Below are 72089 nucleotides of genomic sequence, written 5' to 3'. Positions count from 1 at the left end.
TTAGAATCATAAAACCTGGCTTTAAGCTTTGACTCTTCCACTTATTAACTATGTGAGGTTGAGAAATCATTTCCCTTTTTTTGGACTTAGATTTACTCCTCTCTTAAATGAGAAGTTGGGATATATGACCTCTCAGGTCTTTCCTATCTCTGAAATTCCATGATTCTTTGATTCATTTTTTGATTTCATTTTTTTTGGAATTCATATTATCACTGATCATCTAGGTTCTTCTTACAAAGCAAAGAGTTTTCCTTGATCTACACAGCATTATCAATGTTAACATTAATTTGGCTAATTAAAATTTTTTTCAATAATATTTTATTTTCCAAATACATGTATAGATAGTTTTCAACATTCATTTTTGTAAGACTTTATATTCCATATTTTTTCCCCTCCTTCCTTTATCTCTCTCCTCCCCAAGAAGCAAGTAATCAGATATAGGTTAAATAAATACAATTCTGTTAAACTTATTTCCATATTTGTCATGTTGTGTAAGATAAATCAGACCAAAAGGGGAAAAAACTGTGAGAAAGAAGAAACAAGCAAACAAAAAGTGAAAATAATATGCTTCAATCCACATTCAGTCCCCATAGTTCTCTTTCTCTCTGGATATGGATAGCATTTTCTTTCCCAAATCTGTTGCAATTGCCTTGAATCACCACATTGTTGAGAAGAATCAAGTCCATCATAGGTGATCATCACATGGTGTTGTACAATGTTCTCTTGGTTTTTTTTTCATTTCCCACAGTATCAGTTCATGTAAGTCTTTCCAGGCTTTTCTGAAATCAGCCTGCTCATCATTTCTTATAGAACAATAACATTCCATTACATTCTTATACCATAATTTATTCAGCCATTCCTCAGTTAATGGGCATCCACTCAATTTCTAGTGCTTTGTCACTAGAAAAAGCACTGCTACAAACATTTGTGCACATTTGGATCCTTTTCCCTTTTTTATGATCTCTTTGGGATATAGACCCACTAGTGACACTGGTGAATCAAAGGATATGCAGTTTTATAGCCCTTTGGGCATAGTTATATTTTGCTAGTTTCTAAAGAACAGAAAAGGACATTGATTTTGAGATATGATATATATTTTTTCCTAATTTAAAAAGCAGATTCAACTTTTATATCTCCTGGGATGTTTAAAAAGCTACCACCTTGCTAAGGATGGTCATCTAGGATGGAAATACTGATTCCTAAGATTTGACTGATAAGGGACATTAAATATAATGGAGTTTCCCTTCCTGAACCTGTCCAAGCCAAAAGTCATCAGGAAAAATGCTGGATTTGGAGTCAGGTGGACTTGATTTTGAGGCTTGTCTCTGGCACAGCAATTCATTTTGTGAACTTCTCTCAAATTCAATTTCTCCTCTGCAAAATTGGGATAACAATAGCATGAGCTTATACAAGGCTAATATGAGAATCAATGTTTTGCAAACCTTAAAGCACTATATAAATGTCAGCTATTATTATTGTTCATTCAAAGAAAAAGATGCTTAGAGAAGGTCATTTATAAGTGAGTCTCAGAAATAAGATTATGTATTCAGTGAGTGGGACCTCACATAGAATTCCTGGTCAATTTGGCCAATATATATTAAAATTTGTAAATAATTTCAATATGGTGATGATTCAAGTTGTAGACATTTGATAGCTGAAAAGGAAAGCAAGGAATATAGAACATAGAAAGCATTATGACTCAATGCACCTTCCCCTTCCCCCAATACCAAATCAATTGCATTTTGATGCTTGGCAGAAGATTCTCTGGTCTGAAAGATTTAACTGCAGGGCATAAAAGGCACAGCAGCCCAGGCATCCTAGAAGGTGCTCCTTTGCTCATCTGCATCTGTTCCTTATCTTACAGTTGTTAACAACAAATAAACTCTCCAAGAGGCAACGTTCCCTTAGTAAGAGCTCCAAGATGATAAACAACAAAAGACCTCATCAATCATACCTCCAGTTTCCAGCTACAATTAGCAAGTTCTATTATCTCCTGAAGGACACTTGTAGCACAGTGCAAACCATAGCATCCCTAATATTATAACACTGCATGGAGAAAGGGGAAAACTTGAATTGCATTAGCATTACATTAGGGTCCCATGACTGTTTATATCAGCACTTTGTGGTTATTTATGAATTCATTTATTTGCTAGGACAAGCCTTTCTGCATTCTGTTGCCATGGTTGCTGTAACTCCTGTATCCTATTAATTCTGCATGTTATGAAATAAATATAGATCAGACAATTATGGTGGAGTTTTTTTTTATTTTTTTATTGTGCTGTTTGATTCCTGATGTCTTGGTAGGAAAGCTTCAAGCATACAAGCAACTCATGGAAACATCATTCTGAACAATTCATCATAGAATTGGGATAAGGGGAGGCTACTGAAGATTCAGAAAGACTCAAGGACTGAAAGACAAATGCAGAGAAATAAAAACATAGAGATACAATATGTAAACATCTAGTTGAATCAATAACTTCCAAATTTTTACAGTAATAAGATGGATTAATTTATTCATTCAAATATTTGTGTGCCTACTGGGATCAGAGATTTTTGTCTGGTGCTGGGGAAGATACATAGATAATTAAGAATTCCCATTCTCAGGGAGAAGGAAATGGTAAATCACTCCAGTCTCTTTGTCAAAACAACCCCTAATTGGGTCGCAAAGAGTCAGACATGACTAAAAACAACTGAATACCAACAAATATTCTTAGGGAGGTATAATTGAAAAAAAAATCTTTCCTAGTTCTAAGTGCTTTGTCTATTCCAAACAAGGCCTTGAATACTAGGAATTTAATTTATGTTTGTTGAATTGAGTTGGATTCAATTCAAAGAAAAATGTTGGAATCTTCACACAAATAAGCCAAGAAATATGATGGTATAAAACACTCTACTGCTGCTATAGACTTATTCTTTTGTAAGATAGCTACTGGACACCTGAAGCATAAAGTCACTTAGCCATACAAGCAAAGAGAGATTTTATTATTTATAATAGAAAATATTCTTGCCCCAAATCAAATTGCTTGAGTTTTGAGGATGTGCATGTTGAGACTTGTTGAAAGGGGATAGAAGAAAATGATAAAGATGTAAAGGTACTGGGAAGAGGTCAGTATGATATAGTTAAAATTCATTGGATATGAAATCAGAAGATCTGGGATCAAATTTCCCCTTTGGAGGTGGAATTTGAATTGAGTTTTAGAAGATAGAGAGAAATTCAAAAATTGAAGAATGGAAGACAAAATATTTTGGCTCATAGAGAATGAATGATAGCAGAGATTGGAAAAGCAAGGATTATGAGTCATCTGATTTGGTAAGAGTGTGTAGAGAGGAGTAATGAGAGAGAAAGTTGAATAAAGCCAAATTATATTGAGTTGTTATCAGATTTGGATTGCTTATCAACATTGCAAAATTTAAGAAGTTGTTGACTCTTGAAGTTTACACAATGCATCTCTATGTTTGTGTCTCTTTGTAATGACAATTTAGTCCTTGAGTCTTTCTTAATTTTCAATAGCTTCCCTTTTATCCTGATTCTATCTTTCCATGAGGCAAGCAGAGGGATTTGAACTTTCCTTTGCAGAAAAAAGTCACCAAAGACTTTTGCATTGAAGACTTTTTGAAAAGTGACACAACTCAATTTATGTATCAGTTTTGTTCAAGTGGCTGAGCATAGTAGCTATGTTTTCATTATTTCATTTAAAATTTACACAAAGATCTATCAAAGGCATTTAAAAAACCATAACTTTTGTTTTCCAAAGGATTCTGGGATGGTTCATATAAATTGCTCCAAATATGATGCTCTCTTTGGACATAAGCAGCATCCAGTTTGTCTGTACTTGGATGGGAAAGGCAAATATTTATGGACAGCAATGTGCTTGAAAGTCCATGGGTTAGAATTCAAGAGACAAGTTCTGATCTTGCTTAAGTGTTGAGGTAGTCATTGTAATCTAAAAAGTACTAGGCAAGAGACCTAGATTTAGAGTCTTACTCTTCACTTACATCTGTGTGGTCTTGGACAAATCATTAACCCTCAGTTTCCTTATCTTTCAAATGAATGGATTGAACTAGATAATCTCTAAGGTAAACTCTAAATCTCATAGCTCTGACATTTATGCATTATGCACTTATTCCACATATATAAAATGAGAGGACTGGAATACATAATCTGTAAGAGCCCTTCCAGTTCTAAGATGCCATGAATATCTGGATGAATGAATGAAAAAAATCATTAAATACTTATTTTGTGCCAGGCACTATGGTAAATGCTGGCAGTACATATACAAAAGAGATAAGCCCTGCCTTCAAAGAGCTTATATTCTAAGGAGAAAAATGTCCAGAGAAGGGTGTGATGAAGGCATACTTGTAAGTATGCCTACCACAAATAATAGCACAGATTTTCCTGCTTAATTTCTAGGGCTCTGCTTTAAAATTATCTTTATTCATGTTAGAGAAAACAGATGACTCTTTTTGGATTCTACAGTGCCTTCGGATGGGAGGGAGGAGGATGAGAGCCATAGCATCTGCTCAGTAATTCTGCTCCCCTTTGCTTCCATGGTGTCAGCCTAGTCTATGAGGTGGCTGATTGCTGTACAGTATTTCATGCTGTAAAATTGACAAACTCCTCACTCCGGGCGCCAACACTGATTGATCCAGTTTGTGTAAATTACTCAGAAGCGTCACAATCCTCTAGGGTCTTATACAGAGCATCCAAAGAGCATGAGCTCTCACCATTTTAATTAAGCTTAGTTTAATTAAAAACCTTGAGCTCTTTATTAGTCCCAGTAATTGATTTAATTTTCCTGTGGACTTCTATTGCCAAACACCTCTAACTTGTATGTTCCTGAATTCCAGGCAGTAGAGAGAAACCAGCCAAACGCCCCTCAGTCAAATATTCTTTTTTCAAGAAGATTTGCTTCATGCAGCACTTAAACTGTATATGTTCTTTTCACAATGCTTCTCCCCAATTGGATTATAAAGATATGGCTCTTCCACAATACTCTGCCAGTGATGATTCCAATGCCCTTTTCATCTAGACTCTAGTTAGAGAGTTCACCTATTAGGAAACAGAAAGGAAGATTATCTACCTTCTACCCTCACAGCCTCCAAAATGGTAGACTTTTCTCTTTAGTTCTTCATGACAGCACTTTGGGACAGTGGATAGATCTCTGGATTTGGAGTTAGGGAATCTGCATTTAGCTACCAGTTCTGACATACTACCTGTGTGCCTTCAATTTAATCTCTTTTAAGTCTCAGTTGCTTAATCTATAAATTGTAAACTTAAGACTTTTCTAAGACTAAATGATCTCTAAGGTTCCCGCTTAGCTCTATATCTGTGATGACTGGAGGCATTTTTAGAAATGTCTAGACCTATGGCATTTTATTTCTGAGTTTGTTTTGTCTTCAGTTATAAGAATGAGAATGATGAGTTAGGTAACCCTTAAGGTATCTATTTCATTTCTAAATCCTATGATCTTATAATGGTGACTCTTGCTTTGGTTTTGAAAAGAACAAGCAAAAACTCCAACTCACTTGTATATTTTCTCATTAGTCAGAAAATACAAGGTTGGTTCCTCTAGTTTCTTGGGATATATTACTTGTTTGTTATTCAATAATTTTGTCATTTGGGGGGTTTACATGTTGCAATATTTAATACCATGCAGACTTTTTTCACTGAAGGTACTTAGAATGCACTTAGTCCATTACATTACACAAAATTCATGGAAATGCATGCTCATCAAAATACCAATATAATTACAAAAAGAAAACTATTATTGCAAAGTTCATGTAATGGACTAGATACTAAAACCAAAAAAAATGTTGCTTTGAATATCTACTACCAGAGGTTATGCATGATAATATTCTTTACTGTTTGTTTGGTAAAGTGAGACCTAAATTTCTTAACATTTTGTTCAGTCAGAGAGGTAAGAGAAATGGGAAAAAATGGTGCTACATTTCCAGACAGAAATATCCTCATATTTCCTCCTCACAAGAATGCCACTGTCTCTTTTAGCTGGATTTAACATGCCTCTGAGGTCTCCAGTGAGATTAAAATATCCTGGAACATCTGGGGCACAGAAGCTTGAGGTGATCCTTCATTATTAAGAACCTTAAAATAACTTTGTAACCATGTCAATATGCAAGTGCACCTTTGAATCCCAGGTTCTTTTGAGTCTTCTTATCTAGAATCCTTTCTTTAGGGATTTGTCTTTTTTAAAGATTTGGAAAGGCTGGAGCATATTCTTTTTAATAGGGGGTTCCAGGTCTCATGTTGGTTTTCCTCTTTTCCTTTATAATCTGAAACATCAATATCTGGAAATAACAGAAACTTTATTTTCTTTTTTCACAGGCTAAAATACACTCTCATTGCTTTGTCAGTGTTAAGCATCTTTGTCCCATGATGTCAGAGGAATAATAGAACATTGATAACTTTTGGCATAATTTTAAAGATCATTATAACTATAATAATAACAATAATAAAACTTTCCCATCTTTAATTTATAAAGTGTCTAATAGTTTCAAAAGTGATTTCATCCATTTACTATTATTTCATCCTGATGTATGCTTATGACAACTCAATAAGGTAAGTAGAATAGGAAAGATTATTTTCATTTTACAAATAAGGCAATTGAGGATCAGATATATTAAATAAGTTTTCTAAGATCATGTTCTGGAATCAGAGCTTGAATTCAGATTTTTTGACTCCAGATCTAATGCTCTTTCCCTTATAGCATAAGATCCAAAAAACACTTGATTTCTCCTTCCCTTGAGCTGTAATATTTGGATTGTCTATGTGGTCAGGATTTCTAAGTACTTCCTAATGCTTAGATGGACAAGAAATCTTTCCATATTTTTGCCTCTGTACTGCATATTACCTGGAATGCTCTCTTCCAGCATCTTCCTTTTTCTTCCCTTCAACCCCACTGTCTTGCCCACTATAGTCCTTTGTATGTACCACTACTTTGGAATTTGATGTATGGCATTGTAAACTACATAAACATAGCAAAAATAGGAATTTAAGACAAAAAATCCATAAAGTAGAAGAATGCAACAAGATCATCTATTGGTCTTCATTTGAGTGGGAGACCCAAAGTCCTTTGACATTTGTTAGAAGGTGAACCCTAAAATTATTTTTTAAAAAATCAGATTGGCCATTAGACATTGATGAATGTTAAAAAAAAAGATTTTTTCTTTTAAAATTTTTATTTTTACTAGGTATTTCTATACATCTTTTGTTTCTTACATTATCATATTTATTCCCAGTATCTTTTACTCAGCACTCCAGCACAACAATTGATATATATCCGAAAACATGTGTCACATGGTAACAACCTGTGGCTCTCCTACTTCCATAAAAGAGTGAGTTGGGGATGTTTACTCATATCTCTTAATTTAAGTTATAATTAAAGGAGATTTTCTAACCCTAAATCAAATAGAGGCTTGGGACAGAGACATTGATCCTCCTAGCCTGAAAAAGTAGGTTCAAAGATTGACCCATAACCATTAATTAGCTGATTCTTCTCTTTGATACAAAAAGCTTGGTACCTAAATACTGATGCTTTAATAGTTGAAAATCATTTTGTCTTTGGAGAGAAAACAAACTTACTTATTAGCAAAAGTAAATATACTCCTACAGGGAAAATGGATTTTTAATGAAATAGAGTTCTTCCCAACATTCCTGATGAAAAGACTAGAACTTTATTGGAAGGGTCACTTTTCAGTAATGCCGAAGGACTTTGAGTCTCTTATGCAAATGAGAAGTGTGTGTGATGGATGGTAATCATGAAAAAACTTTGAAGTACAAACATAGGAATGATGAGAAAGGATGAATATGAACGAATAATGATAAACTGCTATCTTTCAATTATGAGGGGATGATACATTGTCCCCACTGCTTCCTATCATCAGGAGTCATAGAGGGAATTTAATTAGACAATGACTAAGAATGGTTCTTTATGTCTTGATCTTAAGAAAAGAATGGAAAGAGGGAGAAAAAAAATACATTGAAGTGAAAGGAAAAGGAAAGCAAGGAGGAAATTATCTTAACATGATGAATATGTACGAGTAGACATCTAGACAAACTTCACTCTCATAAAGGAAGAAAATATGCTCACACACATGGTTGGGTACAGAAAGACATTTTACTCAATAGTGAGATGGAATAAAAGAGGAAAAGGAGAGAGAGGGAATTGTAGAGAGTGAAAGTAAATTGGGGGGGGGCATTAGTCCTAGACAAAAGAAAAATTCTATAGCTGTACAAAAACATATATTTTTCTTTTAGCAGTGGCAAAGAATGGGATTCTAAGGTTGGTATACATAAATTGAGTTATGGATGAACAAGTTGTGTATAGAAATGTGATGGAATACTATTGTGTTGAACTTTTATCAACATAACGACCAACCAGGATTACAGATTTGTGATGATAAACATGTTGCCTGCCTCCTGGTGGAGAGGAGAAGGAATTAGAATGAAGACAGACTGGGTGTGTGAAAGGCTTGATTTTACGATTAAGAGTTGAAGCATAAGCTTTGGTCTCCAAGCTAAAAGAGGGATGACAGACCCAATTCTTCTGATGTGGAAAAAATAGTTTCTTAGGTGAAGACTTCAGTGCAGGTGCAGTAGGTGGGGAGAAATGGAGTTGGGAAGCAGTGAAGACATCATGGGATTTGGGGAACAAGATGGGGAGGGGGAGGAGAGCAGGTTCAGAAAAAGCAGTGCAATACCGTCATGAGAAAAAATTGGGGGTTTTGCACCATCAGAGGCAAGAATTGCCCCTTTAGATGTGTACCATGGCCATTATGGAACATCTTACCTCCTCAGGGAGTGTGAGAAGCCTAAGTTTGGGTATTGTGGGAGAGGGCGCTGCCAGCTGTGTGGGATGGTACTGCAGGAAGCGGAACACATGGTTAAATAGGAAAAGACCCAAGCTTTTTCACTGGATAGTGTCTGCTTCCTGTGGGTCATGTCTCTTCCTGTAACTTCACTAACATGTGACTCCTGCATCCTAAGGTTCAAGACCTGATCTTCCCACTCTGGGAATAGGGATCATGTGATTTAGTCTCAAATTGAGAAAACTCCATCCAATCAGTCCCATTTACAGGTTTATGGTGCGGGGAAAGAAGGAGTTGGGACTTTCCTCACCATGCTACGCTAATTTTGTCTGGCTGGCCAATGAAAGTAAATACAACAGCGGCTAATGAGCTATGTTTATCATTGAATGTGGACCCACAGAGTATCTTAGATTACATATGGGGCACTTATATGTAAATGAGGATGCGTCCAATATGCTGCATTGGTTATTTTTTTATGTGAATGTATCCTTTCTCTCGAACTACGCGTTTTACTCTTCTTTGTACCCAATAAATAAATGTGCAAGATATCCATTAGTTGATCCACAGAGGCCCTTGAGGCAATACTCCCTCAAACAAAGAGTGCCTGAGTTGAGGTTCAGAGAACCTAGGCTAGATCTGACAAGTGTGAGGGAGACAGAGTAAACTTTTCCTCATCCAATCTATTTATTTACTCCCATGCACTTTCATTCATGATATTAGCTGCCAAGGTTTCAAAAACTAACAAATGAGATAACATAATGTAAAACATTTCATAAATCTTAAAGTGCTATATGTGTTTACTATTATTTTTATCATCATTAGTAATAATAGTAGCAGCAGCAGCAGCAATAATATTAGTATTATGCAGTGCCCTACTCTACAAGAAAAATTTTCACCATCTTTGAAAGGAAAAAGAAATCCAAATTTAATAAGGATGATGTTGCCAATTAAGACTGACCCTAGGACTTCAGAAAATCACAGATTTAAAAACTGGAAGGCACTTTAGATTTCATCTAGTTCAGTTTTTCATTTTAAAGGTAAGGAAACTAAGACTCAGTAACTTGCCCTAAGCCACAAAGGTAATAACAGTCTAGGCTGGCATTTTGACCCAAGTCCCTGGCTCTCCATACATCCTTTTTTCTTTCTACTGCCCACAGTGTCCTCAGCTGAGAACACCTCTTTGAGCCCAGTAACATTAGCCAGGCCTTTATGACTAACTTTAAAGAGCAGGAGGTTTTGATGGTGAGCTGTTTATACAATATGCAAAGCATGCTTTGCTTCTTAAGGAGATAAGAATCTTTACATAACCCATTTTTCCTTTAACACTAATCCCTTGCCTGGATTAAAGAATCTTAAAACATCTGGAGGGGCATAGTTGACAGATGCATGGAAAAAACTACTCAAGAGGAGGACATATGATACACTAAACTTCTAAATGTATTATTTCTGCTACCAAGTAACCCATTTTTCTCCTGCTGCTTCTGAAACATATTATATTGGTGTTAATATTTTCAAAAAGTATTTTTCCTGAATGAGGTGATTTGGTCCTTAGTCCAATTGAAAAGGGCATTAAATTTGAAGTTAGAAAACCTGAGATCAGATCCTGACTTGTTCATTCTCTAGCTGTTCATTTCCTTCACAAATTACTCTACTGACCTCTGTAAAATGAAGATGATTGCTCTAGATATCTAAGGTACCCTCCAGCTCTAAATTGTAGGATCCATGAGCGCATCTTAAAATAATTAACATAATTTCAACTGGGTTCTTTCTAATACTCAAAGATACATGTGCTTCCCCCTACCCCATTTTTTTCCCAAAAATTAGTTATACAATAAGGCTCTCCCTACCTGCAGCCACTGGCTCAACTGTGAAATATCTATTGAATTAACTGGAGTGCTCAGTGTTCATTAATGGATGCTTTAGGTTAAGCTTTGCTTCCACAGAGCTGACCCAGGAGTTTCCATACCTGTCAATTTCTTTCATTTGTAGCATCTCTCCTTCCTTTACTTTTAATTTACATTTAAACTGGGGTTTGGCTCCCAGAGAATAGCTGTTACCTTGGATTTTAAAGATAACCCGGCTCACAAGCCCCCCTCCCTAATATATTTCTCATTAGTAATCAGCCAGTAGACACAAGGCATTTATTAAGATGGCATAGTAAAAGCTATAGTTACAAAATATTTCCTCCATCATGCTGGGGCTCATTCTGTCACAAAAACACCTACACCGTGGCTACGATGGTTTCAAACAGTAGAATTAGAATGTGGTTGTTATGAAGCACATTTAAAGGGTGCTTGTATGGCAAAGCCAATCCAATTCTCCTAATCTTGCAGGACCTGGAAGTCTTTCTCTCTTTGTAGTCTACTCACAATTAGCCTTAAACACAGCATCTCTTCTAGAAGGATTGTTTAGTTGGACTTTTCCTTCACAGGGTAATTAATTTCTGCTGGATGTATTACTCAGTTGTGTTTGCAGCATGGATGTTTTCCAGTCTCTTCTCTGGAATCATATTCCTTGAAACTACTTCCTTCTCTGGGTTGTTCTCTCTCTATTTCTGTGTTTCTGGGGGACAAGTGTCTATTCCCTGTTGAGGCTAGGTTCTCTTATGGTGCAATAATCCCCCCTCAAATCTACATGTCTGTTTTTTGGGAGGGGCAAATAAATTCCTTCTTCTCCACTTCTTCATAGGCGTGCAGTGACCTAGAACTTGGTTATTTAAATAATTTTTTTTTCACCAACTGAGTTGTTCCCTTTTTGACTTAAAAGATTGTTCATAACTCAGAAAGGGGTCACCAGGTATTTTATACTTTATTATCATATTAAAACTTTGTGATGTGATCTGGGATAGAGATGGATGGCGTGAAATCACATCCTCATATCATATATTTATGTTTTCCCCCAAAGTCCTCTTCCTTCTTATCCTGGAACTTTTCACTTTTTTTTTTAATCTTAGAAAGCCTGAAGCCTTTTTCCCCTGGAACATCCTTTTCCTTGCTATCTGCTTTCTTTGATTGGTGAGTTCTTCCCAGGGCCTACATTTTGGGAAGGGTCTTAGACTGGCCAACCTTCAGTCCCTTCTTAGCTCTGCTCCTGACATTTTGGACTTCAACATATTTCCATGAAAGTACCTTCCTGCCTCACTTTTTCAATTCCCATTTGCATGTTATTTACTATCTTTCTTTTTACTTATATATGTATTCCCAATGCTTACCATTATGAACGACACTAAGTTAACACTTAGTAAATACTTACTGTTGCTTGCTGGCTATAAGTAGGGCATTAGACTATGCACTTGATGTGGGGCTGAGAGACATTATTAGACAATTTGCAATCCTGTATGAGAGCTAGCTTAACAATTAACACCAAGAAAAAACAGATGTTCTATAAGCCAGGACCACATCACCCATATGTGGAACCGTCGATTACAGCCATGGAAAGTTTTAAATGCTGTGGATAAGTTCACTTACCTTGGCAGAATATTTTCCAGGGATGTCCACATTGATAATAAGATTGAAAAATGAATTCCCAGAGCTATCTCAGTGTTTGGTAAACTGTGAAATAACGTGTGGTAGAGAAGAAGTATTAGACTGACTACAAAACTGACGGTGTACAGAGCCACTGTGCTGATCTCATTGTTGTATGCCTGTAAAACCTGGATATTATACCAGCTCTGTTTCAGGAAACTGAATTGCTTTCATCTGAATTGTCTTTGGATGATTCTGAAGATCACCTGGCAGGGGGATAAGATACCAGACACTGAGATCCTTTCTGGAACTAAACTGACAAGCACTTAAATTCTACTGCAGAGAGGGTAACTCTGATGACCTGGCCACATTGTTTGAATGCCAAATGTACCCTTACCAAAAAAATTTTTTTGGAGAACTCACACAGGGCAAGAACTCACAGGTGGTCAGAAATAGTAATACACAGAAATAGTAATATCAAGGTCTTTTTAAAGAACATTAGACTTAATTGTATGACATGGGAAACTGCCCAGCATGGTATGCCCTCATTGGAGAAGGTGCTATGCTCTATGAGCAGAATTGAATTAGCTCAGAAGAACCGTGAGATGCACAAAGTTAGAGAATTCCCCCCAAGTGTTCATAGGGACTATTTGTATCTGACCTGTGGTAGAGCATTCCAAGCTCATATTGGTCTGATCAGCCACAGTCGGGCACACTAACATGACTCTAACATGGTGATGCTATTTTGGTCCTCTTTGAGAATGAAGGACAACAGCCAAAGAACTTGGGGTGCTACTTTTCTTACGAGGCCAAATAGTGAGAAAACATCATTTCTATTTCCCCTGCCCACTAACTCACCAAGTGGTGATGTTGTCAAATCAGTCATTGTTTGACTATCATGGTTTCCTCAGAATCTTTGGTGCAAATGGTGCAGCTTTCTGCCCCACCAAGGTATGCAAGGGCCTCTGGTGAGTATGTATTGGGTGAAGGAGAGAGCTTAAAAAATACACTGACAAGATTTTGAATCTAGACTAGAAGATGAAGAAATGTTTCTAGATTACTGAAAAATTCTACAAAAATTCTATATCCCTACCTCCAACTCCAACTCATATCTGAAACTTTTCTTCTCAATCAATAAAACTCAAACATATATAAAATAAAGCTATTCAATTCACTGTGAACACAAGTTTATTAGAAATAGCAAAATTGCAAAGAAAACTGATAAATGTTCTCATATGGAAAACTTCTGCCTGTCTGTCTCTTATATCTCTCCTACTTCTTCTTCCAACTTTTCTTTTTAGGGTATTAAAAAAAAACATTCATGGGAAAGATCAAGGAAAGTATCTTAACTGGGACTTCAACTGCATTTGGAACTATGAGCATAGGGGAAAAGGAAAGATGTTGGTGTCAAGGCCCAGTTCCAGTTCCTACATTGGAAGAGTGAAAGCAGGGGAAGATCAAGAAGTGCCAGGAGATGGATTAGTTTCCAGGTCTTTTCATTGGTTGATAAATTTTTTTTTCAAAAGCTGCCAGTCTCATCTACTGGTTTCATTTCTTCTATTTGGGCTAGTCTCATCATCTGTTCTCCAGACCTGGCTCATTCTGAGGCCTTTGGTCCTCTTCTCTTGCTTTATCTTTTATCTTCTCCCTCTATGATGGTATCACCATAGGTTTCATTCTGGTTTCAACTCTCCTACTACCAATCCTGGTCACAACATAGAGAGGCTTGGGTTGCAGTTACTGGTCACAAAGGGCTTGAACCCCATGTGCGTTTGTCAGGTAGAGAACCTCAGTCTCATTGTCATGTGTCTCACTGCTCCCTGTGCCCAAGAATGACAAGTGGGAAGTGACTCTTAAGCAATGGTAAAGGAAACAGGCATCTTTAGTGTTAAACTCTCAGGTCTTACCACTTCCCCAGTATTTGCCAGTCTGTTTCACCATTCTATTTCCCCTTAAACAGAACTTATGAAGGCTCCTTCTACTGTTGACAGAAGTGGAATATTGCTATAAAACATCTGCCTGTTCTGGGGCTGTATCCTAAAAAGATCATAAAAAAAGGAAAAAGACACGCATGTACAAAAATGTTTGTAGCAGCCCTTTTTGTAGTGGCAAAGAACTGGAGTGGATGCCCATCACTTGGAGAATGGCTGAATAAGTTGTGATATATGAATGTTATGGAATATTATTGTTCTATAAGAAACAATGGACAGACTGGTTTCAGAAAAGCCTGGAAAGACCTACATGAACCGATGCTAAGTGAAGAGAGTAAAACCAAGAAAATTTTATAGTCGTCAACAACAAGATTATGTGATGATCAACTGATGGACTTGGCTCTTTATAATAATGAGGTGATTCAAGGCCATTCCAATAGACTTGATGGAAAGAGCTATTCACATTTAGAGAGAGAGAACTATGGAGACTGAATGTAAATCAAAATATAGTATTTTCACCTATTTTATTTTATTAAGTTTGTTTGCTTGGTTTTTTCCTTTCCAGTGTTTTTTTTTCCTTAAGATTCCCATCATGAGATACAATACTTAACTGTGAGTAAGTGATCACTTCAGTTTAAATTTGTGCAAAAAGGACAATATGAGCATAGTTTGACATACTCCTTAGAGCATGTTATGGTCTTGTAAAAATAGTATTTTGTTGCATTGAGGAAAAGAGGGAAATCAAAAAAGAGGTATGAGACAAGAAGTATCAGACTGTCATCATCCCTTCCATCTTCTTATTTCTTACCTCTATGCCTATCAAGGCATTATGCCCAATACTTTTTACAAATATTACCTCATATGATCCTCATAACAACCTAGAAAGGGAGGTTCATTATCTTCATTTTATAGTGGAGAAAACTGAGGCAGAAAGTGGTTAAATGAATTGTTCAAGGTCATACAGCACTGTCTGATTCTAGAATTAAATTTTAGTCTCCTGACTCCCGTTCCTGACACTATACTGCTAGCTGCCACTAGCAGAGCCAGAACTGTGTTCTTCTGATATGAAATCAGCTTTCTTTTTACTATGGCACTCTTTAGAAACAAGTTATATTTAGAAGAGTGAGAGACTGTTTGGGGAAGGAAAGATATGGGAAATTTAAACTTGGCCATCACAAGACAGTCAGGTAACAAGCATCAGAGCTAAAGAGAGGAGGAATACTAATAAACTTAACATAATCATCATAATATAGTCTAATTGTTTTCAGTGAAAATGTTGGGGCTAATTACAATGGCTAGACAGTTACTCAAGCTACCAAATCTATTTCTTAAATACTGTGGAACAGTTGATTAGACAAGTTTATGATAACAAACTATGATATCAAATAATTGACTTGATTGATTTTTTTCTAGAATTGACTTGTGTTAGTGCTGTGATTTTATGAGTAGTAACAAAGCTACTGACCCATAGAAGCAACCAAGGAATGCAAGCTTTCTTTTCCACAGTTTCATGCCCATAAACATCTGACTGGACTTATTAAGTGCCTACTGTATTACATGTACTCTGCTAAGCCAGGGAGATATAATGCAAGACAAAAACATTGTTTCTAATTTCAACCAGGCATATATAAGTTATACACAAAATATTTGGAAAAATCATAGAAAACAAGGCACCAATTTTAGGGAAACCTGGAAAAGTCTCCTTGCCAGGAAGATGGGATTTAAATTGTATCTTGGAAAAAGTCAGGGAAGCTAAAGGAAAGAGCTGAAAAGAGATAATGTTCCAGACATAGAAATGACCAGATTGAAGGGACAGAGAGAGGACAGGAGAGTATCATTTGGGTACAAGGAATAGCAAATAGACTGGTGTTGCTGGATCTTAGAGTACATGGAGAGAAATAAAGTTCAGGAAAACTGGAAAGGCAGCGAGAGGAAGGTTTTATGAAGAGCTTAAATGCCAATCAGAGGACTTTATCTTTGATACTGTAGTTAATAGGAAATCACTGCAGATTATTCTGTGGGGATGAGATTAAAATGGTTAGATCTGTGCTCTAGGAAAATCACTTTGGCATTTGATTGAAGGATGGAGTGGAGTCAAGAGATAGTTGTGGCAGAATGACCAATTAGAAGGAGATCACAATGTCCAGGTGAAAGCAAGGTAATTGTGAACTAAGATGGTGACTAGGCAAATAGAGAAAAAGAGACATGTACAAAAGATACAAAATATATTTTCATACTAGTCATGTTATAAAAGAAAACAAACTTAAAAAAAATCACCAACTCATGAAAAAAAAAGCTATTTTTTGGAAGCATGTTTCAGTCGCATTCAGACTTCATCAGTTCTTTCTCTGGAGATGACTAGCATTTTTCATCCTAAGTATGTACAAGAATATGTTTTACATGATTGCTTATGTATAATCTATATCAGACTCTTCCTGTCTCATGGAGGGGAGAGAGGAGAAAGGGAAGGATAGACTTTGGAACTCAAAATTTTAAAAAACTTGAATGTTAAAAATCGTTTTTATATCTAATTGGGGAAAATGTTATTTTAAAATAAGTATGTACAAGAGGTGTTGGGAAGATAGAAACTATAAGATTTGGTATCAGATTGAAAATATGAACTGAATGAAATGAATCAGGGAGTTTTAAGCCTGAATGACTAGTAGGATAGTAGTATCCTAGATAGTAATAGGCAAGCTTAGAAGAGGAATAGCATATGAAAATATATAGTTAATCTTTAATACAGAACTAGGGGTCATTTACAGTTAGTGAACATGGTATAGAGAACAACCAACTAGACAATAGGAGGAGAGAGAGCAGTGTCAAAATTGTGGTATCAGGGAAGTCTGTCTGGTTTCCTCCACCCCCAACCATAAGACCCATTGTTCTTGTTTGTTGTAATCTTATTTGTTGTCTTCTCTGGGGGAAATATTCTTCTTTCTTTTTTTTTTTCCTTTAAAAAAATACAAGAAAAGCAGATAGAGCACCATTCCTGGAGTCAGGAGGACCTGAGTTCAAATCCAGTCTCAGACACTAACTAGTTATATGATACTGGGCAAGTCATTTAACCCTAATTGCCTCAAAAAAAAAAAAAAAAAGGAAATTAAGAAAATATACGATTTTTTTTTTTTTTTTACAATCGCAGATGTTTATTGATAGTGAAGAAAAAGCCAACTATTTTGTGGCCATATTCTCCTTGGCTAAATTGTTTTCCACCAAACCATCTGAAAGAACTACTCCTAAAATAATTATTAGCCAAACTGAAAGCCAGTTCTTTTCTTCAAGCACTTGGGGCTATGGACTTTAATTTCCACTTTGGCTCTGTTTAAAAACACAAAAAACAGTCTAGGTCTTGATGTTAATTTGGCTTCAGTTTATACTGGTTTGTGAATTTTGTTTTTTCATGTTTTTTTGGCTGCCTTTTCAGAAACTCTGGGGAGATAGTTTAGAAGCAAAGGGAATAAAAGGAAGAAACTTCTCTGTATTTTCTAACACAATCAATCTTTTGTACTAAGAATAGACAATTCTTTGATGACAGGCTTATACACTTCTGTCTAATGATTGAAGCCTGTACCAAAAGACTTTTTTCAATTCCTTCCAGAGATACAGTTTCATTGGTGCCACATTCTGGTTATCAGACCTAGTTATATGGAATAGTTTATTTTTATTTTTATTTTATTTTATTATATCTTTTTATTAACAAAACATATGCTTGGGTAATTTTTTCAACATTGACCCTTGCAAAACCTTCTTTTCCAAATTTTCCCCTCCTCCCCATCCCTTCCCCTAGATGGCAGGTAGTCCCATACATGTTAAATATGTTAAAGTATATGTTAAATCCAATATATGTATACATATTTATACAGTTATCTTGCTGCACAAGAAAAATCAGATCTAGAAAGAGAAAAAAAAAACCTGAGAAGGAAAACAAAAGTGCAAGCAAACAATAACAGAAAGAGTGAAAATGCTATGTTGTGGTCCACACTCAGTTCCCACAGTTCTTTCTCTGGGTGTAGACGGCTCTCTTCATTACTGGACAATTGGAACTGGTTTGAATCATCTCACTGTTGAAGAGAGTCACGTCCATTAGAATTGATTGTTGTATAGTCTTGTTGTTGCTGTGTATAATTATCTCCTGGTTCTGCTCATTTCACTCAGTGTCAGTTCATGTAAATCTTTCCAGGCCTCTCTGAAATCTTCCAGCTGGTCGTTTCTTACAGAACAATAATATTCCATAACGTTCATATACCACAATTTACCCAGCCATTCTCCAATTGATGGGCATCCACTCAGTTTCCAGCTTCTAGCCACTACTAACAGGGCTGCCACAAACATTTTGGCACATACAGGTCCCTTTCCCTTCTTTAGTATTTCTTTAGGGTATAAGCCCGGTAGAAACACTGCTGGATCAAAAGATATGTACAGTTTGATAACTTTTTGAGCATAGTTCCAAATTGCTCTCCAGAATGGTTGGATCCATTCACAACTCCATCAACGATGTATTAGCATCCCAATTTTCCCACATCCCCTCTAACATTCATCATTATCTTTTCCTGTCATCTTAGCCAATCTGAGAGGTGTATAGTGGTATCTCAGAGTTGTCTTAATTTGCATTTCTCTGATTAATAATGACTTGAAGCATCTTTTCATATGACTAGAAATAGTTTCAATTTCTTCATCTGAGAATTGTCTGTTCATATCCTTTGACCATTTATCAATTGGAGAATGGCTTGATTTCTTATAAATTTGAGTCAATTCTCTATATATTTTGTATGCAATAGTTTTTAATGGAAATATGGAGCTCTTGCTCCCAATAAAAAAGAGAACTAAATAGTAATTTATAAAAATTTTATAATTTTATAAAAGATTCATAAAATAATAATACAAAGTAGAAAAAATAAAGTTTGTAGAAGGATATGCACACTATGATCATGTGACAGTAATAGTGAAGGAAAATTAATAAGAAAAAAGTCCTGATGAAGACTTAGAGGGAACTGAAAAAATCATTATTGTATTTTGTCCACTGCCATTAATTAATTTAAATGTAAATAGGCAAATAATTTTAGTTGGTTGTATCAAGGCTGACTATCAAGCTTTTAGTGTTTTTGGGTTCATGATGTTTTTTGAAGAGTAACTTACATAATACATTTAACTTTTAAAATGTCTTATTCATCATCTCATTTAGAATCACTTATCTTTTGCAGCAGGAAGAGACCTTTGCAATAAGGTAATATAACCAGTTTATTTTTCATAGAAGAGAGCTGGGACCAGAGAAGACTCCTGATTTCCTCCAGTATACACAGCTAGTTAAGAAGACAGCCAGGAACAGAATCCAAGTCTATGATATATATTTTCTACTATATTCTTTCTAATTTCTATATTACCCTTTGTGTCTTAATCCTTATATCCCATGGGATAAGTAGGACATTTTATCTATCTATCTATCTATCTATCTATCTATCTATCTATCTATCTAAATCATCATAAATTAAGTACTTACTATGTGCCAGCTAGGTGGCCTGGAGTCAGAAAGACTCATCTTCCTAAGTTCAAATCCAGCCTTAGAAACTAGCTGTGATACCCTGAGCAAAATTTCAACCTTTTTTTTGCTTTGGTTTCCTCATCTGTGAAATGAACAGGAGAAGGAAATGGCAAAACATTCTATCATCTCTGCCTTAGAAAATCTCAATTGGGGCCACAAAGAGTTGGATACAATAACAATATTCAAGCCTTTGTACTAAATGATCAGAATGCAAAGAAACACAAAAACAAGATTTTTGTCCCCAAGAAGTTCACATTCTAAAAGGAAAGCATACACGTGAAGATTGATATACATAGAAGATACATTCAGAGTAGATAGAAAACAAATCAAATAGGGTGGGTAGGAAGATTATGAAAGACCTTTTGTAGGAGTTGGGATTTTAGCTGAGTCTTAAAGGAAGCTGGGAAAGTCAGTAGTTAGAGGTAAGGGGAAAGAACATTATATATCAAGTAGTATTAGGTCCATTTTGTAGATAAAGGAATAAAGTTGTGATTTACCCAATATGATATTTAAAAGGCAGAATAGAATTCCAGGTCAGATGGACAATCTCCTTCCTCTCTCTATTCCCTTCTCTGAGAGATGTATGTTTAAAGCCTCCTAAATTTGTCTTGACTTAATTTTTCCAGAGATATTTTGCATTCATTCTTTTCAAAGAAAGGTAGAATCTCCTTCAAAACACAAACACACAAACATATATCCATGCATATACACATACACACACATACATACCCCTGCCAGCTACAATGTGGAGAGCTCACATTTAAGGAGGTTAAGAGGTGTATTAACCTTTTCCCCATTTTAGATCATTGCATGGCCAACAGTTACCACCTAAATAAAGAAGAAATTCCCCAGCGCCAGGAAAATAGTAAAAGAAGAGACAGAATCCCCTTAAATCAAGAAGGCCATATCTATGTTCCTGTATAAGTTATTCCCCCTGCTTGTTAAGACGCCTCCCTCCCAAAGTTTAATCTCCAGCACGCAGTACATTCTGGCTGTTTTACATTGTAATATGGAATTTGGTATGTGCTGTCCTATATATATTGATTTTGCTCTATTTTACTGGTTTTAACTTAATGACTAGAAAACCCATATAAATAAAATTTCCTTTAAAAAAGCAGAAAGATCAATGAGAAAGCCATCGGGCAGAGGATCACTATTCTACGAGCTGGTGGGGGGAAATCCCTCTGGGGTAACTCACCAGTCATAGCTCACGGACAAGCGAAGCCCAAAATACATTTTCAAGAGAGGCTGATTGAAGAGTGTGGGAGGTTTTGCACTAGGACTGGACAGCTTTCCTAATAAAGGGGAGGAAAAAGCCCCCACCTCCCACCTCAGGAAATGTCCCACTTTATAGGCCTGTCTCTAGGTTGTAAAACTGGAAAAATTTAAAACTTATTATTCTTCTTTTCTAATATATAATAGGCCAGACCCAGGCGCTATGACCTTTAGGAGCTGACCAATGCTTCAAGTCATAAAGATATCTCCCAGCCTGGCAGGCTGGGAGCATCAGGGGAAATCCAAACTAAGATTGCAGAGGGGAACAGAAGAGGCTCCCTTCCTTTCATACTTCTTATTTATAACACTGAACCCCCTATAGAGATATCAGGAAACAGGAACCTATTTTCATGGAAGATAAAAGTGCCTTTTCTCTCCTCTCCCCTTCAAATGATCAGGGAAAACAGTTACATTTTCATTCACTGAGTTTTATCTATGAAAATATGCCAGCTGATGGGTTAAAACGTTATTAAAATCAGGACTTGTTAGAGTTGGATGGGGTAAAATGGGAAAGTCTTAAGAGATATTTAATCTTGTTCCGCTTTTGACGAGGCAAAAAACAACCCAAAAGCACTTTCCCCATTTTTTCCTTTCACCTTGATGCTTCCTCCTTAGTTCCCTAGGCAGATAACATGGTAGTTATCTCTGCTGTCGGCAAACCTGCTCTGCAAGATTAATAGTGGGAGATGGGCAAATCACTGACACTTTCACTTCCTATGACACTAGGAAGGATAATCAGCTTTCTAGATTATGATTGTGGTTGTTCAGTCTTATCTGACTCTGTGACTCTATTGGGGGTTTTCCTGGCAAAGACACTGGAGTGATTTGCCATTTTCTTCTCCAGTTCATTTTACAAGAAACTGAGGTAAACAGGGTTAAGTGATATGCCCAGGGTCATACAGCTAATTAGGGTCTAAGGCTATGTTTGAATTTAGGAAGATGAGTCTTTCTGACTTCAGGGCTGGAACTCTATTTCAAAATCCAACTGCCCAATTCCCAGATTATAAAAGGTGACAATTGGATTAGAGGGCCTTTTCATAGCCAACATTTTACAGGATTCTTTGGCAGGGTTTTATGTCATGCCTTTGGTAGTCAGGTGAAGTCTATGGACCTCTTCTCAGAAATACATAAGCTGGTATATATTGGCTCACCAGGGGAACCAATTATATTGAAATATAGTTATAAAGATATTTTAAAAAACAATTTGTGGACCTCAAGTTACGAATTTCTGTTAAGTAAAGTCCAGGAGAGAAGACTCCATAAGGTATGGGCAGGAATATCATGTGCTAGGGTTATAGAACCTAAAGGAGCCAGTTTGAGTCAGAATGAGCTGATCAAGATCTAAATAGCTGTCACAAAGAAAAGGAATTGTTTACTCTGTACTACTATTATGTGTGATAGAACTTAAAAACTTTTCCTTCCTGAGGTAAAGATGGATACATCACCATTTTACCCAACACATTTTCTTGATCTTTGTGGCTTATTTGCTTTGGTGGTCCCATTTCAAGGCTGGAATCTTGTACCTTCAATATAAAAATTATAGAGAGGCAAAGTTTTGATTCAAGGTAAGGAATCAAAGGCAGCTAAGTGGTACAATGGATAGAGCACTAGCTGTTAAGTCAGAATGACTCATCTTCTTGATTTCCTCAGCTTCCTCATCTGTAAAATGAGCTGGCGAAGGAAATGGCAAACCTCCCCAGTAACTTTGCCAAGAAAACCCCCAGTGGGGTCATGAAGAGTCTGAAATGACTAAACAACAACAAAAACACTTTCTAACAACTAAAGTTTTTAGAGCAGGCAAGTGTGGAGGAGTAAGAAGAGGTAGGAGGGGAGAATTTGAAGCGAAACGATCTGGGTTCAAATTTAAGCCCTGTGTGGTCTTGAGAAGTTCTTATCTGTAAAATAAGGTTGGATTAGATGCCTTTTAAGGCATTCAACTCTAAATCTATGACTCTATGAGTTGTCCTACAATGGAGCAGGTTGGACACATCAGTAGAAAGAGCTTTGATGGAAGCTGATTGGATCCTGAGCTTCCTGTCACTGGGCATAGTTAAGCAGAAGCTGAATGGCCATCTGTCTGGGATTATATAGAAGGGATTCCTGCATGGAGTGGGAGTGAGGAGTAAATACTCTGTGGAAGAGTCCCTTCCAGCTCTGTGATTTTATGATTTTTATGAACCTTGTGGAATGAATTCTTCTCTCTCTGTCCCCATCTTCCTTCCTCCCCCACTAATCTCACTCAATATAGACCCATCAGGCTGACATGGCCCACCCTCCCTCACTTCCCTTTCCCACCAGCCTCAGGCCATTAGCCTGATTACTAAGGGTTGGAGAGTTCAGACAAAAATGTCAATTTTCATTTGAAGAAATGATCCCATTTTCAGAGCAGCGTTTTCTTCTCTTTGCTTTTTTTGAGACACCCCCTTGACTGTGAAATCATTGCTCCCTGGGGGCTTGCAAATTTCAGGCTGCAGAGAGGTGCCAATAGCCTGGTAAGATTAACAAGGGTCAGCCTGGCTTTCCGGCTCCTCCTTCTGAGTCCCTGCTGGGGAGCCCATCCCAACCATATTAACTATTACCTATTTCCTCTCCCAGGTTCATCATGAGCATTGGGCTCTTTATAGATTTATTGACAGGGCTTGGTCGTTAATCTCCTCAGGCCAAGAACAGCCCACGGGGGTCACTGGTAGGTCCAGTTCATACTCAGGAGTTTTCCTGACCAAGGTAAGGATGGCGATCCATCACCACTTGCTTCCCCGACTTCTCTTCCTCATCCGGTTGGATTCGCTGGTTTTGGTGGTTCCATTTCAATGTTGGCTCTGACCAGAAGAAGCATAGATGATCCCCTACCAGGGCAAGGGATGGCACAGGGATTCCCATTCCACACATCTCCCCCACTAACATATACCCTGACTTGGAATTCCTACACCACTCTCACTTCTTGGGGTGGAGGCTGGTGTTAAACAACAAACTCCATGACAATGGTCACGTTTCAAGGGCATTTGATGGTCTTCAAAGCATTTCCCTACCTCTAGTGCCCCATTTGTCCCTTAATTTTTTGTGAGGTAGGCACGGGGGATCTTTTTGCAAAAGAGAAAACTGAAGTTTAGAGAGATGATGATTCATCCAAGGTCTCACAGAAGTCTTAGGCAGTTTGATCAGTTCTGGCAAACAATCACCTGGTCTACTTTTGCTATTGATGTGCCATTTGCCATAGCATCCTTTAAACATGAACAGCTAGGCAATTAACTTCAATTCATCCAGAATTATTAGGTCTTCATTATGTCTGAGTCACTCATTAATATGACACGTGAATATGATTCCTGTTCTCAAGGAGTTAATATTCTTTTTTTCTCTTCTTTTAAAAAGAAGTGCATTTATTTTATTTTCAAAAGATTTTTCTCCCTCTTCTACCAGCCCATTTGAGAAAGCAAGAAAAGCCAAAACTCTGTTACAAATAAATAGTCAAGCAAAACAAATTTCTCAATTGATTATGTCAAAAAAAAGTCCATCACCCATCTCTCAGTAAGTAGGCAACATATTTCATTATTGGCCCTCTAGAATTGTGCTTGGTCATTTTCTTGATCTGACTATCCAAGTTTTTTTGTTTGTCTATACAATATTGATATTGTACAAATTGTTCTGGTTCTCTTCATTTTACTCTGCCTCAGTTCATGCAAATCTCCCCAAAAGACCATCTTCATTATTTCTTATAGCACAATAGTATTCCATCACACTCCTATGCCGTTAACTTATTCAGCCATTTCCAAATCGGTGGATATCAGTTTCTCATTCTTTATCATCACAAAAAGAGCTGCTAAAAATATTTTTGTACTTAAGGATCCTCTTGTCCTCTCTCCCCTCATTTCCTTCCCTCCCTTTCCTTGCCCTTTCTTACCCTTCCCTTCCCTTTCCCTTCCCCTCTCCTTTCCCCTCCTCTTCTCTTTGGACTAAAGACCTAGTAGTACTATTGTTTGATCAAAGGTTTAAAAGTTTTTTGGTTATAGTTCCAAAGTGCCTTCCAGAATATTTGCACCATTTCACAGAAGGAGCTTTCAGTCTAGATAAGTAGATGCAGAGTATATGCAAAGTGATTTTTTGGGGGTGAAGGAGGAGCAGGGAGTAAAGCATTAATACCAGAAGGGAAAGTACAAATGGTTGCAGCTAAGCCTTGAATGAAGCTAGGATTACCAAAAAAATGAAAGTGAGGATGAAGGGATGGCATTCCAGATCTGGGGGGTAGTGCCCAGACAGTGTAACTCATAGAAATGCACAGAAATTAGAGATAAAACCCTATTTACCAGAATCAAGAAGTAAGTCAGGCTTCTTAGAAGTCAAGTTTGTAAAGGGGAATGCTTAATTAGTTAATATGGCTGACACCAGATTGTGAAGGGCTTTAAATGACAAAAGAATTTGTGCTTTACTTTAGAGGCAATAGGGAACTGCTGAATCTACTTGATTAGGAAAGTAAGTACAATCAAATCTGCACTTAAGGATGGTTCTTGTGAAAGCTGTGTGAAGGATGAATTGATGAAGGAAGAGGCTAGAGGAAAGAGGAACAATTATGAGACAAGAAGTGATAGGAACCAAACTAGTCTGGTGGTCTTGTAGCTGAAGAGAAGAGACAGAGAGATGCTTTGGAGGTAGAACCAACAAGATTTGAATTGGAGTGGATGAGGAGGACTGAGGTTGGTAACCTAGGGGACTGGACACATGGTGGTGCTGTTGACAGAACGAGGGAAATTAGGAGGTAGGGTGGGTAAATTTAGGGAGAAAGATGTGGAGCTCTGCTTTAGACATGTTGAATTTGACTTGCCTATAAGATATCAGGGGTTAAAGGACTTGTTCAGGGTCAGAGTCTGAGTCAGCTGTGTGCAGGAATAGAGAGAGTTATCCCCTAATGTTAGTCACCTAGAGGGAAAAGTAAAGAAGGTCTTTCACTGGGGAGAGTAATTTAGAAGGAACCCCACCTGAAAGACGTATGCACAGGCTTTATACTTTATACAGAGCTCAGAAATGAGTGATTGTTGGGATAGTATGTGTAATTTAGAACAAATCTGAAAGTATTATATATATATATGTTAGTTATTAAATCATTGTTATTAATTCTACTACCACCCATTGGCCAATTCCTATTGTAAATCAGGACAGCTCACATGCTAGATAAATTGGGAAACAGTTTCTGAACTGAGTATGTCAATATTTTTCTCAATGAATCCTAGGATTCCATTACCATATGAGAGTATCTGTGACTCCTCAGAGGTGTTCATTTACTTCCCAGGTCTATGTTTCTTTGGGAGAAGGTTTCCAGAGCATGGGAGCTGAGGGAGCTTCAGTTCCTAAGCCCATCTTCTAAGAGACGAAAGGAAATAGCATGAATAAGGAGAATCCATCTTGCCATTAAAAACCTTGCCACAGATAATCCATAGAGGAGATAATGAAAATTGACTGTCAATCACTACAACAACTAAAAAGCAGCAAGGTTCATGGGATGCTGGATTGTCAGAGGAACAGACTTCAGTTCTCAACTTTGCCACCCATTAGTTATGTGACGTTGGGCATGTCTCTGTCCCCTGTTTGGATCTTTGTCATCTTAGCTATAAAATGAAGAAGTTATTACTAGGTGCTTTTTCTAAGTTCACTATTAGTTCTAAATGTACAACCAAATGAAACCATAAAGTTAATATTTTCTCCAGGCAGGGCCATAGGCAATAAAACAGAACCAGCACAAGTTACAAGAAGCATTCTTTGCTGCTATCACAAAAGAGATGATTTGGGGCCAGTGATTATTTGCAAGGCTAGTTTAACATTTTGAGATGGAAAAAAGCAAGGGCAGGGAACTCTGGATGAAGTTCAGCAAAATCTCCAAAATTCAAGATTAATCCTCTCATGAGTCATTTGCTCTTTATTCCTCACCTTAAAAATACATGTGCTTGAGTTAAATTTTCAACCACTTGTTCCAGACATATATTTCCATATTCTTTTTGCTTATATAATTGTGAAAATGGTCTGGGCTGGCCATTTGAAATGCAGGATGGTTGTCAAGCTAACTTATTTATTCAGGATTTGGAAATGAGGTGACACCAAAAAGAATGCTACCTTAGGTCTCCTCGAGAGAGTCCTGAGGTCATTCCATCATACTTTAGTAGGTGGATAAGACAGTTGCTGAACATCTTTTGCCTATTTTCTTTTTTGGAAGAGGAATGTTGTAAAGGAACTCGGTGGGTGGAAGTGAAAAGAATAAATTTTGTTTCTCCTCTTCTCATTAAACTTGACCACTCACAAACTATTTTTTATCTTTTTGGACCTGACTGCTTGCTATAGAATACTTCCAGTGAACTCAATCAATATAACCCAACAATTGTTCTGCACGTTATAGTTTTGGAGCGTGGCCTGGTGAATTGAGAGATTAAATGATTTGTCCATACATATTAGAGACAGGATTTGAATCCAAGTTGACTCTCTGTTCATAAGTCATCTGGTCTTTTACAAACTCTGCTTTTCCCTACTTGAAGAAAATACCAAAATATTTGAACACACATTTAAGATTATCTCTCTATCTAACCTTTCACCTGTAAAATGGGGATAATAATAACATTTGCCTCTCAAAGATATTTTAGGATTGAATGGGATAATAATTATTAAGCATTTAGTACAGTGTCTGGCACATATCAATCTCTATATAGATATTGACTTGTCATTAGTTATTATTTAAAGATAACTTCTTAGTGCTAAGGCTGGATATGTTCTGAGGTATGGATTACCTTTGTAGAGATTAGGAAGAAGTCTATGTTGGCCCTGCCATCAATCTAGCAGGGGAGGGGATGAGAAATATCCACTACCACCAAGGCTGAGCTATCTCTCTTCTAGTCTTTAATATTTGACATTTACGTAGTGCTTTAAATGGTGTAAATTGCTGCACACATAGCATCTCATTTTGTCCTTACAATAATTCTGGGAGATAGATGCTATTACAGGGCAACACAGGCTGAGGGGTTATGATTTGTCCAGAATTATATCTACTTAGCATCCCTCAGACATCTCTAGTCTCAGGGTACAACTCTGGGTTCAGAATGGCAGCTGCTTCCCTGATCACTCTTGATCAGAAGAGAAACCCTTGGCTTACAGTCAGTCATTTAGCCCCTTCCCACCAAACGCTGGTAATAAAAAAGACCATCATGAATGATAAATCTCTTTATCAAAGAAAGCAGCAAACAGAAATTATACAAATGAGAGTGTACCAAAGAATACATTAGTGCTAATGAGCTCTTTATTTGGGAGCAAGTGAAGATCTCAGCTTAAGCAAGGAGAGAGGGAATGATCTCACCGAGGAGAAAGGGAGAGGAGGAGGAGAGGAAGATAGGCATTCTTTAGGCCTGCAGTTATAGAAGTCAAGGAACATGATGGGGTCTTGCTCCTTGACAGGTCTGCAGCTCTGGAGGCCTATTCCGTCACTCAGAAGTCTGCTGCCTCACCTCTCCCTCATCTGTCTCTCTCTCAAGGTCTTTTTTTGAAGTATCTCTCCATCTAACTACAGCAACGTTTTACTCCTTCTTTCACTCAGTCAGGACTCCCTTCTCCCTTCTAAGCACTCACACAGCACAGGGCTTTATGTCCCTTGTGAGAAACTGGCCACCTAGCCTGGGGGGGGGGGGATGGTGATGGTGTGATAAGTGGGTATTCCACATACACACACACATCTACCTTCTGCCCCCCATCCATGCTCCTAGTACCAACCCAGCCTCCCAAGTTAAAGAGGTGAGTGTAGTCCAGATAAGAGACTCATACATACCAGTAGCAAACAAACTTATAAACTCATTCCCATAAAAGTTGGTAGAGAATCCCTTCCTTCCTCCCTCCCTTCTTCCCTCCCTTCTTCCCTCCTTCCCTCCCTCTTTCTCTCTCCCTCCCTCCCTCCCTCTCTCCCTCCTTTCTTTTCTCCCTTCCTCCCTCCTTCCTCCCTCCCTCCCTCTCTCCTTCCCTTCCTCCCTCTCTCCTTCCCTTCCTCCTTCTCTCCTTTCCTCTCTCCCTCTCTCCTTCCTTCTCTCCTTCTTCCCTCCCTCTCTCCCTCCCTTCCTTCCTTCCTCCTTCTCTCCTTCCTTTTCTCCCTCCCTCTCTCCCTCCCTCCTTCCCTTCCTCTCTCTCTCCCTCCCTTTCTCCCTCCCTCCTTCCCTTTCTCCTTCCCTCTCTTCCTCCCTCCTTCCCTCCTTTCCTCCTTCCTTCCCTTCTTTCCTCTTTCCCTCTCTCCCTCCCTCTCTCCCTCCCTCCTTCCCTTTCTCCTTCCCTCTCTTCCTCCCTCCTTCCCTCTCTTTCTCCCTCCTTCCCTCCTTTCCTCCCTCCTTCCCTCTCTTCCTCCCTCCTTCCCTCTCTTTCTCCCTCCTTCCCTCCTTTCCTCCCTCCTTCCCTCTCTTCCTCCCTCCTTCCCTCTCTTTCTCCCTCCTTCCCTCCTTTCCTCCTCCTTCCCTCTCTTCCTCCATCCTTCCCTCTCTTTCTCCCTCCTTCCCTCCTTTCCTCCCTCCTTCCCTCCTTTCCTCCCTCCTTCTCTCTCTTTCTCCCTCCTTCCCTCCTTTCCTCCCTCCTTCCCTCTTTTCCTTCCTCCTTCCCTCCTTTCCTCCTTCTCTCCCTCCCTCCCTTCCACCTTCCCTCCCTTTCTCCCTTCCTTCCTCCCTCCCTACCTGCCTGCATGTGTTTGAGCTGTCCAAAACTGTGACTACAACTACCAAATAAAATATCTCCACTAATACAAATCTGCAACTCCTGAGAGAGCCTCCTGGGGGCAATCAGAGGCTAAGTAATTTGCCTATATGGCCATGCTAGCCAGAGTTAAGAGTTAGGACTTGAATTCAGGTCTTCCTACACCAAAGTTAGGCTTTCCATCCATTCTTCCAGGCTGTCTCTTTTACAGCACATGCACAAAAAGATTTATATAAACTCACAGGTATTGAGATCTCAGTTTTCTCCTCTGTAAAATTATGCAGGGTGGTATTCTGATATAATATTCTAGCATTTAGGGTCTATCTCTGACACTACCTGTGTTACCACAGGGTTACCAAAGGAAATTTAAAAAAATTGTTTTTTGCGGGGAGCCCTGATCAGAAAGCTCCTCCCTTTATGCCTCTTCAGAGATGTGACCCTGGGCCAGAGAGACTTTGGGATTGATCTCAGGGTGGGCCATTCCTTATGCTCATAGAGAAGTAGCATCCTCCTCTGCCTGGCAGAGAGCTAGGGCTCAAAGCAAGGCTGGTCTTTGCTCCTTCCCTGGCCCCCCAGCTACAAGAAAGAATTTAGTGAGATTTACATATGAGTCAAGGTCATTGGAGACCTTCTGGTTAAAGATCCTGAGCAAGGAGCCATCTATCATGGAGCATCTCTCTGAAATGAAGTAACTTAAATGTAATTAAAGAACGCCATGGGTGTTTCAGTAATGAGAAAATCATTGACTCACTAGAACTGGGCTAGGCAGCGGGGAGCAGGGGGCCAACAGCTAAGTTTCAGGGAAGTTGGGAAACTTGGTTAGAATTTGGGTTACATTTCAGGGGAGTGGGAGCAGGTAGGGGAAGGTGAATGGTGCTCCTGATACCAGGGCTCTTCTCTCTGGCATTAGATCATGGGATTCTAGATTTAGAATCACAGAGTTCAACCCTATCATTTTATAGGTGAGGAATTTTCAGAACAGGAAGGTAAGTAGTGACCTAGCTTAGGTGATTGCCAAGATTACACAGGTAGTGTCAGAAATAGACCCTAAAACTCCAGAGAGAGTTCTTCTTTTTAGAATGGTAAGACTACACTTGACCTAGTCATACCTTCTTATACACACACTCTTTGTGACCAATGGCATGTATTTTCTCTAGGGTCATAGGCCAATTCTATGATTCATAATTCTGTTCAGTTATTTTTATTTTTATTTATTTTTTTGCTGAGGGGTTAAGTGACTTGCCCAGGGTCACACAGCTAGGAAGTGTTAAGTGTCTGACATCAGATTTGAACTCAGGTCCTCCTGACTTTAGGGCTGGTGCTCTATCCACTGAACTACCTAGTTGTCCCTGTTCAATTGTTTTTAAAGATGCTCTCTCTCTCAATGATTATTGACTTTACAAAATTTCCCAAATCTCCATCTGTACATTTCCCACTTTTCATTGGAGAAAATTTACATAAAGATTCTCCAAAAAAGATATGATATAAGTGGAAATGTATAAATGGTAATTTATATTATTTGATATTCATAATAATGTTCCTATCAAGACTCAAGGTATATAGCAATTTGTCCAATCTTAAGTTGGGTGACTTAGTAGAAAAGAATAGGGTGGATTTTAGAGCTTTCATCTTCTGATTCCCAGCTCTGGTTTCTTCCTTTTTTTTTTAATTGTCTCTAAATTTACCCAGGCATGAAATCACCAAAATCTCTTTAAGGAATCTCTCCCTTTTCCCATTTCTGACAATGCACCCCAATAATGTCATGGTTCCTATTTCTGAATAGTGATATTATGCAATATGCCTGATAGCTCTGGCTGTAAGCATACAGACTGTTTCATCATTGCTTCCCCACTTTATGCCCCCATGCTGCAATTTATTGGTGTTAGCCAGGTTAATGGAGTGTTGTTTTGCATATTTATGGTATCTTATTACTTCTCTTCTTAAGGGTGATGTCATGTCCTCCTGTTGGGGATTAATACCTGCTCCAGAATATTTCCATATGCACATTATTAAAATGGTTTTCCTGGTATTCATGATGGTTTCTGCATACCAGCCTTGCCTCTTCACACTGCCAAACCCTTCCTCTAATATGGCTTTGTAGTCCGTTGGAATTGGAGGTCAAGAGAGGGACAAAAAAAGTGCCTTGGACCTTGAGCTACAGTCTAAACCCCTACAATTCCTGCTAATCCTGGCTCCCCACTGTCACCACCATCCTTTTTCAATGGTCAGAACATTTCGTTCCAGAGTAATTCATTGTGAAGGGATTTGCTGCCACAATATTTTCATTGGTTACAAGAGAAATAGGTAGAGAGCGTGGATGTTTCCATCCAACCCATCTCCAGTGCTATAGACTTTTACATTATTAGTCTTCTTTATTCCAAAGATAGAATGTTATTATAGCACCTGATTAGTCTAATGAATGAAAACTTAATAGGTAAAATAATGTTAACTTATTCAAGCATTCAGCAAACATGTATTTGTTATTTATACAGTGCTAAGCACTGTGATAGACATAGAAGATACTAAATCATGAAATAGTTTCTGTCTTTATGGGAGCTTACATTCTATCAGTTGAAAAAACTGTATGCCTTTCCTTCTGTGCAGAATACATACAAAATAAATACAAAGAAAGAACTTATTTTTGTTTTTTTTGGGGGAAATGGAGCTAGAGCTCTAGCTACTAGGGAAGCTCAGGAAAGATCAAACATTTATATAATATCTCCTCTGTCTAAGTACTTTATAAATATTATCTCATTTGATCCTCACAACAATCCTATGACAGGTAGATGCTGCAACTATTCCCCATTTTATTGTTAGAGAAATTGAGGCAGACAGAGGTTAAGTGACTTGCCGGGAGTCACATAGCTAGTAAGTGTCTGAAGCTGAATTTGAACTCAGGTTGATTGTGACCACTCTATGTACCCTAGATACTTCTGGTGGTGCTTGAGCTGAGCTTTGAAGGAAATTAAAGATTTCTTAACTAAGAAACTAAGAAGTAGTGGTGAGTAGAAGGGCATTCCCAGCATGGAGAACAGCATGTACAAAGACATGGAGATAGGAGATGGAATTTCATGGTTTGGGGGTTTCATTTTAATTTTTTAAGTTTTCAATATTCATTTTTTGGTAAGATTTTGTGGTCCAGATTTTTTCTTCTTTCTTCCCTTACCTTCTTCTGCCCCAAGACAGCAAGCAATTCAATATGTACAATCATTAAAACATATTTTCACATTTGTCATGTTGTGAAAGAAAAATCAGAACTAAAAGGAAAAACCATAAGGAAGAAAAAAGGTAGAAAATAGTGTGCTTTTATCCACATTCATTTTCCATAGTTCTTTCTCAGGATATGGAATTTTCCATCCCAAGTCTATTGGAATTGTCTTGCATCACTATATTGCTAAGAAGAGCTAAGTCCATCATAGTTGATGATCACACAATCTTGCTGCAGAATTTCATGTTTAAAGGTCATTAAGAGGGCTAGTTTGACCAAGTGAAAGAAGGTTATGGGAAATAAATCTGAAAGAGTAGACTGGAATCAGGTTGTGAAGGTATTTTAATGTTAAACTGAGATTATATTTGACACTAGAAGCTCTAGGGAATGATTGGAGTTTATTGAGCAGGAGTGAATATCTATTTGGCAGCTCTTTTCCTTTTCTCTAGTCTCAGGTGAGATGGCTCTTCTTTTTGGTAAGAATAGCTCTTATATATATTCTCTTTACTCCATTCTTTCCCATCTTCTCCAACAGATAATTCCCTCAACTTTCTTCCTACCATCCATCCAATCTTCAGTCTCTTCCTATTTACTTGTACCTTCCTTATGGATTTTAAATGTGGTTAAGTCTCTCCATTCTTTTAAAAAACCCCACTGAACTTTTACTTCCTCTCAAACTATGATTCATTCTATCACTCCTCAAGTTCTTGTCCAAACTCCTAGAAGTTGTCTATTCTCATTGCCTTCACTTTCCTTCATCTCTCATTCCTCAACCCTTTACAGTCTTTTGCCTTTATTACTCACTTGAAACTAATCTTTCCAAAGCTATCAACATCTTAATTGCCAGATCTGATGGTATTTCTTCAAACTTTATCCTTTTTGAGCTGCTTGTTTCATCTGACAGTCCTAATCATTCTCTCTTCCTAGATGTCTTCTTCTCTGTGGCCACTTATCAGTCTGCTCTACTGGTTCATCTCTCATAGCATACTCCCTAACTATGGGTATACATCTCAGAACTAACCTGGACCTTCTTCTCTCTATAAATTCTCTCAGTGACCTCATCACTCTCATGGATTTAGTTATAATTTCTATACAGATGACTCACAGATCTATAAATCAAGTCCAAGTCTTTAGACTTGGATATTCTTTGGAGAATTCATCCTGCATTGGGGTACTATTAAATATTTCAAACTAGGTATTCTAAAAACATCTCAAACTTAATGTGTCCAAACCAAAACTAAGTATTTTTTTCCTTCCAAATCCCTCCCTCTGCAAAGTTTCCCTAATTGTCAAAGGCATGACCATTTTTCCAGTCTCCCAGGTTCATAACCTGATTTATATCCTTAATTCTCCACTTTCCTCTCATCTCAAATATTCAGTTAGTATCTCCACAGCATTTCTCCCAGCTGTTCTCTTCTTTTTGCTTGCATACCATCAACTCACTGGAGAGAGAACTCTTGTCACTATTGTTTTCCTTGGTCACAAGAAAAATAGGTGAGAGAAAGTGGATGTTTCAGCGAAGCCTATCTCTACTCGTATAGATTTTTATTTCCCAAAGATGTAACATTAATAGGATCTGATTTGCCCAAAGAATGAAAACTTTAAGAGGTAAAAAATGTTGAATTATTCAATCTATCAACAAAATCATCCCTCATCAACTTTTGCATGGGATGCTGCAATAGCACTATCCTTATTGGTGCTCTGTTTTATCTCTCCCCACTATAATTTAGCCTATACATAGTTGCCAAAATTGTTTTTTCTTTAGCACAAATCTAAGTCATTCTCATACTCAAAATGGTTCTCTATTGTTTTTGGGATGAAATATAAACTCTGACTTATGAAAATCTTTACAATCTGGCTCTAACATTTTTTCTGGCTCGTTATACATATTTCCCCTTTTCATGCTATGGTCTGGCCAAATTGACCTTCTTTCTATTTCTCACATTTGCACCAGCTATCTTCCATCCCTGGAATGTTCTCCCTTACCACCTCTACTTCAAAGAATCCATCGTTTTCTTCAAGACATAGTTCAAATACTACTTTCTCCATGAAAGTGCTAGAGCCCCATTTTCTATCTTGCATATATTTTATATTTATCCTCTATATATTTCTATTGTATATAGAATAGAATATATACAAATAGAATATAAACTATTTGAGAGCAATTGTTCATCTTTTGTCTTTGTAACCCTAATGCCTAACATAGTACCTGGTCCACAGCAGGTGCTTAATAAATGTTGGTTGATCAATTGATTGATTGTTTGGAGAGGGAGAAATCAATCAATCAGCATTTATTTAGAGCCGATATTATATGTCAGATACTGGGGCTACAAAAAGGGGCAAAAGATAGCCGTACCCTCAAGGAACTTACAATTTAATGGATGAGGAAGAAAATGACCAATTAGGAAATTATCGAAATAATTTAGAAAAGTAATGATAAGGTTCTGAAGCAGAATGGTAGCTAGGTGAGAAGAGAAGTCAATTGGATTGTTGATTTAGTATATTCTTAAATTCCATGTTACTTCTCTTTCCCAAAGCTCATTTCAATTTCAGATCATTCTACAGGGAAAGGAATAAAGGCTACTTCAAGAATTTTTGAAATCAGAATAGAAGTGTTATATGGTCTTCTGTTAATTGCATGCTACTTCCTCATCTCTCCTAATTCTCCACTTGATTAGTACCATTTTCCCCTATTGGCTCATTTTGCTTATTCCCACTTTCATATGTGTTGGGCTACTCTCATCTAAAAGCTCCAAATAACTTCTCTTCTTCTAATCTATATCTATTAAAGCTTAAACAACTACAATACCATAGCTCCAAAAAACCTGGTTCAAGAATCACTACTTCCAAGAAGCAATTCCCTATTTCATGGAAATAAGCATTTATTAAACACCTACTGTGTGTCAGACTCTATGCTAAGTATTATCTCACTTGATTATCACAGCAGCCCTAGGAGTTAGGGGCTATTATTATCGTCTCCATTTTATAATTGAGGAAATTATAGAACAATAGACAGAATTTAAGTAACTTGCTTAAGTCCCACAGTTAGTAAGTATTTGAAGGTAGATTTGAACACAGGTCTTCTTGACTTCAGATGCAAGCTATCTACTCACTCTGACAGTCATTATATTCTCTAGACTTAGGTAAATTTATTTAATTATTTCCTTTAATTTCAACTGTATACTTGTCTTCCTTTCTTTCTCTCTTCCATTCTGGATTGGGATGGTTAGATGTTTAATAAATGTTTGGTGAATAAATATTTTCACAAATGAATGAATGAACTTTCTACTGTTGTGTGCTTCCAACAGAGATGGTATCACTATTTAAAAAAACTAAAATTTTACGATGTATAAATCTCAGGATCCTTTCCCACACGCCACCCACCCCTCACCAAAGTCCCAATAAAGCCAGTATTTCTCTCCTTATGAACGATCAATTCAGTCATGACTTATTAGGGTTTTTTTTTAAAGCCTTCTTTATATATGTTAGTGGAAATTCAATTGTTTATGCTTTTCATGAAAAATTAATGGCCAAGAATCTCAATATCTTTATTCTCTCTTCTCTCTCTTCTCTTTCTCTCTGTCTCTCTCTGTTTCTCTATCTCTCTCTGTCTTTCTGTCTCTCTCTCTCTGTCTCTGTCTCTCTCTCTTTTTCTCTCTCTCTCTCTCTCTTTCTCTCTCTCTCTCTCTCTCAACAAAACAGCACACAGGCTCAAATGACCTGGTTTGCAGGTGCAGAGAAGTTTTGGCAAGAGGGAACAGATAAACATGCTGATTAGGCTGACATACACTCAAAGTGTTAAGAGGGGGAGTCAGCAACTTAAAGAATGTTTAGATGGGATCACAGAAAGGGGAGAGAGACTTTTGTTGGTGTGCTAAGAAAAGGATTTAAAAGGAGGGCACATAAATAGGACTGTTTGGGAAGGGTTGTCAACAATCCTGAGGACCTTCACTGGCCTTCTCTGGGGTGCTGGGATGGGGCAGAAGAGAAACTATGTGGACAGTCTTCCTTCAAGAACCCAGAGTTAAAGGCTGATAAAGAATAATTCAAATTTTAATGTCTTTAGAGCTTACAAAATGCTTTCCTCACAACAATCCTATGAAGTGGGAAGTATTATTAGTATTTTTGTAGATGAGGTTCAAGGCAGTAAAGTGACTTAAAGTCAAATATTTGTATTGGTGCTGGGATTTTAATCTAGGACTCTCCTAACTCCAAAGACTTTTCCTCAAACCGTGGTGATATTATGAACATATGTGTAAAAATCTGGGACACTAGATCCAGTTAATTTGGGCTGAAGGCATGTGTATGTATGTGGGACAGATAGGGAAAATTTGAAAAAGCAATTAGAAGTGCTAGATGAAGTCTCTCTTGGCCCATAATTCCTCTCCCATTGACTTAATGTAATGAATAAGAAATTTTTCAATTGTGTCTAATTCTATGTGTTGCCACTGGGAGTTTTCTTGGCAGAGATATTGGAGTGATTTGCCATTTCCTTCTCCAGCTCATTTTACAGTGGAGGAAACTAAGGAAAACAGACTTAATTGTGACTTGCTCAGCATCACACAGCTATTTGAACTCATGAAGATGATCATTCCTGGTTCCAAGCTCAGTGCTCTACCACTTCCATTGGCTTATCTATACTCCTATCCAGATTGAAATTCCCACTACTTGAATAATAGAATTTTAGAACCAGAATGAGAACATGGATCTTGGGTCCTTTAGTGAGGTAACAGGAGTTACTCATCCAAATTTACACAGTATTTCAGTGAAATACTGAACTGAAATGGTTCTAGACTCCAAGTGTCTTGATAGCTCATCCAGAATGTTTTTGGGTAAATCATGCTGCCTATCTAATGGATTATCAATAAAGTTGGTGCATTGTCCCCAAGAAGACCCTTGTTGGAAAATTCATTACTGAAGATGGAGGGTTCACAGTCCACTAGCACATTAGGTGGATCAATTTATTAGATTAGTTAATTGTCATCTTAAACCAGATTAAGATGCAGAAAAAAAAATGACTCAAAGTTCAGGTAGCTAGTTTAGGAGTGAGGAGGTTTGAGTTCCAGTTCTCCTGCTTAGCCACTAACTTGATGCTAAACTAAAAGAAGTGATTTATCTTCTCAGGGCCTCATTTTACTTGCCTGCAAAATGAGAGGCATTGACTAGATGATTTCTAAATTGCTTTCCAGCTTTTTGACTATGTGATTCTATGATAAAAACAACATAAGGAGTGGGTTGGGTGGGTTGAAAAATGCTTTGGGAAGTTTGAGAAACCAAAAATAGGCCATCCTTTTCTTTTTCATTTTTAAAAAATGTATTTTTTAGAAATTTAAGCATCAACAAAGTGAGCAAACAAATGAACAAAAAATGCTTTTGTTCTATGCTCCCTTCCAAATCTTCCTAAAATTCTACTACCTGTGGCCTTGATTTTCTTTTTTTCAAATAGTTGTAGTTAGTGTTGATACAATTCAAATTCCGCTCATCAGGGGATGCAGTGGATATTGTTGGAGTTGCTAAAATCTAAGTTCAAATCCTGATTTAGATGCTTACTATAAGGATGATTTGGGCAAATCCCTTAATCTCTTTCAGCCTCAGTTTCCTTATCTATAAAGTCAGGATAATAAAAACACCTTTCCCTCTCTCTCCCTTGATGTGAGAACAGATTATATTAACAATAAACTAGCATTTATTTAGTACCTATTTATTATAAGCCAGGTACTTTATCCTCTCATTTGATTCTCACAATAACCTTAGGAGGTAGCTGCTATTATTCCCATTTTACAGTTGAGAAAACTGAGGAAAGCAGAGATTAAATGACTTGTCAAGGACATACAGCCAATAAATGTCTGGGGTTGAATTTTGGCCCAGATCTTCCTTTGGCCCAGCACTCTCTCTAATGTTTGGCCTGGCTGCCTCTTAAATGAGCTCATCTGTGTGAAGTGCTCTGCAAATCTTAAAGCACTATGCATTTATAAATAACAATACAAATATGGTGATGATGATGTCACAAAGTTCTTTCCTTATTTTCTTGTCGGATTAAGCTGCCTTTCTCTTGCTAGAAGGTGGGTCAGGTTAGAAGTATAAATGGGCTCCGGGTGGATTTGGCTAAGCCCCTGGGTCAATGGCCCCACTTAAGCAGGGGAGTGGGAGGGAGGTGAAGGGATGGAGGGGAAAGTTGCTGGGATGCCCCTGACCAGCAAGGTGATGAGGGAGGACAATTCTGACCCTTCCCCAACCAGATCCCAGACCGCCTTCATTAGAGGGATTAAGAGGCCTGAGAGAGAGGGATCTCTTCCAAGCTTATGACTGGGGGACTGTCCACCTTGCCTGTCTGCCCCCCAGTTTGGGAGGAGGGGACCACCCAGTCGCTGACCACGTGAACCCCTCACTGGCCTCTCGTACATACAAAACTGAGCAGGGCAAAAGGACACAGGCCCGCAGCTCTGGTCCGGGAGGATCATATGACAGAGTCACCGGATCAAGGCCTGCAAGCCAACTTGTTCATGAATATCCTACAATTGCTTCTAAGAGCTCTGAAGGCAGACCTCATGAATTATGCACAGGGGCGAGGCTAGTGAGCAGATGGCCCCGCTGATGTAACCTGAGCTAGTGGTTGGAGAGGATGCTCTGGGCACAAGAGGCAGACTGCAGCTAGTTAAACTTCCCAGAAGGGTGTCTCGAGAAGTTACACTAGGGAAGGGGCTTTCTTTCTGGAGGACTTGCCTTCAAGCCCTGCTCTTTCCTTAATTTGTCTCGTGATCCCAGGCAAGTCACATTCCCTCCTTAGACATCTATTTCCTCATCTGTAAAATGGGGGGATTTGTCTAGATGACTTCTACAGCAACTTCCAGCTCTAAATCCTATGTCTACGGAGCAAAAAAACACCCTAACATGCCACATTCTGCCTCTGGCCTGGGCATGCAGTTGCATAGACAAATAATCTGAATAATTTATCAAAGAAACTTTTCCCTTTCACTCAAGGATTCCCCTCCACTGAACCTTATCCCCCATACCCCACCCCCTGAATTAGAGTTAAACTTCAATTGATCAAAGCTAACTAGAATTTTTTTTTTATTCTAGGGATCCTTTTGTTTATTAGGTATGTTTCTTTTTTTTTTAATTAAAGCTTTTTATTTTCAAAACATATGCATAGATAATTTTTCAACATTGACCCTTGCAAAACCTTGTGTTCCAAATTCCCCTTTTCCCCAACTCCCTCCCTTAGATGGCAAGTAATCCAATATATGTTAAACATATTAAAATATATGTTAAATCCAATATATGTATACATATGTATACAATTATCTTGCTGCACAAAAAAATCAGCTCAAAAAGGAAAAAAATGAAAAAGAAAGCAAAATGAAAGCAAACAACAATAAAAAGAGTGTGAATGTTATACTGTGATCCACACTCAGTCCCCACAATCCTCTCTCTGAGTGCAGATGGTTATCTTCATCATAAGGCCATTGGAATGGGCCTCAATCATCTCATTGTTGAAACGAGCCACATCCATCAGAATTGATTGTTGTATAATCTTGCTGTTGCCGTGTATACTGATCTCCTGGTTCTGCACATTTCACTCAGCAGCAGTTCATGTAAGTCTCTCCAGGCCTTTCTCTCATTTCTTATAGAATAATATTCCATAACATTCATATACCATGACTTATTCAGCCATTCTCCACCTGGTGGGCATCTACTGAGTTCTGCTTTTAAGAGAAAAAATGAATGGGAATTATGGACTTAATCTTCCAGAGTTTGTCAATTGGCTGAGCTGTACCCTCTAGAGAATGATTCGAGAAAGGCAGTATAAATCAAGTTCCAGATCTGACCCATCCAAGAGAGAGAAAGAGACAGACAGAAAGAACTACCGAGAGGAACAGACACAGAGAAATCAAGAGACATAGAGACTGAGAGACAGAGACCAAGAAACAGAGAGACACACACAGAGAAGAGAACGAGAAGAAAGAGACAGAATGAGATAGAAACACACAGACACACAAATACACATTCAGAGAGACATACAGAGATAGAGAAACAGACTGACAGACACACACACGCACATAGATACAGAGAGAAACTGTAATGGGCTGAGGCTTGAGTTGATGCACTGAGGTCCCAAGCACATGAGGCTAAATAGTAATTGGACCATACTCTATTAATATGTAAGCTTGGAGAAAGAATGGCCCCCACCCACTCTTTGTGCAAGTCCTGATGTGCTGTATAGGAAATGACGATTTTGGTGGGTGGAGGCAGGGGAGTGGAAAAGGAAGGAGAGGAGAGACTTTTGGGATTGCCATTGCCACGGTTGGCTCGGCTCGCGTCTCTCTCTCTTAGCTGGCTTCCTGTCGCAACTGCCTATATTTGCTATCGCAATCTTTCTTGCCTATATTTGCTATCGCAATCTTTATTCACCTCTTCACCAATAAATATTGAAGATTTTTCCCTTAACCTGAATTCCTGACTCCGGCTGATTTTAAATACGCTGTCATTACAAGAAACCAAGAGATAGAGAGCAAGAGACACAGAGAGAAACCAGAAGACAGAGACACAGAGATGCACAAAGAGAAGAGAAAGAGAAGAGATAGAGAAACAGACAGATACACACACACAGAGACACACATACGGAGACAGAGACGCAAAGACAAGAGAGATACACACATAGAGACAGAAACCAAGAGAGACAGAGACAGAGACACAAAGGCATAGAGGCAGAGACAGAAACACACAAAGAGACAGAGAGAGGAGGGGGGAGAAAAAGGATACAAAGAGAAGAAGAGAGAGAAGAGAAGAGAAGAGAAGAGAAGAGAAGGAGAGAAGAGACTAAGAGTTGAAGGTAGAATTCAATAAGGCCATCTGTGAGAGGCCTCCATAAATGTTTTTTTTCCTCCCAAATTTTATAGCTCAATATTTCTTCTTTTGGTAACTGTTTAAGGCATCCCGATATATAAGGAGAAAGGGAAGAAGAATGGGGGGAAGCATTTGTCAAGTACTTACTATGTGCCAGACATTGTGCTAAGTGATTTACAAATATGATCTCATTTGAACTTAAAAGCAAATGCAGGAGTTTGTGGGTATCATTATCCCCATTTTACAATTGAGGAAATGAAGATGAATGAAAGTTAAATGACTTGCCCCAAATCATGCAGCTTGGAAGTGTGAGTCCACATTTGAACTCAAATGTGTCAGATCTTCCTGACACCAGCCTCAGTGCTCTGCCCACTGTGTCATCTCACTGCCACATTGCAATGTTATTTAAGATTTTTCAAGGGGCCTAGGATGCTTAATATACAAATTATAACATACACTTGAATGGATAACCTCTAGATCCCACTCATTAGTGTACTGATCTCTGACAGACAATGCAAATGGATAATGAGTTGGGCTCAGATGTAGATAGGAGTAAAACGCATTGTTTTTTTTTTTTTTTAATATATTTTTTATTATAGCTTTTTCTTTACAAGATATATGCATGGGTAATTTTTCAGAATTGACAATTGCAAAACCTTTTGTTTCAATTTTTCCCCTTCTTCCCCCCAGATGGCAGGTTGACCAATACATGTTAAATATGTTAAAGTATAAGTTAAATACAATATATGTATACATTTCCAAACTGTTATTTTGCTGCACAAAAAGAATCGGACTTTGAAATAGTGTACAATTAGCCTGTGAAGGAAATAAAAAATGCAGGTGGACAAAAGTAGAGGGATTGGGAATTCTATGTAGTGGTTCATACTCATCTCCCAGAGTTCTTTTCGTTGGGCGTAGCTGGTTCAGTTCATTACTGCTCCATTGGAACTGATTTGTTCATCTCATTGTTGAAGAAGGCCATGTCCATCAGAATTGATCATCATATAGTATTGTTGTTGAAGTACATAATGATGTCCTGGTCCTGCTTATTTCACTCAGCATCAGTTCATGTAAGTCTCTCCAGTCCTCTCTGTATTCATCCTGCTGGTCATTTCTTACAGAACAATAATATTCCATAACATTCACATACCACAATTTATTCAGCCATTCTCCAATTGATGGGCACGCACTCAGTTTCCAGTTTCTGGCCATAGAGCGTATTGTTTTAAGGAAATTGCAAAGCTTTATATGTTATTTTATATATATTTTTTATGTTCTCCAGCTTCTCCTGGAAACAAAGGCTTATCTTTTTGGTACCAAAATTTTTCAGGTATGTGTAATTGTGGTGAGACATGAATCCTTCATTGCTTGGAGAACTGAGTTCAGGGAGCATCATATGCTCTACCTATATCCACCCTATGGCCATGGAGAAGTAGGTGCATGGTGCATAAGAATAGGTTGCAATATATTACAGATAAGAAATCCCATAATTCCATGAAGTATAAAGAATATCACTGGAGGAGATGCTTGAAAGAGCATGACAGATTGGTTAAGATGACAGGAAAAAATAATGATGAATGTTGGAGGGGATGCGGGAAAACTGGGACACTTAATACATTGTTGGTGGAGCTGTGAACTGATCCAACCATTCTGGAGAGCAATCTGGAATTATGCCCAAAGGGCTATCAAATTTTGTCAGCAGTGTCTCTACTGGACCTGTATCCCAGAGAGATCATAAAAAAGGGGAAAGGACCCACATGTGCAAAAATGTTTGCAGCAGCCTTTTTTGTAGTGGCATGAAACTGAGTGGATAGAGAATGGCTGAATAAGTTGTGGTATATGAATGGTATGGAATGTTATTGTTCTATAAGAAATGACCAGCAGGCTGATTTCAGAGAGGCCTGGAGAGACTAAGTGAACTGATGCTGAGTGAAGTGAGTAGAACCAAAAGAACATGGTACACAGAAATAGCAAGTTTATACAATGGTCAATTCTGATGGACGCAGCTCTTTTCAACTGGGAGGTGATTCAGGCCAATTCCAATGATCTTATGTTGGAGAGAATCATATGCACCCAGAGAGAGGACTGTGGGGACTGAGTATGGATCACAACATAGCATTTTCACCTTTTTTGTTGTTGTTTGCTTGCATTTTGTTTTTTCTCATTTTTCCCTTTTTAATCTTGTGCAGCATGGTAATTGTGGAAATATGTGTAGAAGAATTGCACGTGTTTTTTTTTTTTTTTTTTTTGCACGTGTTTAATATATATTAGATTATTTGCTGTCTAGGAGAGGGGTTGGAGGGAAGGGAGAGAAAAAAAATTTGGGACACAGGTTGTGCAAAGGTGACTGTTGAAAACTATCTATGTATTTTGAAAATAAAAAAGCTTTATTGAAAAAAAAGAAACATTATGACATCTAAGAACATGTCTGAGAGGAGGTTAGCTGTCTAGCAAGACCAAAGCATAACCAAGAAATAATCTCCATTGGTATCCTTGCATTGGCAAAAGGCTCCCAACTATTATGTGAACCCAATATGATGAACTTAGGAGAGAACACAGACTGGATACAAAGCACACATGGGTTGCAATCTGCATTGTTGGAAGGAATGTCTTTGTCAATAAAATTAGAACACTATTGGAAAATGAGAATGATTAATTTTAAACACAATACAACTCTCAGGAACATATTATTTTTTTATTCTTGATTTAAAAAACACATGCAGGGAGTCCTGGGACTGTGGGTTAGTCATCCCTTCCCTAACCTTCTTCATCTCTGCCTCCTGCCTGAATACCAGTGGTACAGTGTCATAATGGATTCAGACAAAGAAAGGATAGAGACTTGGATACTAGTCTTACTGCTTACTGTTTGTGTAAACAGTCACATTCTCCTTTGTAAAAGAAAGAAGATGGTGAATCCAATTATCTCTAAGATTTCTTCTAACGCTACATCCTATGAGTTTCAAAACAATGACCCAGAGGCTCCATGAAATCATAGAATCATAACTGTAGTGCTGGGAAGGATTTTAAAGGTTTTCTAGTCCAAATCCTTCATTTGAAAAATGTGGAAAGTGAGACTGTCCTAGAGAAGAAAATGATTTGCCCAAAGTCACATAGTATCAGCAACAAGATTTGAACACAGGTTCTCTGACTTCAAATTTATTCTTCCTTCCATTCTGTTATGCTGTTCAATCCACAAAAAAAAAAAAAAAAAAAAATCAAAGGATGTTACTGAGATAATGTTTTCTTATGGAAGAAAACTAACTCTCACTCTTCAGAAATATTCCTGGTACTTAATTCTGAATTGCTATTTTTCAGTCTTTTCAGTTGTGTCCAACTCTACACCCATTTGGTTTTTTTTTTGGCAAAAACTTTGTTGTGGTTTGCTATTTCCTTCTTTGACTCATTTTACAGATGAGGAAATTGAGGCAAATAGGGTAAATGACTTGCTCAGGGTCACTTAGCTAGTTAGTATCTGAAGCCAGATTCTAACTCAGAAAGACGAGTCTTTCTGTATTCTATTTACTGCATTACTTAGCTGCCCCTAGCTCTAAATATCAGAACTTAATGTGAACCCATAGTTGCCCAGAAAATTAAAATAACTATAACAGTTCACAACTCCCTCAGACCAAAGAGACTTCATAGTTTATTTGATAGGATTTCGAGCAGTAAGTCCAAGAGAAGCTAAGACACTTGCTCAAAGTAATTTTGATATTTTGTGAGATATATGAGCTCCTTGATGTGGACACTACCTTTCACAATGCAGATTGTGACTTATCTAAGTCCATTCTGTTAGCCTTTTGACAATGTTTTTCTACAAAAATTCCTCTTGAAGATGAATCTAACATGCCTAGGGGTCTTCCTCTAGGTCTCTTGATATTGTACATTGATTGATATAATACAAAGGCTATCTGTGGGTTATCTTAGGCTCTCACTAAGTGATCAGCCCCTCTTTTGGCCATACATTTATCTGATGTCCTGTACAATTCATTGTTGATTGTGTCTCACAGGATACACTTGAATACTGTAGGCTCTGCATTTTAACTAATCCTCACACAGAGAGTAAATAGCAAAGTTAGGATTCTACCCCAGATCCTCCTCTGATTCCAAACCCAGTGATCTTTTCACATTTTAGAGGACATTCATCCTGACTGCCTTCGCCTGCTATTCAATACTTTGTCCTTCCTATTCTTTCTCCAAGGGAGACTGGCAGCTTTTGATTTATGATGGAAAATAAAAGTCATATGAATCCCTTTTAAAATGAAGAGAACATATTGATATTTTTTTCTAAGAAGTAAAAGAGGGGCTATTATAACCAAGAAGCTACTCAGAGCATTGTTGGTTATTTTGACAGGGGGAAAAACCCCACAAAATAAGAAATGGCAACAAAGCATAAAGAAAGAGGGATTCAGATCGGTCCATTTAAAACTACCTTGGTCACAAGCCAGGAAAGCCAGTCTGGCTGGCTGACTGGCTGGCTAGAGTAGGAACCAGAACCATATAGCTTTTAAAATTTCATTTTATTTTTCAATTAGCAAACATTTTCCCTCTTTTTTCTTTCTCCCTTCAGTTTAAAAGAAACAGAAAAAAAATCTAAAAACCTTGTAATAGTTAACAAAACAAATTTTCACATTGCCTATTGACAAAAATATGTCTCATTCTGCATCTGCATTTCTTAGCTTCTCTGTCAGGAAGTGGGTAGTGTAGATCATTATCAGTCTTCTGGAACTGTGAATGGTCATTACATTGCAATATGTTGTATTGCAAAACAACTTTGAAAGATTAAAGAACTCTGGACAGCATTTTTGAGCCTTTCAAATGAAGAAGGAGATTCTGAACAGTCTTTCAAAGTTGTTAGCCTTTACAATGTGGTTGGTATGATATAATATGTTTTCCTAGTTCTGCTCACTTCACTTTGTTTCAGTTCAATTAAGTGTTCCCAAGTTTTTCTGAAACTCCTTTGTCATTTCTTAGGGCACAATAGTACTCCATCACATCTATGCTCAATCATTTCTCAATTGATGAACATCTTATCTTCCAGTTTTTTGCCATTACAAAAAGAGTTGCCATAAATATTTTTGCATATTATCCCTTTTCTCTTTCTTTTATTTCTTTGGGTTGCCATATATTTTACAAGATTTTTCCCTACTCCTAACAGGCCAGAGGATCTTCATGTGCCTCTATACAGAAATATCATTTGGGTTTTTCAAATAGTACTTTTGTAGTACTACTTTTAATCACAAAATCAATACAATTTACAAATAATACAATTTGCAAATACAGATCTTCCCCCCACTTCCCCTTATGCTTGTTTCAAGATCTGTAGATGAATTTTTGAATAATGATTTCTTACATCAAGGACCTTAAATCTACCAGTCACAGTCAATCTGATTCATCTGCAGCAAATCTTGCTTCCAAATTCTTATATAACCTAAGTGAGCAAACAGAATAAGTGAGAGTCCTAAGTTAGCACAAATCTTGTTTATTTTAACTCCTAAATGAAACTCAAAGATCATTTAGAACCTATAGTTTTCATTAAAACACTTAATATGCGTCTCACAACCAACAGAGGGGATCGCCCTTTCTATTGCCTCCATGGCAGAGACATAGATTACTCACTCACTACTGAGTTCCCACCAGCACTAATTTCTCCTCTAGTTCTTTTGTTGGGGGTGGGCTATGTCCATCTCTCTCCAAACAGTGATTTATTTTGAAATTAAATGTATTACATAAAGAACTTGCCAGTAATGTCCAGCCAGCATGTGTAGGAAATTTGGCTAATTAAATATATTATGCAGTGTAGACTTGAATGTTGTGCATGAATCAGCTTAATTACAATGAGAATCAAGCCATATAATTAAAATAATAGCTCTAAATCATAGGCTTTAGAGGTAAGTCAGGTAGACAACCATTCCTATTCTTTTGCCCAGAGGGACCAGAATAAGGGAATGAAGGTTAAAAAGAAGGAGTTAAAAGTCAGAGATAAGATGGGTCTTTGCTATAGTGGACCTTCCTCCTCCCAACCTGAATTGCTCCATCCTCTTCTTTAATCTTAATCAAATTCTACCAATCCTTTAAGTCCAACTTCTCACTATCTTCTTTCTGGAAGATTTACTCCATAACTTCAGCCCATTCTATTGTCCTCCTTTCTTGGCTGGAGAGAACCTGTGATTTCCTTGGTATGGTAAGCTCTGAGTTAAGAATTTTCTATGCTGTGAGGATCAGCACCTTTTCTCCTGCAACTTAGGGTCTTAGGGAATTGCTTGGGGCACTGAAAAGTCAAGTCACTTGGCTCAGGGTCATATAGTCAGTATATGTTAGAAGTGGAGTTTGAATTCACATATATGTGATGATTTAAAGTATTCAAAACACTTTTTTCCCAACAACTCATTGAGGCAGGAGGTATCATTATCCCCATTTTGTGGAATAGAAATTGAGGCAAAGATCTAGAAAATAGCTAGAAATCATCTAGCTAGGAAATATTAGAAGCAAAATTCTAGTCCAGTTCTCTCCACTCTAAATATTCACACTTTGATTCACACTTTACTGAACATGCAATATTTGCTTAGTAAAGACTTAGCCTAAACAAATTGGGAATATTTACTACAGTAACAAGAAGACTTATAAACAGCATCAACCAATTAATAAGGATTTATTAAATACTCGTGAGGAGAACACTAAAGATACAAATATTTTTAAAAGCCTTTAATCTCTTTTTTTTTAATTTAATTTTATTTAATAATAACTTTGTATTGACAGAATCCATGCCAGGATAATTTTTACACAGCATTATCCCTTGCAATCACTTATGTTTCGTTTTTTCCCCTCCCTCCCTCCTTCCCCCCCCAAGATAGCAAGCAGTCCTATATATGTTAAATATGTTGCAGTATATCCTAGATACAATACATATTTGCAGAACCGAACAGTTCTCCTGCTGCACAGGGAGAATTGGATTCAGAAGGTAAAAATAACTCGGGAAGAAAATCAAAAATCAAATAGTTCACATTCATTTCCCAGTATTCCTTCTTTGGGTGTAGCTGTTTCTGTCCATCATTTATCCAATGAAACTCAGTTAAGTCTCTTTGTCAGAGAAATCCACTTCCATCAGAATACATCCTCATACAATATCGTTGTCGAAGTGTATAATGATCTCCTGGTTCTGAAAAGCCTTTAATCTCAAAGAATTTATATACTACTGGATGAGAACAACATGTTCACAATTAAATAAAGATGGCTTATGCAAAAAAGAAAAACAAAATGATTACAAAGAGGAGTTTGCTAACAACTGCTACATTGAAAAAATGCTTATGGAAGGAAGTGGCATGAGCTCAGTGGGGAAAGAAATTAGGAAATTCTTTAAAATGCTAAAAGGTGGAGCTGAGGAGGGAGAGCATTCCAGATAAAGGAGCCCGATTTTGCAAATATGGGGAGGCAGGAGATGAAATACAATGTATTGATGGGCAATAGCAAATAAACCAGTTTAGTTGAAAGTAAATGGTGTGAGAGGAAACAATGTGTGATCAGTCTGGAAAGATAGCTGGGAACAAAACTGTGAATGGGCTTTAAAATCTAGAGTAGTTTTTAGGCAATAGGGAACCACTAAAGCTTCTTGAGCAGATGAGTGACATGGGCAAATCTATTAGCAGGAATACCAATGACAACTATGTGGAAAATAGATTGGAGAGGAGAAAGACTTGAGACAGGGAAATTAGGAGGCTGTTGAAATCAGTGAGAGGCAATGAGAGAGAGAAGATCATTATCCTGTAAATGGAAAGAAAGGAATAAATATAGGAGATTTGAAGAAGCAGAATTGACAAAACATGGAGAGTGATTGGATTTGGGAATCAGAGAGACTAAAGAATCTAGGAAGAATTCTGTGTTGGTAACATGACAAACTAAAAGCATCATGGTGACCTCAATAAAAAAGGGATGTTGGGAGGCGGGGGAAAGATAATGAGTTCTGATTTGAATGTGTTGAGTTTGAAAAATCTATGAAATCATCTTAGTTGGTTATACAGGACTTAGGCTCAGGAATGATGAGAAGGTCTGGATATTCAGATTTGGGAGGCATCTACATTGAAGTGATAGTTAAAACTTCAAGAGCTAAGGGAGACCAGACCAAACAAGAGAGAAATAGAAGGAAAAGGCCAAGGCAGGCAGGAAGATCATGACAAAAGCAGTGTTGTGCAAACTCAGGGAGGAAGGAGTGTTCCAAAGAAGTGAGTAATTAACAGGTCAGACACTGCAAAGAAACCAGGCAGGATTTTTTGTTATTCGGGCATTTTTCAGTCATGTCTTATTCTTTGTGATCTCATTTTTGGGGTATTCTTGGCAAAGATATTTCGAGTGGTTTTCTATTTCTTTCTCCCACTCATCTTATAGATGAGAAAACTGGGTCAAGCTACTTGCCCAGGGTCACATAGCTAGCAAGTATCTGAAGTCAGATTAGAATCTAGGTCTTCCTAACTCCAAGTGGGGCACTATTTACTACACTATCTAGGCTGCCCCAGGGAGAAGAATTAAGACTGGAAAATGAATGGATGCCCATCAATTGGAGAATGGCTGGGTAAATTGTGGTATATGAATGTTATGGAATATTATTGTTCTGTAAGAAATGACCAGCAGGATGAATACAGAGAGGACTGCGAGACTTACATGAACTGATGCTAAGTGAAATGAGCAGAACCAGGAGATCATTATACACTTCGACAACGATATTGTATGAGGACATATTTTGATGGAAGTGGATTTCTTTGACAAAGAGACCTAACTGAGTTTCAATTGATAAATGACGGACAAAAGCAGCTACACCCAAAGAAAGGACACTGGGAAATGAATAGAAACTGCTTGCATTTTTGTTTTTCTTCCTGGGTTATTTATACCTTCTGAATCCAATTCTCCCTATGCAACAAGAGAACTGTTCGGTTCTGCAAACATATATTGTATCTAGGATATACTGCAACATATCCAACATATAAAGGACTGCTTGCCATCTAGGGGAGGGGAAAAAAAATCGGAATAGAAACGAGTGTCAATATAAAGTAATTATTAAATAAAAATTAAAAAAAAAAGACTGAAGGATTTTAACAATAAAGTGATCAGTGGTGTCCTTAGAGAGAGCAGTTCTAATTGAGCCAAATTGCAAGGTGGTGAGAAATGAGTGAGAAGTGAAGTGGAGGAAATGAATTTAGCTTATTCTAGGAGCTTGCTTGTATAAAGCAAAGTTTCTTAAATTGTGGGTCTCAACCCTATGTGGGGTCTTTTAACTGAATATGGGGGTTGCAAAATAATGAGTTATTATCAGTAAATGTTGGTTTATAAACCTATTTTATAAACCTATATACCTGGAGTCTTGTAATAATTTCTCAGGGAAAACAGGCTCTCAAGTGGAAACATTTTAGGAAGTCCCAATATAAAGGAGAGAGCGAGTAAGACAGGTTGAAGGAGTAGTAGAATTAAGTGAATTTAGCCACTGTCTTTAAATATTTGAAGGACATCCACATGGAAGAACTAAAGTTATTCTATCTGACTATCTATCTATCTATCTATCTATCCACACACACACACACCAAGGAATGAAAATTATAGGAGTGTAGAATAGATAATCAAAGAATATTAGAACTGGAAGAGGCCTGAAAGATCATCTAACCCAGGTAGGTGGCGAAGGTTTTAGAGCACAAGACTCTGAACCAGGAAGATTTATTTCCCTGAGTTCTAATCTGGCCTCAGACACTTCCTAGTTCTGTGATCCTGGCAAGTCACTTAACCCTGTTTGCCTCAGTTCCTCATCTGTAAAATGAGTTGGAGAAGGAAGGGGCAAACTCACTCCAGTATCCCAGAAAAACCCAAAATGGAGTCATGGAGAGTTGGACCCAGCTCCACAATAACAAACTGAGGCTCAGGGAAGCAGTGACTTGTACAGCATCACAAAATTAGCAAGTAGCAGACCTGGCATTGAAATCCTGTTCTTTTCTCAGTCCAGTTGGCTAATCATTCACATTTAGATAACATTTTAGGTTTGCAAAGTGTTTTATATATATTATTTCATTTGATCCTTAGAATAACAACCCCGTGAGGCAGACGCTTTTTTTTTTTTTCTCATTTTATAGATAAGACCCTGAGAATGAAAGAGATTAAGTGTCTTGCCCAGGAAAATGCAGTTAGACAATGTCTGAGTTAGGGTTTGAACTCGGGTCTTCCTGACACAAAGCTCCATCCATTCTGTCACTCAGTTGCCTGAGAATGTGTGTGGAATGCTCTTGCCCTGGCAGCTCAGTTAGAGCAAAGTGGGTGCCAGGGAACGGCAGGAAGGAGCCGGAGGACGAACTCCATAGACTTCAGTTTTACTGAATCTTGACCTCCAGCTCCTGTTCCCCCTGCTCACATGCAGTGTGGCAGGGTGGGTGCCTTCACTACTTCTGACTCTGCCCTCCAAAAACTTGTCAGAGGTTATGGCTACTCCAAACAAGGGTCCAATTGACATTGACAAAGCTTTCCATCCCTCCCCAAGGAGGAATCGGGGGTCGGGGTCCCGGGGCAGGTCAGCTTAGGGAGCTGTGCCCAGAGAATACGGAAACAGGTGTGAAGGGCAATCAGACACCTCGGCCGTCCGGTAAGCTTAAGGATGCAGAGAATGGGCATGGCCGATCACTATTTTATTCTGTTTTAATTTTATTTCTCTGATGAAAACGGCAGAATCAATTTTATTTACCATTCAGCAGTGTTACCCAATTTGCATGCTTAAAGATTGAGCTTCTCCCTCTGTAGACCTTCCCTCTCTTGTCTGGTGGGGGAAAGAAACAGTGGGGGTAGGGAGCCACTGTCGCTTGTTATTTTGGTTTGATTGAAGCTGAGGTGTGTTTTGGCTAAAGGATTCAATTTCCAAGAGTGTACTCAGAATAGATTACCGGAGGCTGCTTTTCCCCTGTTGCGACACTGGACTTCTCTCACTAGAGAGAGAGAGAGAGACAAGGAAAAAGTATCTTTAAAGAAGCAATATGTATTTGCTCAATGTCAATTCATTTCAACATCTCTGTCCAGAGGCTGGTTTTGGCTTGAGGAGTTATTGATTTTTAAACACTTAAAGATCCCCCCTCCCTGCACATACATCTATAGACTCTGTTTTTTAAGTGAATTTAGTTCATGTAAATGGTGGCAGATGAATTCATTGGGGTATGGTGGAAAAAGCACTGAAGAGGGAATCAGAAATTCTATTCCTGTCTTTTCCACTGATAATGTGAGTCTGGGCAAGTCACTTTTCTCTTTAGGCCTCAGTTTCCCCATCTGTAGAATTACAAACTTAGATGATGGTTCTTTCCATTTCTTATATTGAGGTCCTTTGTAGCTCTGACATCCTATTTTCTAAGATTCTTTCTACCTCTGCCGTTCTGAGATTTTTCTGTGTCTTTACACTTGTTCTTTGAGTCTGAAATGCTATTTCTTCACCTCTGCCCTGTTAGAATCCCTCGTTTTTTCAAAAATCAGCCCAAGCATCACTCTGTACATGAAACCTTTCCTACTCCTCTACCCCCACCAAGCTATTATTGCCTTCCCCCACAAATTATCTTGAATATGCTTATTATATGTATTCTTATTGTCTCCCTTTTCTCCAATAAGAAGTAGGCTCCTTGAGAGCACGGACTGTTTCACGTCTATCTTTGTATCCCCGGGGTCAATCACGTGGTCTGGTACATAGTAGGTTTTTCAGTAAATATTTTTTGACTGATTGCTTCTGTGATTCTATATTCAGCCTCTCTGTAACTTACTGGTCTTAGTTCTTTCCTTCAAGGCCAGTCAAAAATGGGGATGGAATTATGACTTAGATTTCCTTAGGCCCATAATGTTGACTGGACTCTCTTTTCAGCTTCATTCTAGGGGCCAGACCTGGGATCTCAGGAGACTGACTCCCCCGGGCTGGAGCTGGGAAATGAAAGTATACAAACCTTTGCTTGACCTGGGGATACCCTGGCTGCAACCATATCCCTTGTCAACTCGAAGTCATTTTCCATCGGAGAAGCCCCCTTAGCCCAGGTTCACCCACCCAGTGGGGAGCCTGGGTTCCTATTGTCCTGTCTTAATTGTGGCCTTCTCTCTCTGGAGCTGAGCTTCTGCTCATCTTTCACTTTGCTCTTATTCCATGGAGCTGGTCGGATTTCAAGGCCTGACCCCTCTAGGCTCACAGAAGCTATATTTAGCTGGGGAGGCCCAGCTGCTCTTGGCCATGAACTTGAACTGGGAAGGATGCTCTCACTTGAAAACCAAACTGACTGAAAGTAGAAGCCGGGGGGAGAATGGTTTCCCTGTGAGTATCTTTTCCACCTGAGCACCCGTCCAACTTCCCTATGCCTGTTCTACACTTAGATTGGGTCAGAGTGCCTTCTGCTGTGTTTTGTTGCTCCCCATAGCTCAATCTGACCCCAGGCTCATAAATTTATTATGTACCATATCCAACTAAAGTAAATTGCTGCATTATAGGATCTTAAATAATATCATCCTGTCAAAGTGCCAGGAATAACTATCAACAAACTTCCCGATACTTACACAAAAATAATCTTTTTAACTGCTTCACTGCTGAGACTCTGGCTGTACACAGTGCCAGGTCTGATCCTCAGAAAGAATATAACCACTTTCCCACATCTAGGTATTACTAAATACCAATTGATTTTGTGCCACAAATAGACACCCTAGACATTTCTAATATCATGTACCATGAAAATAATAAATGATGATGATTATACTTATTTTTCTATAATTCTGTTTACTTCTCCTTTAAAAAAATTAAATATCTTATTTTTTTACCAATTACATGCAGAAATAATTTTAAAAATTTGTTTTACAAATTTTTAAATTCCAAATTTCTGTCTATTGAGAAGGCAGGCAATTTGATATGCAATGATATACATGTGTAGTCGCACAAAATATATTTCCATAATAGTGAAATTGTGAAAGAAAACACAGACAAAACAATTTTTAAAATAAAGTAAAAAATAGCTTGCTTTGCTCTGCATTCAGACTCCACTGGTTCATTCTCTAAAATAATGAATAGCATTTTTCATCATATGCCTTTTGGAATGGTCTTAAATCTTTGCTGAGAATAGCTAAATCATCCACAGTGCATCATCATACAATATGCATCATACAACATTCTCCTGGTTCTGCTCACTTCATTTTGTATCAATTCATATAAATCTTTCCAGGTTTTTCTGAAAACATACTGGATGTTCATATTTCATCCTTAAAAACCATCCCATGAAGTATGGTAAAACAGGATTATTCTAGAGAAGATGAAACTGAGTCTCACAGATGGGCAATGAAGTATCAAAGAATCTTACAACAAAGGAATTGTATAATCCATTTTGTAGATGGGACAACCAAGACTCCAGATATGAAATTACCTGCTCAAGGTCACAATGTAAGTTAGCTGCAAAATTAGAACTTAGAACCCAGGACTCGACTGCAAAACTCCAAGGTCACTGTGCTGTGTTCTCAAGGATAGAGGTCTTTTTAAGTAGTAGTTTGTACCTGCAGTAAAGGGGATGGGGATGATAGGATCACAGAATTCATAGTTGAAAGGAGAAACACTATTCAACATTATGGCAAAGGACAGAAGCAAAGGGAAATTAGCTTCAATTATGATACCTGATTGTCCTTAAAAAAATCTATTCAATGACATCCAAGATCTTTGTGCTAAAAAAGGAAACACTTGAAATAGAAATAAGCCTCAATTTTCCTCCAAGTAGAGCAGTTCTGGTTGGTTTGCTGACTAATTATTCTTATCATCAACTTCAAAAGAGGAGTAGAAAACTTCCATGGACAAAGCCATCTTTGGGCAAAATGATATTTTTGACTGAAAGTTGGAGATCTGTAGAGAAAAGCTTCTTTCTGTCTTCTCTGTGAAGTCCTTTTAATCTCTTTCCTTGTGTCCAGCCCACCCATTTCCCAGCAACCCTCTTGCATGTCCATTCCTCCTGTCTTGGCTCTGTTCACCTAGTACAGTGCCTCATGCCACGGAGTGGGCACTCTATTTGTTGAATGACAAATGTTCAGAAGCTTGAGTGTATTCAAAGAGGATTTCCAAGTCAGGGAGAGGACTGGAAAACAAACCAAACAGTAATTAAGATGGAAGGAATTGGGAATATTTAGCCTGGACAAGAGAAAATTTGGGAGGGACATAATTGCCTTCAAGTATTTAAAGGATTGTCTCATTCCGTAAGGGGACTAATCTTGTTCAGTTTGTCACAGAGGGGAGCCCCAGAACCAGGATCAATAGATGGTACTTGTGAAGGGATTGATTTTAAGGAAAAGTTTCCAAATGATTAGAGCTTTCTCAAAATGAAATGGGCTGTCTGGGGAGATCAATTAATCAATGGATCACCATTATTGAGCAACTGTGTGCCAGGCTCTGTACTACACACTCGAGATAAAAAAAAACAAAAATGCAACCCTTGAAGAGCTTACCTTCTATAGGAGACAACAACATGTAAAAATGTCTTTACAAAACAAATACAAAAGACTGTAAAGTCTCCCTTCATTAGAGGTTTTCATCATGTTGGGAAAGTTGTTGTTGTTGTTGTTGTTTTTTCTGAAGCAACTGGGGTCAAGTAACTTGCCCAGAGTCACATAGTGTTAAGCGTCTGAGGTCAAATTTGAACTCAGCTTCTCCTGACTTTAGGGATGGTGCTCTATCCACTATATCACCGATCTGCCCTTTGGGATTTTTTAAAAAAAGCAATCTGAGGTACCTTCTAAGTCTGAGATTCTGTGATTTTTTTTGAATGAGTGAATATTCAAATCAAAAAAATTATCTAAAATGTGACCCCTCTTCCCCTTTCAGAAGTATCCATATTTGAGAAGGCAGCTGGGAGACCTAAAAGCATTTCAAGCCCTCATGGTAGGATTTCAGGTAAGGAGATAGGCAGAGGGCAGAGACGTTTGAGCAGGGTATCCTTAATACCAATTCATGCTTATGCACCAAGCCATCCTGTGCCCAGGTGCCACCTAGGCAGGTTTCTAAAGCAGATATGACCGCTTTTGTGGGGCAAGTTTCTGAATGACCTTATCATCTGAAGTATCACAGAAGAAAATTCATTGTGTTCTTCCTCAGGGAGACTGGAGGTGCCAGCTGATACCTATTGCCTCGTTCAGATCTGTGGGTCTGGGGGGCTCCCCTGGGCGACTGGCTACCCAGATTGTCATCTAGGATGAAGTGACAGAAGACAGGATCAGAGGTCCTAGCCTCTTCTCCCCTGCCAGGATCATAATCAGGGCTTGTAATCGGTTAAAAGAGCAGATTAAAAGATCTAAAAGGACCTCATTGGGGTCGATCAATCTCCCCTGCTCTCCCGTCAGAGCAGATTCCCTCCCATTCTCTTCAGCAATCTGTCCGCGCTGGCTTTCACGGGGCCCAGTTGTTACTCATTACCTTGGTAGAATCGTCACAAATCACCCTGACAGACCAATCAACAGGCCTGGAAATTTTTATACAGCTCTGCCTCTTGAAGGATGATTCACCCTCTGCAGCGCATTTCAGGGCATCAGAATAAATCTTTTCAAAAAACTTTTTCCCCCCTTCCTCAACCCCTCCCCCAGTCCTTGGCTACATGCTCTACCAGGTCTTGTTGCCTCTTTGCAAGGCTTCCTCCCCTCCCACCCAATGAGCCTTGCCACCTCCCCATGTAGCTCCCATCACCCCGCTGGGTTTTTCCTCCTTTGTTTCCGACCCGTCCACACTGACAACTTCATCCTAATAGTCTCCTTAACGGCATGATGAATGCAGGGGCCCCTATTGATCACTGCCGTGATTGATGACCAGATCTCTGTGACAGATGAGACCACTCTGGGCCCTGCCGATATCAGGCCACCGCCGGGGAAGGTTCCCAAACCCCAGTGCCTAATGGTATCTGACCTGCCAGGGCAGAGAAGCAACACCCTCATTTCAGCAGGAAGAAAAGACTCTTTATAAAATAATTCATAGGAAACTTAAAACACTCAGACAACGAGAAATTGCAAATAGAGAAATATGATGGATTATGGGTTGAAAGAAGGCGACTTCTACAGGCAAAATTGATCCCCTGGAAAATGTTTTTGTCTGCTATGAAAAATGGGCAATATCTCGCCGGCACTCGAGAGCTATAATCCTGAAAATAATTTGCTTTTGATTTCCTTTTAGTTTCTGGCTCTTCCCCCCACCCCCTTCCAAGTTGGTGCCTTTTGGTTTTGTTACTCAGATTTGCTTTCTGGAAGGCAGGCAAGGTAAGGACACTAAATTGAGTTGTGTTCCCAGCTATAAAGCTTCCCCCACCCTTTGAGTCAGACATCCCATGAGGGGGATCTTTTATCCATCCACAACACAAACATTTGGCCAGCTAACAACCACAGCTGCCTCCTCAGCTCTTCTCCTTCCAGCAAAATCCAACTTACCTCTTTAAAGTATTTCCTCATTAGCTTAATGCCTTACCAGCCTATTCCAAAAAAGAATGTTTGGGGAGGATGGGGAAAATCCATCAGTGGCTTCTGGGATTGTCATCTACTCATAGCTAGGCTTTTGAATATTGGCTTTTCTGAGTGATATTTCAATCAACAAGTTATTATAGAATCATAAAATGTCAGAGTTATAAGACGCCTTAGAGATCATGTAATTCAATTCCCTCAATCTCACAGGTGAGAGAACAGAGGAAAGGGAGAGTGATACCTGAGTGACACCAAGAAGATTTCATATTAGAACTCACGACCCACTTCAAGACTCTTTGTACTAGTGACAAAAAACCCCGAAACATTTCCCCTCCAAAAAAAATCCTGAAAAGTGAGTAGTAGCTACTGCATGCTTAGTACTCTGCAGGTTACTATAGGGGACCCAAGAAAATCATAAGACATAGTCTCTACTTTTAAGGAGTCTGGGTGGGAATTTGCCTAAATAAAATATGAATCCAAATTCAAAAGTAGACCATCCTTGTATTACAGAGATTCATAGCCCTGGGATATGTATGTATGTAATGTTTCTTAAAACAGGCAACACACACATGACACTGTGGATCAGCCAATTGGTCATCTAACCTCAAATGCTACTGCAAGTTTAGCAAAGTGGTCTCTCAGGCCTCTGCCTGCAATCAGGATATTTACAGTGAGACTCTCCAACTGACAAGGCTGACTTTTTTTCATCTAGCCCTTACTATTTCATCAAGTTGGAGACTTTTATAAGAAACTCCTACCAATGTTAATTGAAGGCTCTGTAATTTATACTTTTACAGTTGGCTGGGAGCCCAGTGACCTGTCCATGATCACATACCCAAAACATGTCAGAGTTAGAACTTGAATCCAGGTCTTCCTGTCTCTAAGATCAACCCTCTATTCTACTTATCCACCATATTCTGCCACATTGCCCTACATCCATGGAATAGTTTCTCAAAAAGCTCAGCAGTGTCCCTAAATCACTCCAGAATGTCAGGAAGAAGGGTGTCAAACCTCTCTTAAGAAGCTCTTCCAAAACCCCAAAGAAAGAGCTTCTTTACTTGATTATTACAATAAAAATAAGACAAGAATTATAAAGAAGATAAAAAATGTTGGACAGTGTCCTGATTCAATATGATATGATCTTAAGGTGCCAAGTTTGAATCACATCTGCTCCTTATAAACCTGGGTGATCTTTGCCTTTCTCATCTGCCTTCATTTTCCTCATTTGTATAACAAGAAGGTTGGATCTGATGCCCTCCAAAGTCCATTACAATTCTAAATCCTGTGAGGTTGTATCATCTTCAATAAAACTATGTGATTGGTTATTTTGTGATCCTATTTAATTGTTATGTACATATTTTAGAAAGCTTTCTGTTATATGTACACAGGTAGTCATCACTGTCCAATTAACTAGGATATCTATGGCCATGTCTTTTTTTTTTTTTTTTAAGATAGGGCTGACATCAAGACTTTGTTCAGAAGTAGATCCCACCATTACTATCTCAGCTAATGGGTAGTTCAGCTAGTACAGTTCCTTCAGTTTGTTTCTCTGGGAAAAATCATATTACTCACAGTTCTCCTGTCAATTCTGCTTCACTTGTGGGGGCCAGTTTCAGTAAGTAACTAAAAAATGAAAAAATGAAAATTTTAGTCAGCCCTAAAGGCAGCTCCAATGCCCCCTTTTCATTGTGAGGTAGAGGCTCTCACTCAGTCTAGCACCAAAGTGAACCTGTTCTAATAAAAATTCAGGACCTTCTGAATTGATCCGGCTTTCTTTCATTTGAATATGAAAACTATCTTTATAACATTTTATGTTTCCCTTTTTGTTTTTGCTGCCAAGAAAATGAGTGAATAATAATGACAGTTTTATCTCAGGGGCTTAATAACATCTATGCATTTTTAACTTACCCCTACCCCAGTCCCATAGCTTCCCTTACATTGTCTCTGTTTTATTTTCATCCCTAATTATGCCTTTGTGTGTGAATTAGTTTTTACTTATAAGAAGCCTTTTGGAAAAGTCAAGTCTTAAATCTTAAATGAATTGGGTTTGGAGCATGATATGCTTACTGCTTTATTTCATTAACCTCCCTTCTTATTCATCCAACTTTTGAATAATAATGAACAATGGTTTCCTTCGTCAGATTCTTCTCTCTCCCCACCTCCCCCGGCCCCCCAACTCAATGCAGCAAGGTCCAGCCGCAGCGGCAGCTGAGTGAATTAACCAGAGGGGAACAGGAAGGACAGGAATCCTTTTAAATTGCCTACATGGCATTTGCCTGGGAGGGATTATCCCCCTACCCCCTTAAAAATGTCATCTCTCAGAAGGTCATAAATTACTTTGGCTCTACCTGGACTCAAGGTCAGACCCAGCCATGGGCTTTGATGGCAGGCAGCAGATATGTTGTGAAACTGTGAAATTTACCAAACCTGGGTGTATTTCAAAGAGACATTTTCATACATGGGTTGGGGAGGAGACACTTGTATCATGGTGTGATCTATTTCTATTGCTTTCAGGAGGATGGACTGGGACCAGTCTATAGAGCTGCTGCAAACTTAAGTACACACACACATGGACCTATTTTTCAAACAATTGATGAATTCTGCAATGAGTTCCATGGCAGTAGCTCACCTTATTGCTACAATGTATGACTTTCTGTTCCTCCTCCCTGCCTTTAATATTCCACAGCTGATGGGTGGAAACGGAGAAGACTCTCTTGAAAAGACTAATTCAAAACTTAGCTGAGATCATTGATCATGGTTATTTTTAGATGTCAACTTTGAAGGTAAAAAGGGAAGGCTTAGAAGGCAAAGTTAAGGGGTGTAAAGATGAACAAACTTTTGGTTTTAGGGGCAAATGTGTTTAATGTAAAGGAGGAGGCAGAGAAAACCATCAGAGTGGGCTTCATAAGGACTACATCTATCCCAAATGGATAATCTAAGTACTTTTCAAAGGTCCAGGCTTGTGACAGTCATATCCACATTCCAAGTTTATCTAGAGTCCACACTGAGACACAGAAGACATGTCAAGGGGATTCAAATCCCAGTCAAAAAATCCTAGATTTGCAAGGAGCTTCTGTAAATGGCTATATTAGAGTAGTATCTTTGGATCTGGTGAACTTGAAAGAAAAACCAAATCTATTTCATAACACCTAATACCTTAATAAGTTCAAATAGACCTTGAATGAATGATCTTTTTTTTTCTTAGTAGCATTTTATTTTTCCAAATACATGGTTTTCAATATTCACTTTTGCAAGATTTTGTGTTCCAAATTTTTTCTCCTTTCCTCCCTCCTTTCCCTTCTATCTTCCCAAAAAAGCAAATAATTTGACATAAGTTATACATATGCAATCCTTTTAAATATATTTCCATATTTATTACGTTGTACAAGAAAAAATCAGACCAACAAGTAAAAAACCACAAGAAAGAAAAAGCAAGCAAACAACGCCCCCCACCCCAAGAAAAAGAGGTGAAAATACTATACTTTGATCCACATTCAGTTTCCATAGTTCTCTTTTTAGATGCAGATGGAATTTTCCATCCCAAGTCTGTTGGAATTGTCTTAGATCATCACTACATTGCTGAGAAGAGCTAGTCTATCATCATTGATCATCACATGATCTTGTTACTATGTACAGTGTTCTGGTTCTGCTCATTTCATTCAGCATCAGTTCATGTAAATCTTTCCAAGTTTTTCTAACATTAGGCTGCTCATCATTTCTTATAGAATAATAATATTCCTTTACATTCATATACCATAACTTATTAATCCATTTTCCAATTAATGGGTATCCTTTCAATTTCTAGTTCCTTGGCACCACAAAAAAATCTGCTGCAAACTTTTTTGGCATATGTGGGTCCTTTCTCCTCTTTTATGATCTTTTATGAAACTGCCAAATCAAAGGGTATGCACAGTGTGATAGCTCTTTTGGGCATAGTTCCAAATTGTCTCCAGAATGACTGGGTCAGTTCACAACTCTACCAATAATGCATTAGTCTCCTAGTTTTTCCATATTCCCTCCAACATTTATCATTATCTTTTCCTATATCTTAGCCAATCTGAGAGGTGTGAAATAATACTTCAGAGCTGTCTTAATTTGCATTTTTCTAATCAGTAGTGATTTAGAACATTTTTTCATATGACTAGAAATGGGTTTAATTTCTTCATCTGAAAATTGTTCCTATCCTTTGAACATTTATCAACTGGGGAATGATTTGTTGAATGATTATTTATTAAGAAATCACTTTGTGCCAAGACATTGAACTAGAAATAGAAAAATAAGGCGATTCCTATTCTCAGAGAGCTTATATTCTAACCCAGGATGAAAACACATATGAGAAGTTTTAGCTGCAAGTCAGATAGAAAAGTTCTGCAATTCTTAAGGTGCAATGGTAAAGGATATGGTAATGCATCTTCTTTAATGCCTTTTCCCACTGATAAAACCATTTACATTTCACATGTTGAACCATTGGACAGGGTCAAAGACTTGGATGAAGAGCATTTTCTTTTTTACATTTCTAGTATCTGTGAATGCTGAAAAGAAAGGATGGGTAAGGATTGCAGCAGGTTTCACATTCACAAGGGTTGCTAATTGGAAAATGGATGCAAAGGCTAGGACAGAAATAGGACTGGTAGTTAGAAGAGCACTGCTATACCTGAGGCTCTGGTGGGCCTCTTATCTAGAAAGTTTCCTCCCCTCAATGATGGCTACAATGACCAGGCTAGAAATGAAGCCAGTGATCTGGTGGACGTTGTTTTTTTCAGGGAACTTGGGCTGAGATTCTAGGTTATCTCTTTTAAAGCTTCCCATTGGCACAAATATGGGGCTCATCAAAGACCCCTATGAGGCTGACAGTCTATCCTCTTCTCCACCTTCCCCCTCCCAACCCTTAGCATGGAACCCCAAATTGGAAGGAGTATTCTTCCCAAATCCTTTGCCCAGTTTCTTCATCTGAAACCTCCAACATTTCATCACCTAAAACCAGTTTCTGTTGGCTGAGCCAGGAGGTGTTTTTGTTTGCAGCCCTAAGGAAAAGTCTTGATTCTATTAGACAGATAATTATTGATCTGGCTACAGTTTATCCCTGCTGTCTAATTTCAATAAACAGCAGTTTGGAGGAATTAGCAAGGGATTCTGTTTCCTTCCCCCTCCCTCTTTGTTCTTCCCCCTCTTCTTCTTTTGAATTTGTCAGAAACTAGAAGATTTATGGGGATTCAAGTCAGATTCTAATTTGTTCATAAGACCAAGACAGCAGGATTTGTTTGTAGACAGGTGCTGCAAAGACCTTGTATTTAAATGTTCTTACATAAGGATGCATGGGATGCCCTGCTCTGCATGCTAATTTCTGAATAATCACCAAGTCAGAAGCAAGAATATTTTCACCTGAAATGTCAGATCTGATTTCTCATTTGTTTCTCTCTCTTTTTTTCTACCACAAATGGGAACCAAAGAGCAGGGAAGTGAGGGTGAGAGTTGGAGGGGGAGGAATGGCTGGTATTTTTGGTTTAGATAATGCTTTTAAGAAATTATAATACCTACTTTCATTTCAGCTGCCAACATAACAGAGAACTTGTTATTGTGGGCTAGAAATGGTTTAGGGTTGTATTGCTCAGTAGTTATATCATAGTAATAATGAGGCAGCAGTCATAGGGATCAATTACCACGTGAACTGGTGAGTTTTGTTCTGTTCCCTGGTGACAAACTGACCTCTGATCTTGCCTTCTGAGGAGCCTTAACACTAGCTACTGATTGACCTTTAACCCTAGCCACAGACTGACCCTTAATCCAAGGCAGAGTCTGAGTCTTGATCCCGGTCATAGACTGGCTCATATCTTAGCTATAGACAGGCCCCTTAACTTTGGTTGGCCACTTTATACATCTATATCCTGGGTTGCTAGGGAGATGAACAGAGAGGGTGTTTTTATTACCTTCCAGTTGTCTCTTCTTTTAGAAGAGCGTATAGGGATATAAGAATTGAAATGTGACATCAGCCTCCTTTACCATCTCTGGTGATGGCAATAGGTAAGAGAATTTGCGTCTCCATAGCTTAGAGAATTAAAAGGGACTTTAAATATCGAATCAAATCTCATATTGTGGGAGACTGAGGCACAGACAGGTTAAGATAATAGGAAGTTAAGACTTTCACAAGTTCGTATAGATTGTAATGGCAAAGCCAGGATTAGAATTCTGGTCCCCTAATCTTAAACCCAACATTCTTTACACTGCCATTCTATTTATAAGAATATTGGAAAGATACAGACCTCCTATATTCCTGTTATTAAATAACTCCTCAATTTTAGTCTTCCTTTTCTTTTACCAAGATCAGGATTTTCATAATCACTTTAGTTCTCAGAATGGGGGAAAAAGGAAAATGGCAATTGTTGAAAGAAGTGCAGGAAAGTAGGCACAATAACGCATTGTTGATGGAGTTGCGAATTGATTCAGTCATTTTTGAAATCAGTCTGCAGCTATGTCCCCAAAATCACTAAACTGTACTTACCTTTTGACTCAGTGACGTCACTACTAGACCTTTGCTTCCTTTGGATGAAAGAAAGAAGAAAAGAACCAAAATATATGTGAAACTGTAGCAGTTTTTTTTAGTAGAGAAATAAAACCAAAAAGGTATTCATTAATGAGGGAATGATTAAACAAATTATTATTTAAAAATATAATGAAGGATTATTCTTCCACTAGAAATAATGAAAGGGATGATTTCAGAGAAATCTGGGGAGACTTGTATGAATTAGTGCAGAATGAAGTGAGAACTGAGAGAACAATTTATGTAATAACAGCATTTTAAAGACCAACTTTGAAAGCCTAGATAACTCATCAGTTCAATGATCAACCATAATTCCAGAGTGCTGATGATTAACTTCTTCACAGAAAAATGATGGACTCGGTGTACAGAATAAAATACACATTTTTGACATAGACAATGTGATGGTTTGTGTTACTTGACTATGTATATTTGTTACAAAGGATTTGTTTTTCTTTTCTGACAGGGGTAGATGGTATGAAGAGGAATGAAAGGGATATTTGTGCTCAACTCCTTACCCCACTCCATGAAAATAAATTTTAAAAGGTCATAGCAGCATCTTTTTTTTTTTTAAAGAACAGAAAAGAAGGAAGGCCAGAAAAAATCATAAATAAATGGAACAGTTTTGAAAGCTGCAGGTTGAATTTTTTTACATTTATACTCAAGAAAAGCAATGTGTACATTATAGAGACCCATAATTTCAGACAGTTATCTAAGCATGTATTAAGCACCTACTATGTGTCAGGTCCTGGGCTAAGTGCTGGGAGTAGAAAAAAATGACAAAAATAGTTTCTATTCTCAGGAATTCAGTCTATTGGGGGAGACAACATACAAGCAAATACAAAAAACAAGATATATAAAGATAAAATTGTCAGTTTCAGAAGGAAGGCACTAAGATTAAGGGGAACTTGGAAAGGCTTCTTGCAGAAGGCAAAATTTTATCTAAGAATTTTTATCAAGGAAGCCAGGACAGCCAGAAAGTGCAGGTGAGAAAGCATTCCATGTGCAATCTTGTTTGGCTTGTTTGTTTTTTCTATGTGCATATAAATGTCCATTTGTATTTTATTTAAGTTCAGAATAAAAATTAATCAATAAATGATTTCCATTATGATTTTGCATAAGTCACTTAACTTCAACACTTAATTTCTTCACCACTAAAATGATTCGGTTGGACAAGATGGCCTCAGAGGTCTCTGATAGCTCTATTACTTATCTTTATAACCTCAGGTTTTGCTAAAGCCTCCCTAGAATGTACATTAGTTTCCTTAGGTACCATGATATCATCACTGATATATATCTGCATCTGTCTTCACTGTCTACTAGATAGGATTCAGAAGAACCAATTTCCCAAGGAAAAACTAGTAAGTCAGGTTTTTTTCCCTTTGACCTTGGGATAGTGAGTCTGTGGTAAGATGAGTGTCTCCCAAATTAAGTTCAACTAAATCCTCTGGAGCATTAAAACCCTGGCCCATCTGCACAACCATCTAAGGGAGAAATATTTGCCTTTTCCTGGAATAGAAGATCAAGATAGTTAATATGACAGAGAGAAACTCTCAACTCCAATCATAGGAAGAAAACTGGGTTGAATTTTGGTGATGATCCACTCTTTGTGGGCTTTATTCGACAGTGATTCAATGGGCTGTGAAACACCCCAAAGAGAGATAGCTCCCCACCCTTGTGATCCTAGTTGGTACGGTGGATAGAATGTTGGGTCTGGAGTCAGAAAGTCTCATCTTCCTGAACTCAAATCCAGCCTAGATACTTACTTGCTGTGTGACTTTGGCCAACTCACTTAATTCTATTTATTTAAGTTTCTCCATCTATAAAATGAGTTGGAGAAAGAAATGACAAACTTCCTCTGTACTTTTACCAAAAACAAAAAACAAACAAATAAAAAAACCCAAATAGGGTCACAAAGAGTAGAATATGACTAAGATGAATAAACAACAACATCCCTACCCCATGCAAGGGGGATTTTTGGTTTTAAACAAATGTATCAGAAATGGAAAAATGAGCTTTTAAAATTTATCACTTAAATAGGGTGTTTCCAGTATTTGAAGTTCTCACTCTGATTCCACAGAAGAAGAGAGCACGGTTGTTTTAGGAAGGAGCTCTATTCCAATACCAATTCAGAATCATTCCTTTAACTCCAAATCTTCAAGTAGAATGACCATCTTTTCAGTCCCTGGAATTTGTAAACTAAGTCATCTTTGATGCCTTTCTCTCATACAATGCACCAACAATTCACAGTTCTACTGATTCTATCTCACAACGTCAAGTCAAATCAACTAGGAATTAAGTATCTGCTATGTCCTAGGCACTGCTAAGCACTGGGAATACAAAGAGAGACAAAAAAGTACCAGTTCTCAGGGACAATCAAGTGAGGAGACAATTTGCAAAGAGCTGTGTATAAGCAAGATACATACAGGACAAAATGAGAGTAGTCTCGGAGGAAAGGCACTAAGATTAAGGAAGATTAGGAAAGGCTTCTTCTAGAAAATGGAACTTTAGCTGGAATCTAAAGAAAGTCAAGGAAGCTGGGAGGTGGAGATGAGGATGCAAAGCATTCCAGATATGGAGTACAGCCAGTGAAAATGCTGTGTGTCATGTTCTAGAAATAGCAAGGTGGCCAGTGTCATAAAACTGCAGAGTGTTTGAAGAGGGAGTAAGATAAAAGAAAACTGGAAAGGGAGGAAGGGACCATGTTACAAAGGGCTTTGAAAGCCAAACAGAGGATTTTATATTTGATCCTGGCAGTATAGAGAATCATTGGACTTTATTGAAGAAGGCTGTGATAATAGTCAGGTAGTCTGAGTGGAAAATGGACTGGAATAAAGAGGGACTTGAGGCAGGGGGACCCACTAGCAGCCCACTGCAAAAGTCCAAAAGTAAGGTGATTGAAGGTCTGTACTAGGATGGTAGCAGTGTCAGAAGAGAGAAAGGGATACCTGTGAGAATCGTTACAAGGGAGGAACTGACACATAGAGATGATCATTGAAATCATGGAAACTGATGAAATCACAAAGTGAAATAATATAGGAGAAAAGGACTAGAGAAAGCCCCGAGGACCCCCAATGTTAACTGACATGATCTGGAAGATCAATCAAAGAAGACAGAGAAGGAGCAGTCAGATATATAGCAGACTGAATAGAGAACAATGTACTGTAAGACCAGAGAGAACAGTATGTTACGAGAAGAGGATGATTGACAAAGTCAAAGGTTGCAAACAAGAATGAGAATTGAGGAGAGGTCATTAGATTTGCCAATTAACAGTAACTTAGGAGGGGACAGTTTAGATTGAATGATGAGGTAGGTAGTCAGACTGAAGAAAAGGAGAACCAATTGTAGATACTTTTTCAAGGATATTAGTCATAAAAAGAGAAAATGGGATGATAGTGGGGAAAGTTAGATCAAATGAGGATGTGTTAAGGATGAAGAAAACATGTGTATGCTTATAAGAAGTAGGCAAGCATCCAGTGGTTGGGAGGAGACTGATAATTAATGAGAGAGTAGGGATGATTCAGAAGTAAATCTGGGGAAGATGGTATGCAATGGGATTATTCATGCATTTAGAGGGATTTGCCTTGGCAAAGGGAAGGGTTATCTTTTTATGTGAAACAGAGATAAAGGAGGAGATAATGGCAGAGGACATTTGAGTGATGTGAGATGAAGAGCAGTGGAGAAAAGGGTACTCTCTGCAAATTACTTCAACTTGTAGAGGAAAGGTTCTCTAATGAGAGGGTACAATAAGGGGAAGTTTTGTGGCAAGTTTGAGGAGATATGAAAAGGTCTAGGAAGCCTGTGTGTGGGATCATAAATCATTAGGGAGGCATAAAAAGATTGCCTTGCTGCAGTGGAGGCTCTGTTGAAATTACGTTACATAAACTTGCAGTGGTCCTAATAATTATAATGTTTTTTTCCCCCAGCAACATATGAATAAGAACAAAGGCAGCAAATAGTAGGAATATTCCAAATCTAGGTAGGGTATGGCAGGGCAAGATCTCAATGAGATAAAAGAAGCAAAAGACTTGAGAGAAGAGAACAAAATAGAGTTGGACTGGTTCACCAAAGAGACAGGTTACAAAGAAATGAAACTAGTGCAAGTGAAAGAACTGAGGGATGGAAAGATTGGGAGTCATGGTAAGGATGAAGAACAGAGCTGGAAGTTTCAAGGCAGTGGGTGAGGCAGAATGTGATCAGATAACAAAATTTAAGAATTCATGAACACAGATGTGGAATATTTGTGGATAATGGCTAGATCAAGGGTATGACTATCTCTTTGTGTTAGTTGTGATGGTCATGAGAAATGAATAAATTGAGAAACTGTGATTTAGGGTGTTTGAGTATCAATATGGATGTTAAAGTCCCCTAGTATGAGGACAGGAGGTAGGGAGAGAGAAAGACGGTGAGCCATGCACTGAACTTAATGAGGAAGGAAAGAGAGTTCCTAGAGGTCTCTAGACAACAGCTACCAGAATCTTCATTGGGTGATAAAAATGGATTGAGTGAATCTCAAAGGGTCAGCATTTAATTAGTACAGTGAGAATCTGGAAGAGGTAATGAGAGAGCAAGGAGTAATTCAACTCATCTACCACAACTGGTGAATGGGAATGGGGAGAAGAGGCCATGAAAAAAATGTGCAAACAGTGCTGGAAAGGGTGCTTAGGGAAGCTGAGTTATCAGGAAGGAGCCAGATGTCAGTGAATGCATGAAAATGGAGGAAGCAATAAAGGAAAAGATTTAAGAAGAAATTTAGTTTGTTACCTATGGAGAAGCAATCAAGAGAGCACAGTGAAAAGACTGGGCACATTTAGAGAGAGAGTTTGGGTTAAGAGGGATGGGAATAAGGGAGTAGTATGTGATGGAGAAAAGGGTTTGAATAATGGCAACCAGGGGTTTAGAAACACTAAACCAGAGATGGTTATGATTTTCCAATGTTTTGCTACACCTCCTCCTCTCCATTCCCACTGTTTCTAGATCAATCAATGTGTCGTCATCTCATCCATCAAGCTTCAGAGGTCTTTCTGTTTCCATTCTTTCCACTTTTGAGAGAATAAACAAGTTGTCAGATTTCACACGTACAGGGATAATCTGTGATTTTGTCAGTGTGGGGAATTCCCCCTACCAAGGCAGTGATTTGATAAGTATCAGGGAGTTGCTTGTTAGACAGATATAAAGTGACTTTCTGAGGGTCAAACAGTGACAGAAGTGGGATCTAATCCCAGTTCTCCTTAACACCAAGTGCTCTAAGAAATACTTTACAAATATTATCTCACTTAATCTTCACAACAACCCCAAAGGATAAGTGCTGTTATCTTCATTTAACAGATGAAGAAACTGAGGCTTAAAGAAGTAAAGTGACTTACCCAAAGTCACAAGTAAGTGTTGGGGGTCAGATGTGAACTCACATCTTTCAGACTATAGTTTCTGTATTCACTTGTCACCCTTAGCTTCTTAGAATCCATTCATGTTTCTTTCATTCATAAATTTGTCCATTGTGTCCATAGAGCAACATTTTAAGTGTTAGGAAGTATCCTTCCTAACATTACACAGGTAACTTAATCATTACACAGCTAACTTAAGACTTTGTCCTTGCCTTTGTGAAATAGGGGGACACGACACAAATATAATAAATACAATATGCAATAGAAGGGGCAAGTGTAGAAATGGCTGCCTCAATTCTAAAAATGCTTTTCTCCACAATCTTTTAAAGAAACTTTCCAGGAACATTAGCCTTGCTTATAAATTCTCTTGGAGGAAGCCCATTGATATGGTGTTTTGGCTCAGTTCCAATACAGGAAATCTCAGATTCCTTTGGCTGGTTGAAATACTGTAGGTATTTGCAAGAGAAACAGGAATGGTTTATTTTCTTTTGACATCAAAATTACAGCCCTACTGCATTATAGAGGAATTACCTACCGAGTGATGAGCACAATACATTAACAAGATCAGGTTCCCCTCCCTGTTGCCTAGGTAGTACCTCATCCCATTTTAATTCATGCCTAAAATTAGCTACTTGAATGGAGAATTTTGTTTGAAGAGGAAAATTCCTGATGGCTTAACTCAATCCAAACATTATTTCCTGAGCATCCATTCTATAGTTGGTTCTATGCTATGAGGGAGACAGGAGGGGAAGATCCAGTCCCCAACCTTAGGGTGATTGATTATAATCTGCCTGGGGAGAGAAAATGCAAGTGGAATTAGAGACTAGTATAAGACAGCAATGCAGATGCACAATTATTTGGCTATCTTCTACTTTTTTTAAACTGAAAAAGGTATTCTTAAAACAACCTACTATCAAAACACTTGGGGTTCAAATTTTTTCTTTTTTGTTTGATAACCATTATGACCGAATTTTTCACTTTGCAAACCAGCTGGTCTGAGATTATGTAAGAAAGGAAATAAGCATTCATATAGCACCTACTATGTACCAGGCACTGTGCTAAACACATTACAAATATTATCTTATTTTATCTTTGGTCACTTCTTTTTATATATTTTGGCATGAATTCACAAGATTTTGATGCGTATTTTAAAATTCCTTTTCATGCACCACATTTATTATAAAGTATATTAAGTGTAACTTTGATAAACAATTTATTTTTACAAGGGATAGCTTTAATTACAGTTTCGTCTTCAATAGGATTTATATCTGGCAAGTTTTTAGGCTACTGAAGTCTTTTGAACTTATTTTGTACCATTCATAATGTTTGGTATGGTATAAATTCATGTAAGAGTATTCCATTTCTATTTGGAAATTTCCATAATTCTGGAACAATTCTGCCTGTCAGTATGCCAGTTTACTGGAGTTTATAATTCATTCAATGGGAACAAGATAAAATACCCTAAAAGTTTAGAGACAGATACTTTATAATTTCACAAATAATCTCTTCTGACAATGGTTTTAGTAAGGCTTTCAATTTAAAAGTGAATTTCATCATCTTTTTATGGTCTTTGGAACTCTAGTCTTTGTATAGTCCTGACCAAAAGTAGAGTTTTTTCTTTGATAGTGATAGCAGCTTTTTTTTTTTTTTAAACTCATCTCTTCAGCTCTTCATACAATTTCAAGAAAAAATTTCACATTTCACATTGCAGATAAATCAATAACAAGCCTCCAGGTTCCAAATAATTCTAAAGGTTTTTATTTGGTTTCTGAGGATTAATTAAGCTATTTTGCGATGATAGTTTTTTTTTTCTTTCAGTCCTTGGTATTGTTTTTAAATCTCATTTTTCTTTGCCCTTTGGTGCAACTGATTCTCTTTCTCTAGGCTTGAATACTCCTTGAAATGCTTTTTTTTCTCATATCAGCAGCTGCTGCAAT

General features: G+C 38.1%; 1 long non-coding RNA gene across 1 annotated transcript; it reads left to right on the top strand.

Annotated features, from left to right (window-relative positions):
* Nucleotides 1-22479: 22479 nt before the first annotated feature.
* Nucleotides 22480-65360, top strand: LOC127547083 (uncharacterized). The gene is made up of 5 exons (XR_007950066.1): nucleotides 22480-22603; nucleotides 56618-56686; nucleotides 57953-58035; nucleotides 58444-58585; nucleotides 65235-65360. It is a non-coding gene; the product is annotated as an uncharacterized LOC127547083 (long non-coding RNA).
* Nucleotides 65361-72089: the final 6729 nt, after the last annotated feature.

The sequence above is a fragment of the Antechinus flavipes genome, chromosome 2 (genome assembly GCF_016432865.1).
Source record: "Antechinus flavipes isolate AdamAnt ecotype Samford, QLD, Australia chromosome 2, AdamAnt_v2, whole genome shotgun sequence".
Lineage (NCBI taxonomy): Eukaryota > Metazoa > Chordata > Mammalia > Dasyuromorphia > Dasyuridae > Antechinus > Antechinus flavipes.
Note: the sequence above shows the minus strand (reverse complement) of the source record. Positions and strands in the feature narration are given on the sequence as shown.